The sequence below is a fragment of the Trichosurus vulpecula genome, chromosome 7 (genome assembly GCF_011100635.1).
Source record: "Trichosurus vulpecula isolate mTriVul1 chromosome 7, mTriVul1.pri, whole genome shotgun sequence".
NCBI lineage: Eukaryota > Metazoa > Chordata > Mammalia > Diprotodontia > Phalangeridae > Trichosurus > Trichosurus vulpecula.
This window is the reverse complement of record NC_050579.1, coordinates 260164787-260216342: the sequence shown is the minus strand read 5'-3', so window position 1 is coordinate 260216342 and position 51556 is coordinate 260164787. Positions and strand designations below refer to the sequence as shown.

Below are 51556 nucleotides of genomic sequence, written 5' to 3'. Positions count from 1 at the left end.
CCATAAATAATGAGGGGATGTCCCATCCATTTTCATCCCAAACAGAATCTATGAAGTCAGTCTCTGCATTCAAGGTTCCAAAGGGTAAGAAGCCTCCTGATCTTCATTTGCGTATTATCCCCGGAATGACGCACTTTGTCACTTGCATAAATCGGCCCCGCCCCTTCCTGTAGCACCGGTAACTTTAAGGTCCTGAAGTGGATGGGGAAACAGCAGGCTCCCCTTCCAGCGCACCCCGCCCCTAGCTCTTCTCTTCCCCTGTGAATGGCCAACACCGAACGTCCCCTGTACCCGGTTTCACCAGCTGTAGTTATGGTACAAAAGTTGGGTTTTATTACAAAGTACTATATACAATGTCATCGTGCCAAAACTCGGGGGGATAAGAACACTGCCAATAGTCCCCCAAACCGTGTTGCTGGCAGAGTCTTCCCCATTTTTTTCCAAGGACTGTGAGCTAAATGCAAAGCCTTCTCGGTCTTCCGCCCCACGTCTGCGGAAAGAGGTTCAGAAAGATTTTTTCTTTAACACGAAGACAGCGATGAACATGATGATTTCCGTGAAAGCTGGAAGGACACTGCGAGAGGAGGGAGTCGTGATCAAAGCTTGCCCAGTCCCAGCACCCACACCCTTGTCGGGATCAGCCCTAAAACCGGGAAAGCGCTGCCTCCTGGGGGCAGGGGGTAGGTGGCCCCACGAGCCGCACCTGCAGAAGGCGAAGATGTACCAATAGGTGGAGCACTCCCAACTCTCGAAGACGAAGAAGGCCAAAGACACCGCCGCGCAACAGTGCAGCCCGATCGCTTCTGCGGAGTCAGGGAAAAGAAACGCTGGAACTACATTTCCCAGCAGGCTTGGGCCAGGCGCGTGGTACCCAGGCAGGACCCGGCCCTCTGGCCGAGGCGGGAAGGGAACCCGCGCTTATTCTGCCCGCAAAGTGAGCCAGCTTAGGGAGCAGAGGAGTTCACTTCTCTTCCCTTCCTCGTCTCCCGACCCCTCCTTACGTCACTGCCATGGTAGAAGGGGCCCCATGTTGTGCCCCGCCCCCGCCCCCCAGGCCCAGCATCCTTCGATCCAGGGAGTCACGCCACTGACCACCGGGGAAAGAGCATGCTGAAAGGATACAGAAGAGACTCTGGGTGCTGTTGAACATGGACACGCCTGAGAAGAAACCTGCTAGTTCTACCAGGAAGAGGCCCAGTGTAATGCAGAGAGCGGTGACCAGCCTACGTAGGGATAGAGGGGTCCTGGAGCCCACCCCTCCCAACCCAGGGCCCCCCCCCCCACCTCCTCCAGGCTCTTTCTCCTCTCCAGGATGGCTGGCCTCTCCCCACCCCGCCTCCCACACTCGCCCGCCCATCCCCCGGTCGGCTCACTTAGAGTCCTCCTTCTCATACTCCTCGGAGGTGAAGTGGGGAGGCAGACTGGCCTGGACGTTGTCGTCCTAGGAAAGGGGAGTAGAGAAGGGCAGGAATAACACAGGGTGTTTGAGCCAGGGCACAACAGAAATGACAGCTGCAGGGCAGCCAGGGTTTGTCCCGTTCCCTCCTTCCCATTCAGCCGCGGAGTGTGGAAGCTACAGGGGGCCTTGAGAGACCGCCAATTCATTCAACAAGTCCACACGTTCCTTTTGCTGGGGAGGAAACTGAGGTCCTTAAAGTCACACAACGGAAACACTAAACCCTAAATCCAGAATTCCTGACTCCTGGGTAGGAGCGGCTCCGGACGCTCTGCACTGTTCCGGGGGAGGGCAAGAAAGGGAACTCATTAAGGGGGTAGGGGCGTTGGGGGGGGGGGAGATTTTTCTGCAGACAAGTGGCTGCGCGTTGCAGGCGCAGGCGCAGGAGAAGCTATGGCTAGGGACGTAAAGGAAGGGCAGTCACAAGCGCAGGCGCTGGCCTGGGGATAGCGGCAGCTCAGGCCTTCCATTGGCGCGCGCGACTTCCGTCACCCGCTCAAACCCTGAGCCAGAGAAAGGGGGCGGGGCGGCCCCGAGAAAGTGAAGGGAAAAGGCGGTGATGGGGGTTAGTTTACCCGCGTCCAGAAGATGGTGACGACGATCACCAGATGAGCTAGCAGCGTCAGAAAACGAGAGGGCACGAGCCCAGAGATCCGCCCCATCCCTTCCGAGAGCCTGGATCGGACTCTATAGACCGACGACGCTTTCCGCTCCTCGCTGCCGCCTCCCGGTTGCCCAGGGCAACTACGGGATTTTTTTTTTTTCTTTTTTCCCCATTACGGTTGGCTAAACTACCCAAGAAATCTCGCGAGCAGTAGCAATACACTGCGAGATGTTGAATTTAAAGGGGCTCTCCCGTAGTCTCCGGCCAACGCCAGCCTTAATGCAGGACCCTTGCCTACCTGGCAGGGTTGGGGAACCTACGGCCTGAAGATCACATGGGGCCTTCTAGGTCCTTGGGTGCGGCCCTTTGACTGAATCCAAACTCCACAGAACAAATCCCCTTAATGAAAGGATTTGTTCTGCAAATCTTGGACTCAGTCAAAGGGCCGCACTTGAGGACCTAGAGGGCCACGTGCGGCCTGGTTCCCCACTCAGGTAGATTCCCCCGTAGAAACAAGTATGCATGACTTCCCCCTCCTCCCCACCCTGCGCTTTTAGAATTTAGCCTGGTCTCTATAAATTAGTCCAGCTCTATGGCTCCCCCCTCCACTAAATTTTCCCTTGACGCTGCTGAGCCTTTTTCGAGTCCATCTACCCACGTCCCTTCTCCGGATTCTGCCCTCTTTACACTCTTGTCACTCTAGTTCATTTACGCGCCATTGTTACTGTCACCTTCCCACTAAACTAAGTTCCCTACAGGCTAGGAACTGCCTAGGAACTACACACATCCGCAAATCCTAGCACGGGCCCTCGTTCGTGGGTTTGTTTAATAAGTGCCGAATGAATGAACCGAGTGCCTGGCACAGTTAAGCGCTGGAAATACGGAGGCAGAAGACTAGACTCTCCGCCTTCAAGGAATTTGCATTCTAATAGGGGACGCGGTTATGAATGAATGAATGAGCGCTAAATACTTAGTTTGCTAAAAGTGCTTAAAGGATAGCTGTGCAAATACTAAAAAATGAAAATAGTCCCAGATCTCCAGGAGCTTACATTCTTTTTGAGATTGCTTTTTCATTTTTTTCAAAAAACTACCTTGTTGTTTTATCAATCTGTCCTTCCCACCACTCTTCACCCCTCAACTTAAAAAAAAACAACAACAAACAAACAGACATACAATCGAACCAAAAAACAAATTGTTCAGTATATATCTACATACTCTGGCAAAACAAATTTCCCACGGTAGTCATGTCTTTAAATGTATGTCTCTTCAATGCCATTTTAAGTTCATCATCCCTCCATCAACAGTTGAGTGGCTTGTTTTATCTTCATTCTTTTGGATGGTTTATCACTGTGGTGATCAGAGTTCTAAAGTTTTTCAATGTTGTTTTCCCTTAATGGTGTTTGCAATATATAAATTGTTCTCTGGCTCTGATGGGGATGGGATCTGATCCCTGTGGAGAATATTATACTATTTTATATCATTTTTAATTTCAACTAGACCCAGAGCCTGAATTAATGAGTAATTGGATGAAGATCCAGGACCTGGGCTTCTTTGCTCTCTAAAAGTTTGCTCGGGAAATACCCTTACCACTGTCAACAAGGGCAGATTAGACTGACCTAGGAACATTCTTAACCCTGTTAGCCATTAAAGGATGAGACCCTAACTCCAAGAGAGACCACCTCACCTAATATTAACTGACCTTTGTCAACATTCTTTACAACCCTATTCCGTTAAGGAAAATCCTCTTCTTGTATCACGGTTAAACATACATGGGGGTCATAAACATGAGGTAACACAGGCTTGCTGGGTCTGCTAAAATAACGTATATAAGTTTTCTCATTCCTTTGTTCAGACAGCCAGAGCTTGTGCTCTGACTCCTTGTACGCACCAGTAAGCTAGCTTAGCTATGCTTTAAGGGAAAATAATAAACAACATGGATTTTTCTATCACCTAACTCTGTTGTTTCCTTCAACCAAATTTTCAGGTTTAACATCCCCTAAAAGGAAAAGCCCCTGGACTTTCTCACCTGGCCCAGGTCCTTGGCATTCCCCTGGGGAGCACCACCCTTCCCAGTCCTTCTCTGATAGCTCTCTGTCACCCCAGACTACTTGGCCACTCCTAGATCCTTTCCACAGTCTTTCTGTATGTAAGGTCCATTTTGCCCCGCTTTAAATCGCTCAGATTTCTTTGGAATCTGCCCCCCACTTGCATTAGTGATACAAATTCTCTCATATTCCTTAAGAGTCTGGCCAATGCTCAGATTCAGTCTGGCCCCCTTGTTAATACAAGTGCCACAGTAGGGCTGATTCTTAAAATCTCACCCACTCAGACCTGTGTTCTAGTAAACCTTATCTCTGGCTGAAAGAAGACTTAAGTACAATTCATTGGAGGCAGGACCCGTTCATCTTTTGCCCTTGAATTTCTCAGTCCCAGAACCCCTAGACCTCAACAGGTCTACTCATTTCATTCTTCATCAGTTTAGAGAGGTGTTCCTAGTTTACTCTGAAATTGTCCATTTCACTATTTCTTATGGCACAATAATATTCCATACATTCATATACCCCACTTTGTGTAGCCATTCCTCAGTAGGAGTGACGGGGGTGCCTGGGTGCTTGTGCTTGGACCCTAATTCTAACATCACATTTCTCCTTAGCCTCTGCTTGGGCGCCTGTGCCTGGACCCCAATTCCAAAACCACATCCAGTTCTAAAATCACATTTCTCCCTAGCCTCAAAACTCTATCCCTAGCAGTTGCTCTCCAATAAAACAAGACAGCATGCCCTAGCAAAACGCTTATCTCTCCTCCTGATACAGTGGACAGCTGCACCTATAGAATTTATTGGTGTGACTCCCTGTGTACGTGCTGAACTGGCCATGTACTGGGTCATAAAAATATTCACTACTCACTGGCCTATTATGTGCATGCTAGATCCAGACACATGTATATTCCCTTATATTCATCTTGTCTAACAAGACATTGATGAGAGCAACCTGGATATTTCCAGTCAGCCCTGACCTAGTTGACTTAGTGACATTTCAAGGCAAAAACCACACCTCCAGGTCGCTCCCCTCCTTCTCAGGGAAGTCTGGGTTAGATACAAAAAGTTCATGTTCCTTTAAGGACTGACCACCTCTTAACCACTCCCTAATGCCACCCCAAAACACCTAATTAACACACTTGGCACAGGTTTCACCCTAAAATATCATATATAAACATTAACTGCACCCCTCTAAGGTTGCAGGTTCCCTAAGAACTCTTGCCCTCTGAAAAGCGTAATAAATCTTTGCCACCTTGACTTGAAGAATGCTTGGGTCTGTGAATTCATTCCAGATGGCCCAACCCTCTCCAGTACTGGTGTCCTGGAGGGGTACTCCCCCTTAACAACCCTGGCTAGGAACTCCAGTCCTGGGGTTCCTGGACCTCATCTCCCCAACCCTCAACAGGAGGACCTCCTCCTTCCAATTTTTGTCTTACATAATAGAACTGCTATAAATATGTTTGAGCATATAATTCTTTTTCTTTTCTTCGATTTCCTTGATAGCTTTCTGGGCAGAATTCCCAATTATTTTCCAGAATACTGGATAAATTCATACCTCCATCAGTCCTACATTAGTGTGCCTGTTTTTGCCAAGGTCTTTTCAAAGTTAATCATTTCCCCTTTTTTGCAATTTTTGTCAGTCTGATTAGATGTGCAGTTAAATCTCAAAATTGCTTTAATTTTCATTTTCCTAAAAAAAAAATTAGTCATTTAAAGCATTTTACATGATTGTTGATAGCTTGGATTTCTTCCTTTGAAATCTGCCTGTTCATATCCTTTGACAATTTATCTTTAGAAAACGGTTCTTAGTTATAAATTTGAATCAATTCCATGTAATTCTGGGAAATGAAGCCTTTATTAGAGAAACTTATTGCAAAGATCTTTTTCCTGTTACCTGTTTTCCCTCTAATATTTACTGTTAAATTTGTTTGAGAAAAAATGTTTTAATTTTATATAAAAGATTATCCATTTTATCTCACTTGATCTTCTCTATCACTTGTTTAGTCATGAACTCTTCCCCATTCACAGATCTGAAAGGTGATTTCTTCTTAGTGCCTCTTATTTGTTTATGATATGACTTTTAGTATATATGTCATATATCCATTTGTAGCTTATCTTGGCTTATGTTAAGAAGTATTATCTAAACCTAATTTCTGTCAAACTGTTGTCCTGTTTTCCCCCCAGTTTTTGTTAAATAGTGAGCTCTTCACCAGTAACTGGGATCTTTGAGTTTATCAAACACTGTGCTTCTATATTTGTTTGCTTCAGTATGTTGTGTATCTAATCTATTCCACTGATCTCTCTCTCTCTCTCTCTCTCTCTCTCTCTCTCTGACCCCTTTCCTTCCCACTTTTTTTCAACATTATCCTTAAATTTTTTTACCTTTTTTCCTTCATAAGAATTCTGTTATTAGCTCTAGCTCTGAAGCAACAAGGTACCCAGGGAGGAAGAAGCAAGCCAAAACACCACCATAACCTTGACTATAATGTCTCCTCATACTTATATGGAGATAGCCTAGGACTTCTGGCCCAAGAGCCTTCAGAATAGCAATATCCCTAAACTTGCCAAAAAGACTTATGGAGAACTCACACAGGGCAAGCACTCACATGGTGATCAGAAAAATTGATACAAGGTCACTCCCAAGGTCTTCCTTAAGAACTTTAGAGTTGATTGTGTGACATGGGAGACACTGGCACAGGACAGCTCAGCATGGCATGCCCTGATCAGAGAAGGTGCTGAACATTTTCCCTGTTGTAGCAGGCTAAATTCATATTTTTCCTTGAAGGAAAAACTTTAGGGTGAATTCAGTAGCATACCTAGTCTTTCCTGATCCCCTTCAATTCTTAGAACTTTCCTGAAATCACCTTGTATTTACTTACACGTATGCATGTTATATTCCCCTATACCCAGTACATAAGCTTTAATTATTTTATTTCTTTTGCACCTTGTTCATGTTTGCTTTCCTTCCCCTTGAGCTACATATGAGTGACATGTGAATGACATGTGAACGACATGTGAGTGGCATGTGAACTGTATGGGTGACATGTGAATGCTCTGTGAGCTACACATGAGTACCATGGGAGTGATATGTGGATGGCATGTGAATAACATGTGATGCCATGTGAGCCACATACGAATGACATGCGAATACCACCCAAACAATATGCAAATGTCATGTGAACTGCGTGTGAATGACATGTGAACTACATACGAATGCCATGTGAATGGCATGAGTGATGTGAGCTACAATGAATGACATGTGGATTGCCCGCGAACTTCACATAAATGCCATGTGAATGGCATGAGACTGACATGTGAATAACATGTGAACTATACACAAGCCACGTGCTAACCACATACAACTGTCATGTGAATAGCATGTGAACCACATATGAGTGTCATGCATGTGGCAGAGTGATGACATCGAGCTGCACACGAATGTCATGTGAGTGACATGTGAACCACATACTAGTTGCATGCGAACTACACACAAATGCCAGGTGACTGACACATGAACGCCATGTGAGCTGCACACGAGCAACACGCAAACTGCATGCGAGTGCCATATGAATTACATGCGAGCCACATGTGAATGCCAAGAGACCACCATATGAATGATATGCAACATATGAATGCCATGCGAACGCCATGAGTGACATGTGAACGACATGTCAACTGCATGGGATGTCTTGAGGACTGCACTGAATGGCATATGAACTACATGTAAATGACATGAGAATGACATGAATGGCATGAGTATGCCATGAGTGACATGTGAACACGAATGCCATATGAACGGCATATTAGTGACATGTGAACTGCATGAGTGTCATGCTAATTACCTGAGAAGCACATATAAATGCCATGAGACCACCATCTGAGTGACATGTGAACACATGAATGACATGCGAACTACGCATGACTGACATGTGAACGCCATGAGAAGTGCATGTTAATGACACGAACTACATATGAAAACCATGTGAACCAACACAAATGCCACGTGAACGGCAATGAAGTACATGTGAATTGCCACAAACTACATGTACATGCCATGTGAATGACATATGAATGACATGTGAATCACACATGACCTCCATACGAGTTGCATGTGAACTACACACGAATGTCACGTGAATGACATGTGAACTGGACATGAATGCCATACATGTGATAGATGGCTGTCATGAAATTTCCTACATAATGACCTTTGTCAAGCTCTCTCTGAACGCCATTCTCAGAAAAAATTGTAAGACGCTCATAGCTAGAGCTGCCCTAAAAAGGGGCACTGGGGATCAACTGGACTTTTTGGATGGCCCCTTTCTTATGGCCCCCAGGGCTTAAGCCCCCTGCTCTGTTTCCACCACCCCCTAGCTCCTCCTGCCTCCTCCCCACCCCAATCTTTCCCAGCCCCTCCTGCTGCTTCCCAACCTCCCCCAGCTCCCTTGTTTCCCATGCCCCCCATCCTTGGCCACCCCCTCTTTCCCCTGGTTTCCCTTCCCTTTTCCTCTAGCCCAACCCCCCTTGTTTCCTGCCTCCTTCACCTTCCACATCTCCTACCCTGCATCTCCTCCTATGGCCCTTCCCCCAGAGGTGACCCCTACTCAGGTTCTGGCCTCAGGGCCCTCCCCTACTATAGTCCCTGAAGTATCTCCCACCATGGCCCCTCCCCCCAGGCAGCCCCTACTCAGGTTCTGGCCTCGAGGGCACCCCAACAGCAGTCTCTTCAGCATCTCCCCTCTGACCCCTTCCCCTCCTCAGGTGTCAGCTGATCCTGATTGCCAGCCAGATCCCCTGGCCTTGCAGTCTAATCCAGTTCAACAAGCACTCCCCAGCCCTCCCTCACAAGAAGTGGGACTTCCTATCATCCTCCCCAAGTCCCCATCCCCACAGCACCTTCAGGGCTCCCTCCCCCCATAAGAGAAGTGATTGCCTCACTGAGTAGGAGTTTAGAGTGAATTGTTCCATTCTCCATCTCTGATCTCACTCAGGTTAAAGAGAAACTGGGTTGATACTCAGAAGACCCCACTAAGTTTAATGAGGGTTTTAGGGACATGCCCCTACAATTCAAGCTTTCTTGGGGTGATTTGCATATCCTCTTCTTCACCTGTTGTACCGCTGAAGAGAATCTGGGAACAAGCCCAGAAAGATGGGGATCATTTGGCTAGCGACGACCCCACAAAATACCCCCCAGGAACAGCTGCTATTCCCACTAGTGACCCAGGATGAGATTACCAAAAGAGTGAGGATAGGGGAAAGAGAGACCATATGGTAATTTCCCTGTTAGAAGGCCTAAGAACCCCATTTCAAAAGTAAATACATTTTCAAAAGATTAGGGAAATTACTCAGGGAGAAAAGGAGAATCCTACCCTTTCCCAAGATGGGCTGGTAGAAGCCACTAAGAAGTATAGGAATTTAGATCCTGACTCCATAGAAGGGGCAGAAATCCTTAGCATGTGTTTCATTGATCAGTCTGCCCCAGATATTAGGAGGAAACTGCAGAAATTGACAATGGGACCCCAAACACCTCAGGCCCAATTACTGGAGATGGCCTTTGGCGTCTTTTAACAACAGAGACCTCGTTGCAGCAGCAGCAGAGGTGAGGGAACACAGGGAAAGGGGTAGAAACAGAGAACATGCTCAATTCTTGGCTGCTGCCAGGGCCAGGGTGCTTATGGCAACTCGGGCAGTGGGGAAACCTGCTTTTGATGCCACAAGGAAGACTACTGGTCCAAAGAGTACCCCTGTAGGGCACCCCGTCCCTACCCCGAGGAAGCCCCCAAGACCGTGCCCAACATGTGACCAGGAGGGACACTGGAGGAAAGATTGTGCCTGAGGTTGGAAAAATGGTAGAGTCACCTCCCAGTACCCTGTCCTCCAGTCTTCTCAAGTCTTGGAATGACGGGAGAGCCTGGGGCTTGGCAGTGCTCCCACTTTCTCCATCTCTCACTGAGCCCTGAACAAATATTGAAGTCATAGGTAAGGTGACCTGATTTATAATTGATATGGGGGTTATGTTCTCTGTTTTAACCAATTACTCTGGCCCTACTCACCCCTAGACCCATGGGGTCATGGGCATCAAAGAGAAAACTAAGGATATCAAGAGACATATCCCCTCCCCCGCCTATCTGAGGATCTGTCATTTGAACACTTCTTCCTTATCATCTCTTGTCCAGCCTCCTTGTTGGAAAGGGACCTGTTGGTGAAATTGGGGAACCAAAAAACCTCCCATCTCCCTTTTCCCTCTGTTCACCAGACCTCCCCATGTTCCCCTGGAAGTCTGGGAGACAGTTGAGCCAATTGCTTGGGATCAGGGAATTCGTGGGCCAGCTACTTCTGCCACCCCAGCCATAGTTCACCTCCAAGATCCTAAAGTGTTCCCCCATCACTGTCTATATCCAATTATGCCCGATGCCTGGGACAGACTTCGACCATTAATTGCTACTCAAGGCCCTGACTCACTCCCTGTAGAGTGGAGCCCTGACCAGGCTAAAGCTTTCGAGACTTTGAAAGCTAAATTGATCACCACTCCAGCATTAGCTCTATCCAATCTAGGAAAACCTTTCACTCTCTATGTTGAGGAAAGGAGAGGATAGGCTTTAGGAGTTCTAACCCAATTCTTAGGACCTGACCCCAGGCCTGGTTGCCTATTTTTCAAAACAATTAGACTCTGTGGCTGCTTGAATGGCCTTCATGTCTCTGGCAGTAGCTGCTACCTCCATTCTAATTAAGGAGGCCTCTAAACTTACACTTGGCCTGCCCCTGGAAGTTCTGACTCCTCACTGAGTTCAGAGCATCCTGGAAGCAAAGGGCCACCAGTGGCTGGCTAGTGGCAGGCTCACCAAATATCAAGCCTTGCTCTTAGATACCGCTGACTTAATCCTCTGGGTGTGAAGCACACTTAACCCAGCAACCCTCCTCCCAGACAGTGCCCACTCAGATGTACTGGCTCATGATTATGAGGAGATCTTGGACTGCATTTATGCCAGTCGATCTGATCTAAAAGATTCTCTCCTGAACTGCGAAGCAGTGTGGTACACAGATGGTTCAAGCTTTATTGAACAAGGGGTTAGGAAAGCTGGGTATGCAGTGGTCAGCCTCCACCAAGCAGAGGCCAAACCCCTGCCCCCTGGGAATTCTGCCCAGAAGGCAGAATTAATAGCACTCACCAGAGCCCTAGAACTACGGAAAAATAAAACAGTAAATGTTTTTACTGACTTGAAATATTCTTTTTGATGGGCTGCTTGGGTGCTTGTGCTTGGACCCTAATTCTAACATTTCTCCTTAGCCTCTGCTTGGGTGCCTGGAGCCCAATTCCAAAACCGCATCCAGTTCTAAAATCACATCTCTCTCTAGCCTCAAAATACTGTCTCAGGCAGTTCCTCTCCAATTCAAGGGCAGCATGCTTTAGCAAAACACTTATCTCTCCTTCTGATACTGCGGCCAGCCGCACCTATAGAATTTATTGGTCCGACTCCCTGTGTATGTGCTAATTGGCTATGCACTGGACCATAATGATATTTTACTACTTACTGACCTTACTGATATGTATCCTAGGCATAGTCAAATATATACTCCCTTACATTCATCTTGTCTAACAAGCCATTTGATGGAAGCAACCTGGATATTGCCAGCCAGCCCTGACTGTTAGTTGACTTACTGATGTTTCACAGTCAAAACCATACCCCCAGGTAGCCCCTCCACCATGGGCTATTTCCCAGTGAACTCTGGGTAAGATACCTGCGCAGTAGATAGAAAAAGTGTATTTTCCTTTAAGAACTGAAAACCCCTTAACCACCCCCTTATCCTACTCCAAAACACCTAATCGACATGTTTCACCCCCAAATCTCCTATAAAAACTTTCTTGCACCCCTGTAAGGTTGCAGGTTCCCTAAGAACTCTTGCCCACTATAAAGCATAATAAATCTTTGCCACCTTGACCTAAAGAATGCTTGAGATAGTTAATTCATTCCAGATGGCCCCAACCCTCTCTAGTACTCGGGTCCTTGGGGGGTACTTCCCCTCAATGACCCCATCTGGGAACTCCAGTCTTGGAGTTCCTGGACCTTGTCTCCCTCAACCCTCAACACTTTCCATGTTCTACATGCCCATGGAGCAACTCGGAAGGAAAAGGGATATCTGGAAGCAAAAAACTCCCCTATCAAACTGCCCTTTCATGTTTTGGCCTTGCCATATTGATCTTTAATTCCCTCCAGGGAAATTTGTCTTTTATGCCAGGGAAATTGTCCTTTATCTATATTCCTGTACCACCTGTTTGGTCCTTGTTTCCTTAACCTCCTTGCCAGGTTTGTCTCCTCCAGGGTCCAAGCCATCAATTTCCAGATGACTGCTCAGGCTATGTACTCCTTGAACTGGACCCGTTGAGGCAGGGACAGCTCTATACCCCTTGCCAGCAGGAAGCAGTTTCAGAAGTTAAGACCTTCTCCCCTTACCCCAAAAGCATTTGGGTCCCATTTGTTTGAGGGGGGAATGATGGGGTATAGGCTCTGGGAACCCCCTTGAACTCTCCTTCAATCTTCCCACTTGATAATGGCTTTTGCCTAAGGTCATAAACCTTCCATTACTGCTAGGCCCAAATCTCTATTACCCTTAACCTAGTCTAGCTCTCCATTGTTTGTTATCTCCAGGTAGCATTCAGCTACTTCCCACCCTTAATCCCATTCTCTTGGTTCCTGAAGTCTGACCTCTAGTCACTCCAGTCCCATCAAGATCCTCCTCAGACTCCTCCTCAAGATTCTTCCTGGACCCCTCCTCCCATCACCCCAGATTACTCGGTCACCCCTAGATCTCTCCCACAGTCTTTCTGTATATAAGATCCATCTTGCTTCCACGAAGGTGCTCAGAGTCAATCTAACTCAGACTCAATCTGGGTCAGATTGGTCTGCTCTGCTTTTCAATATAAGCATCACAAATGCTCAGATTCCTTAAGAGTCTAGCCAATGCTGAGATTTCTTAAGAGTCTGGCCAACATGGCGGATTTTTAATAAACTTTATTTTTTTTTTGGCTGAAAGAAGGCTTGGGTCAAATTCATTCAGGCAGGACCTGGAATGTGGGTATTTCAGGGTCCCAAACACCCCTAAACCTCAACAGACAGACCTTATCCAATTCAAATCACAATACATAGTTACCAGTACCAACATCTGGGTTGCAAAGCTGGGGGGGGGCAGTTTGCAGCTTGTTCAGAGTCTCAACACTCCTTCCATGAGTGTGCCCCCAAAATCAAATGCCAGGCTTTCCTCAATTATATCCAGTTTGGAGCCCTGAGGGCTCTGACCTCACCCAGGCTGGGTCTGGGAAAGTTCTCCATCCCCAGGATCACATCACATAAAAACAATGACTCCCAATTGTCTCAGTGCAGAGAAATACTCCAAGACAAAAAGATCCCACTTTATCTGCCCCTTTCAAACAAAGGCCAGAATCATTAAAGGCACTTAAGAGAAGAAAAGCAAAAAGTCCCACCTTAATTACTATTACATGTGGGAAAAATCAACCATGAAGGAGTAGCAAGAAGGCAAAAACTGAAACATTTCTGAGGAGGAAGAAAAACCTAAGTTGTTGCAGATATAGATGTTGATGAAATGAAGACTCACCAACTGTATTAGCAAGGCAATAATCACAATACAGATGATAATTTCAATATGTCTATGTGGGTCTGTATTGGAAAATATGGGAGACTCTCCATATAGAAGGTAGAAGAAGTAAAAACATTTATTCAGACACCAGAGGACCAAATCCCAAAACCAATAAACCCAATCCATCACAGCAGCAAAGAATTCAACACACAATATCACAGCATGGAGCCGCGGTATCCCAAAACCATCTGTCCCCCTGTTGGGGCCTTCCCACAAATACACTCACAGCACACCACACATCTGCTCTTTCCCTCAGTTCTAGCTGCTCTCTCTCTTTTCTGTGACACACTTTTCTTTTCCTCTCAGAAAGCTCCTCCCACCACATGTGACTTTGGCTTCCTGTGATATAAGCAGGTCACATGGCCTATTAATGGGTGGGAAAGATCTTCAAATCTAAATCGTTGTTATACCAACTCACTCAGATTTTAAAATATACATATCCACAGGATGGAAGCAAAGGCAGATTAGATAAATACAAACTTGTGTTACTAAACACAAAATTCTGTGACACTAAAAGTGTCAGACTGAGTTAATGTCCTGAATAATCTTGGGCTGATGAGCAAAGCTAAGGACCATAAAAAAGAGTCTTTAAAAAAAAAAAGCTATTGAAGGCTCTTTTTGTAGTAGTCAAGAACTGAAGACAAAGTACATGCCCATTGATTGGAGAATAACCAAATAATTTGTATTGCATGAATGCAATGAAATGTTACTCTGCTTTAAAAAACAATATGATGAGAGAGACATGGCAAGACATATGAACTGACATGAAATTAAGTACATCAAACCAAAAAACAATATCTATAACAATGTAAATGAAAAAAACTGTAAAACTATCACGATCGAAAGTTATGAAATTATGATAACCAAGTTCGGTCCCAAAGAAGAAATATAAGAAGTCACTTCCCCCTGTTCTTTGCAGAGGTAGAGTACTACTGGTTTAGAACACTTCATATAATGTTGGACTTTTCTGATATGTTGATTGTTTTTCTTCAACCGTTTCCCCACTCCACCCCACTCCCCTCCTTTTTATTCTTCCTTATCACTGATGACTCTCTGGGGAAAAAAGGGAAAAGGGACATATTGGAAAATATAGGTGATTTAAAAACAAAAGAAATCTGTAGAATATGTTTTTTAAAAGCAAAAAACAACAAAATAACAAAAACAACACAGTAAAAACAACGTAGAAAGCTTTAAGTGATCATATGATCAATACAATGACCATTCATGATTCCAGAAAAACAATAGTAAATCTCACTTGCCCATTCACCATTTAGCTACCAACACTGTATTTGCTTTTGAGCTATTAGAAGGATGGAAAGCATAGGTATAAAAGTATTTTTCCTTAAAATGATGAGTAGCATCTACCTAAAACCATTAGCAAGCATTATTTGTCATAAGGATAAGCTAGATATCTTCCCAATAATATCAGGAGTAAAACAAGGGTGCCCATTATTGCCATTAATTGTATTAGATTAGAAGTGTTAGCAAATAGCAATAAGAGAAGAAAAAGAAATTGACAGAACCAGAATGGACAGTGAGATAATAAGACTATCTCTTTTTTGCAGACAATATTGTGATATACTTGGAAAATCCTAGAGATTCAGCTAAAAAGCTAGTTGAAACATTTAATAATTTTAGCAAAGTAGCAGGATATAAAATAAACCCACATAAATTATCATAATTTCTATATATCACCAACAAAACCCTGTGAGAAGAGATAGTCAGAGATACCCTATTTAAAATAACCATAGACAACAAAAATACTTGGGAATATATCTCCCAAGACTAACCCAGGACCTACATGAACATAATTATAAAATACTTTTTATGCAAATAAAGTCAGGTTTAAAGAATTGGAGAAATATTCATTGTTCATGGGTAGGCAGAGACAATATAAAAATGACAATTTTTACCTACATGAATCTATTTATTGAATAGTAGCCCAATTAAATCACCAAAAATTATTTTATTGTGCTAGAAAAAATTATAAAATTCATTTGAAGGAACAAAAACTGAAGAATATCAAAGGAATTAATGAGAAAAAAATGTAAATACATAATACCAGATCTTAAAGTGTATTATAAGGCAGTAATTATCTAAACTATCTGCTATTGACTAAGAAATAGAATGGTGGATCAGTGGAACAGAGCAGACTTACAATACACAATTGTAAATGGTTATAAGTAACCTTATGTTTGACAAATGTAATAATTTAACCTTTTGGGATAAGAATTCATTATTTGGTAAAAATTGTTGGGAAAACTGGAAAGCAGTCTGGCAGATAAGGTCAAAATGGATACATGACCTAGATACAAAGGGAGACATCATAAGTAAATGCGAAGAACATGAAACATCTGACCTGTCAGACTTATGGATAGGAGAAGAGTTTATGACAAAACAAGAGATAGAGAGCATTATGATATGTAAAATGGATAATTTTGATTACATTAAATTAAAAAAGGTTTTGTACAAATAAAACCAATGTAGCCAAGATTAGAAAGAAAGCAGAAAATTGGAGGAGGGGAGAGGGATTTATAGACAGTTTCTCAGATAAAGGTCTCCTATCTCAAATGTTTTATGGAGAATTTTGTCAAATTTGTAAGACTATGAGTCATTCCCCAATTGATAAATGATTTGAATGATATGAACAGGCAATTTTGGGATGAAGACATCAAAGCTATATATGAAAAAATGCTCTAATCATTATTGATTAAAGGAATGTAAATTAAAAGAACTTTGAGATATCATTTCACACCTATCAGATTGGCTAAAATGATAGAAGGGAAAATGACAAATGTTGGCAGGGATATGGAAAAATTGGGACGATAACACAATGTTGGTGGAACCATGAATTGATCCAACCGTTCTGGAGAACAATCTGAATTATGCCCAAAGAATTATAAAACCGTACATACCCTTTGATCCAGGAATACCACTAGTAGGTCTGTTTCCCAAGGTGATGAGGGTAAAAGGAAAAGAATCTACATGTTCTAAAATATTTACAGCAGCTCTCTTGGTGGTGGTAAAAAACTAGAAACTGAGGGGAGGTCCATCAATTGGGGAATGGCTGAACAAGTTGTGGTCTATGATTGTGATGGAATACTATTGTGCAGTAAGAAATGATGAGCAGGCTGACTTTAGAAAAACATGGAAAAATTTGCATGAAGTAATGAAGAGTAAAATGAGCAAAACCAAGAGAACATTGCATACAGTAACAGTAATATTGTATGAAGAATAACTAGGAATTATATTATAAATATTCAAATCAACTACAAAGGATAGTGAAGTAAGATGCTCGTGACCTCCAGAGAAAGAGCTGATAAATAGAAGTATGAATAATACGGTTTTACATGTACATGTATATGTGTATATCATATGTATGTATGTATGTACACATACATAAATATGTGAATATTTTGTGAGTGTCAAATGGTGGTCTTCTCTAGTGCTGGGTGGAGAGAAAGGGAAGAAGACAGCTTGGAAATGAAAATGTAACAAATAAATAACAGAAGAGACTAGCAAGAGTTGTTATGTGACCAGCTACATTTAGACTCAATCCCATCATTTTACTGTTTGTTTAAATCTTCATAGTTTGTAATAGTTGTATCTCATTCTGGAGCCTTTGAAGCTGTTATGATCTAATATTGAAAATATACCTTTGACTTCTTTTCTCTTTTTGTTTGATTAACATCTGCTCTTGATTTGCAGCTTTAATGCACATCTTGTTATTATGAGATGTGTGTATACATACACACACAATACATACATACATACATACATACATAATACAGTTCTTATATAAGCTTTTAGATAACCAAACCTTAGCACCTATCACAAAGCCTTACATAAGAGATGATTAATAAGTACTCGTTTCTTTATCATTGATGAGAGAGGACCACCGAGGTGAACTTTGGGCAATGTACTCTCTAGGTCTCATTTTCTTCCACTGTAAAAAGAGGAATTTGAATTAGATGCCCTTGGAGGGCCGTTCCAGCTCTAATTAGAAGCCAACCTTCTGTGTCAGGGGATAGGGCTCATTCAACTAATACATGCAGTAGAGATAATATTTTGTAACTCTCTAGGGAGAGTCATCTGTCACATATCCTGGATAGCAAGAAAGCAAGAAAGGTTGAAGAAGCTTTCTCAATTTTAATTGATGCGGTATCTCCACCCCAGTGCCTTCTCACACCCAGAAAAGAGAAGAGACAAGGGACCATCCAGGTTTGCTGTATCATCTCCAGTGTCAATCCATTCACCTTTTAACCTGTGTCCCTAAAAGTTGTCAGAAAAGCTCAGCGCACTCTGGGATGTTCTCTATAGGTCTATTTCCGAACATGCTCCAAGGCAGAGCAACCCTGATTACACACACGCTAAAGAAAAGTTAAAGTTGGAGAGAAATACAAGGTTGGGTGTGTGTGTGTGTGTGTGTGTGTGTGTGTGTGTGTGTGTGTGTGTGTGTGTGTGTCTACTAGATTATAATACCAGGGATCTCCTAAAGGATTACATAGTAAAACAATAAGGGATGTGCATTCAGAGGAAAGAGAGATCAAGGTGGGCCTGAGTGGTCAGGGAAACCTTCCGTAACTCTATCTCCTTCCCTTCCTATCTACATGAAGATTAACTTAGGTCGCGAAGCCACGTATTGTTCACGCTTCTGGGGTTTTGACTTTGGTAAGATGTGTGGACTGGGGTTCCTATTCTACACTTCCTGTATATTCTTATTTCTTTCTCTGTCCCTATTTCTGTACTTAAAATTACCTCGACGTCACCCTTCCCCACCCCTTCTCCCTTCCTAGGCTTAGATCCGGAAGGGAGAAGTGGTCCTTCTCGCAAGTACCGATTGCGCAGCTCCTGCCCTGGATCCTTTGCCTTAACCTGTTTCCCTCCCGATCTTTCTGTCTACTTTTCAATCTCTCTTTATCCACTGATTCCTTCCCTACCTTAAGGTGATTTAAGTATAGAACTGGAGAGGGCGGGGGCCGCAGGCTGGCCTCAAACCCTGGAATAATTACCCTGCGGGCCAGGAAAGCACATTGTCCTCCCTCGAGGAGATGCTATTTCTCCAAGATCTTTCAAGGCCCTCAGAGCCCCTCTTTTAAATACACGGTCCCAGCGTCCTCCGTCATTACCAGAGAGCTCTAAACTCTTTGGCGGGAAGAGAAAGACATTGCCTGCTGGGAACCGTTACTGTGGATGAGTGGAGCGGAGGTGAGGCTGCAGGTAAAACCACCGTGTGGTTGTGAATTAGGCGAACAGGCGGAGGAAGAGGTCCTGCTCTTTTTTGGGGAGGAGTCCTGCGTCTCCTCCACAGAGAGATTCTGAGAGAGAAGAGAGTAAGATCGATCCCCGTGTTTTCTGATCCGAAGGCGGAATGAAGGAGATGTGAAAGAACAAAGAACAGTCCTTTGGTGTGGCGGAATGGTCAAGGACCGGAGGACCCAGGTAGGAGGGGGCCAGGACCTCTGGGATTTCCAAGAATTTGGAAACTTCCAGCCTCTCCATTTACGCCGGCACGGAAAGGGAGCGGGAAATCTCCGTCCTGGATTATCTGTTTGTGTGTCTATGTATGTATCTATGTATCTATGTCTGTCTGTCTGTCTATCTATCTATCTATCTATCTATCTATCTATCTATCTATCTATCTATCTATCTATCTATCTATCTATCTATCTATACATCTATCTATCTATCTATATCTATCACCGTGGCCGAATCCACCTGACCCACCAATCTCGGACTCCCTCGTCTTCATTTATTTGCATCCCAGGCACCCAGCCAGTCTGGCCGCCTAGTAGTCATAAGCCACACGTCCAGACGCGTTCCCGGACGACCTCGTGGCGCAACGGTAGCGCGTCTGACTCCAGATCAGAAGGTTGCGTGTTCAAATCACGTCGGGGTCAAGATACGTGGTGTCACGTTTTTTCCTTTTCCTTCTCCCGCTTTTTTCATTCTGCCTCCGGGGCTGGACTCGGAGAGAATCCGGTTGCTGAGAGGCTAGAAAGGGAAGGAGAAGGATGCCCGAATTCTTGGGATGGTCCCATTGAAATGCATTCTCGATGAGTCAGAAGCATTAGGAAGTCCCCAGACTGGCTCTGGAGTCAGAATTTAGGGTCAAATACAACTTTGTGGTCTTGGACAAATCATTTCGCTTCTATGGGCCTCAGTTTCCTCAACTATAAAATGGGTTGGCCTCTGAGGCCCCTTCCAGTTCTAGTTTCTGGTCCTGCCACAAGCCTAAGAGAGGAAATGGAGAAATGCCCTTATTTTTCTGCGCTTTACCTTCCAAAGAAGGCAGACTAGGAAATTAGTGGATTAATGAATTGCTTCCTTTGTGGATCATTTCCACCCCCAACCCCGCCCCTCCCACCTTAACGGGATGCTATTCCCACTTAACTCCTTCCCTGTCGAAACAGAGGCGGGGATTTCTGCTCTCAGAGAAACACGGGAATAATAGGAAGAAAACATCGCTCCCATTCCTTTCCAGAAAGGATTTCTCAGACTGCAGAGAGTAGAGAGAGCACTGTTGAGCCGGAGACGAGGTGGCCGAGTGGTTAAGGCGATGGACTGCTAATCCATTGTGCTATGCACGCGTGGGTTCGAATCCCATCCTCGTCGGTGGTGGTGGGAGGTAAAGTGTATTTTTAAAAAGGGTCAGTAATTGGAAGCAGTAGTTTTCACACCCATCCCAGTCAACCCAACTGTTTCATCTCTCATTCCTCTTTGCCTTCGTGGCTGCTGACGAAACTTTGTTTCTTGATCACACAGACACTTTGTCGACCTACTACTCCACACCGACGATGTTCTAGATCCAAAAGGGGTCACAAAACTTTCATTAAAACGAGTGGCGCCGTGGCTTAGTTGGTTAAAGCGCCTGTCTAGTAAACAGGAGATCCTGGGTTCGACTCCCAGCGGTGCCTGAAGGGGTTCTTTTCGTTCCGCCCACATTTCTTTTTTCTATTGGAGGAATGAACCGAGGTGTCTAGTCTGTTTATTACCTCCGCTACCGCCCCCTCTGCCCGGAATTAACTCCAGCCGTGCCATTCTCCAGGGGTTTAGAAGACAGAAGGGGCAAGAGACTTGAGCGAGGCCAGAAAGGGGAGGGGTTCGGGAGCCTGAAAGAGATGGCAGGAACAAGAGAAAGGGGTACCTTCTTCACGTAGACTCGCAGGGGTCAGGGTTCCCCGCCCCATCCTATCCTTACAGTCATTCTCTAAATTCCAGTAATCTCGTCCTCCAAACTTGGGTATTCCTCCCCCGCTTTCACTTTCTTCTGGAACCCAGGAGTTTGGATAAGCAGATCTTACTCTTTGTCCTTAGTCCCACCCACTTTAGGGGGCCCATTAAAGCCCAATTTTCCCACTTTGCAAAATCCAGGAGGATTTCGGCACTCCTGAACTTTCTGTAAACGGATTAGTGTAGTTGGTTAGTGCGTAGTTTAAAAGTCTGTGAGTTATTAGGTCTGGTTCCCAAAATTGGGAAGTTTTGGGATTTTAATTTTGTCACCTTATTTAAAGGTGGCATCCATCCTTTATCTTCATTCAAGGATATGTAATCAAATCAGGATCCAAGCCCCTGGGTCAGTTTAGCTCTTGAGGACAGCAGTGTTTCCCAGCTTCCTCCTAGGAGTAGGTGGAGACTCCAGAATTCCTCATGTGAGCTGTGTATGATAGGCATAGGATTTGCAGGATTGAGGGGAATTAAGATATGTTAATGATGATAATGCTGCTTTTGGCTAGAAAATCATGGAAAACTGAGCCTAGATTGCCTCGTTTAGCCCCCTTCCCTGCATGAGGCTGTGTTCAGTTCTTCCCAACACTTGCCTCTCTTGGGTCCATCCAGGCATTTAATCCCCCCATTACAGAACTAGAGTGACTCCTTCCCTTTCGCCTGGGGCAGATGTGTTCATCTCTAATTTTCTCTTGTTCTCTTTATCCTATTTTCCCCATTACAGAAACCCACATTTTACTCCTCCCACGACACCCTACAGAGATACAGTTTCATTGTTAATAGAAGCAGCATTTTAATTCCACACAACTCAGAAAATCAAAAAATGTTGGTTCATAGACCAAGATCAGAAAACTCCACGACAGGTTCAAAACTATCAACAATTCTTATATGAATCCTAGAAGGAATGAACCTAGCTCTTACTCCCTGCAGGAACCCAAATATTCAGGACTTGGTATAGTAAGCTCCTCTCTTCACCCTTGTTGGAAGCACACCTTATATGGTTAAAAACAAAGTTTTGGGAGACAGTGGAAAGACTGGGGCATTTTTTGCCATTAATACAAGTTCATCTGAAGACACTAGGTTCACCAGCTGTCAGACAGCCCCTGCAGTAGCTGTCACAATACAGTGGTCACAGCTGGAGTTGAAGTTCCTTTTTTGTCCCCCCTCTCATGGCCACATCTTTTCACCTTCACACCTGGTCCCAGAGCACTCTTGGGTGGATGATGCCTCAGCTAGGGATTCAGTAGGAGCAGCACTTAAGGACAGGACAGGGCAGGGCAGGGCAAGGCAGGACTGACCTACCACTCTTAAAAGGACCTAGGTCTCGTACATAAGACACTGCCTCCGTAACATACAAGAAAGCTTCCCAGCACATATTATAAGAGGCTCTTAGAAATCTCATAGAATGGGAAGAGGCTCACTGGACACATGTGAAAAAGACCATTTCTCTTCTTTTCCTCGGCAACTGTCATCTTCTGCCTAAAAGGGTTTGAGGTTGGGGGAGGGAGGGCGGTATAAGAGACTGTAGATAAGACCCTGGTGGTCTCATCCCACTATCACACACACCAAACCACCCCTTCCTTGAGCGTGGAGGTGCTCCCAACCCTCTCCAGTCTCTCATTTGCAGAGAGCCTCCAGCACTTCCAGGGTGCGGCGGATGTCCCGGACTTGTCGGGCCAGTCCCTGGACTGGCTGCAGGGCTCGCTCCAGCTCCTCGCATCGGGCCAGCAGCGTGTACATGCCCTTGATGCTCATGTCCACAGCCTCTCCCAGAGAGTCCACAGCATCTCGATAGGTCTGGATGCAACCCACGCTCAGCGCCGTCAGCTCTTGCACTGCGCCGCCGAGCCCGCGAAGCAGCCGTTCCACGCGGGCACCTAGCTCCCGGCTCAGCCGCTCCAGGTCCCGCAGCACCTCCGGATCTATCGGCGGGATGGACGGCGCGGGAACCGGGGCTGGCCGGGCCGAGGGCGGCGGCTGCGGCTGCGGATTCCCGCTCAGGCGGATCTTGAGCTGCAGGTTGTTAGCCACGAAGTGGGTGAGGTCTCCGTGCCGGCTGACCGTGCCCTCCAGCTCGAGAGCGCTGGAGATGGTGGCCCGGCGGCCCCCGCCAGCCCCCTGCTCCGGGCCGCCGAGCGGAGCCGCGCCGCCCCCGCACGCTCCGCTCAGCCCGTCCAGGCTGCGGCTGTCCTGAAGGCGTCCGGCGAACGGGCGGCCCCCTTTCTCCGGCTCGCGCTCCTCCTCCTCCTCCTCCTCTTCCTCCGGGTTCATCCCGCGGTTTCTCGGGGCGCCCCGGGGGACGCTGCCTCCCGGCTTCTGCTTCGTCCCTTGGGGAACAGAGACGGGTCGGCCCAAGGGCCGAGGGCTCGTAGGGGTTGGTCCACCGGGGCCCCGGCCGACCCCGGCTCCGGGTGGAGTTCCACAGGCCCCGGGTGTTTCATAGGCTGACAGGCTCGGTGTCTTCCGGGTCCCTCCCAGCCGGGTGCACCCGCCCACTCCGGGCTCCTCCTCGGGGATCTCACCGGATCCGAGGCTCGGGGGCGGAAGAGACGGCTGCTTTCCGGGTCTAGGTGTAAGAGAAGAGTTCCGGGAGCACCCGGAAAGTGGGGCTCTGGACTCTAACCCAGGCCGCCCAGGGGCAGGCTCCATGATGAGCCCGAGGGGAGGGGTCAGGCTCGGCCGGAGCCTATGAAATTGTTCTTCCGGTGGACTAGGAACTACGGTAGGCTACGCCTTTTAGAGGCAGGAATACGGGCGTGCCTATTGGGTAAGGGATGACAATGGTAAGGGCACACCGGTTGGATACAGGGGAAAAGACTCCAGGAAGAGGCGGAGTTGATTGGGCAGTGCCTTGCATGTTAGAGGCGGAGGGGAGGAGCGAGGAATCGGGCGGGACGGGGCGAGGCGAGGCGGGGGGGAAAGGGGCGGAGGGATCTCCTGTCACTTGGCTGTGATTTAGAGAAAGCCTTTTTTTTCAAAGATCGCTAAGCCTACGGACCGCTGAACTGCAGGCTTTCCCTGCTTCTGTCCCGTATCCTCTTAGGAACCCTGGCCTCCAGACCCTCTACTTCTCTTCCTTGGTTCACCTAGGTGGTTAGTGGGCAACCCACGACATTGCACAATGTGATGGAAAGAGTCCCGGCTGGGCGATGCAGAAATCGTGCACTTTTTGAAGAAAGGCCAGCAGAGTTTGGAAACAAACTGAAAAAAGCCAGAAATTTACTACTAAAAGATGATTTGCCATGCACGACCTTTTTAATAACTTGGTTAGCTTCGGTTCCTTAGGAACGCCTTCCCAGCATCAGCGTTGATGGGAAAGGCGCTTTGGTGTGCTTCTAGGATGACTCAGCTGTCAGCGTGCAGCCGGAGCATCCTACCTTTATATCCTACCTACTCCTTTATCAGTCCCCTCCATCCTATTTCACTTTGTCTGTGACAATGCAATACTTTCTTCTCTATCTCCATGTTTGTCTGGCACCACTCCATCTGTCTATGGTTATCTCACAAATGAGTTTATCTCACAATAATGTAACCTTTGTTTCCAATAGAATTCCTACAGAGGCTGTAGAAACTGTAGCTCTAGGACCTAAGGATGTGAAGAAAAGCAGTTTTGAATTCACAGTTTTTAAAATCAGTTGAGAAAATTGCTCGATATGACGTACTTCTCCATATGGAGTCGGGGAGAAGGTGTGAGTTTCATCCCTCTGATCCATGAGTATCTATGAAAAGCAGTTTTGAATTCACAGTTTTTAAAAGTTAGTTGAGAAAATAGTTTGATGTAACGTATGGAGTCAGGGAGGTGTATGTGTTTTACCTGTGATCCGTAAGAATCTATGAAGGGGGTGAGGAGAAATCTTCCTTGGAAGAATAATTTTAATTGCGGTGATACAATCACTTGCAAACAAAAACTTTATAAAGCAAATTCTATAAAAAGCACAGTGAATTTTGGAAGGACTGTACGGAAGAGAAGACAAAGATAAAGAACTAATCTTTCGAAGAAACAGGAAGAAGATGCTTTAAAAAAACTTTAATCATTATCTGAAATTTGGTGAATGACTTGAGACTGCTTTTCTTGAGCAAGTGAAGGAAAGTTAGTGATATTTTGAGGCCTGTGACATTGATCATAACCAAAATAGTGTAAATATTTGAAGCATATTACTTTTATTATTGATTCTATGTGTATACAGTAATTTTTAATATTTATTGAATTATAAAAAAATGAGTATTTACTACTAAGAAAAGAAGTTCCTCTAGTTCATTATAAACAGTTAATATTTGATGAACTAGAGTCAAGGTTTGAGCTATTACCTAATGAGGAGGAGATAATAGTTACCATTTATATGGTATTTAAAAAGTGCCAGGCTCTTTACAATTATTCTCATTTGATCACAACAATTTTTCAAAATTCAGCTCTCAAGGTTAAAATTATTTTCATAATAATCCTAACACATTATTTGCCTTTTTAAAATTCTCATTCTTTCAGTAGTACACAGTGGTTTTTTGTTGTTTTTTTTTTCCAAAGGCTACGTTACCTGTGAGTTAAAGTTATGGCTGCAGACATGAAGACTGAGTTAATATCTTGTCTGCAGAATTGTTCGTTTGCCTTACAAATGGACCAATCTACGGATTGCCAGGATTTACTGTTTTGCTTGTATTTGTCTGGTATTAGCAATAACTAAACATTGAAGATCTTTTATACTTGACAACAAACACAAATAGTGCTGAAATATTCAAAATGTTGAATCACTTTTCTGACTGCCATAGTTTATCCCAGAATGACTGTGTTAACATCTGCAACTACTGGGCAAATGCAATTTACAATTTATATTTGCAAAAGTGTAAAACAAAGCCACTCTTTTTTTTGTTTTAGAAAATGTAGTTATTTTCATAAAAATGTTATGTATTATTGTTACTTTAAATGAATCAGTAAATTTTTAAAAAATTATTAGTTTTAATTTCTAATACGGTAAATATCAACAGATATAAACACATAAACAAAAACTCTTTAGAGTCTTCAATAATTTTTAAGAGTGTAAAGGTAAAGACCAAAAAATTGAGAATCACTACCCTAGATCAACGTAGAGCTCTAGAATACAAATGTAACTGTGCCATGCTAAGGGTTGGGTCACCTATAAGCAAGTGTGACCAGACCCTAAAACCTTGCTACACATAAGGTTGTATCTTCTCTCCAACTTCCTCCACATGGGGATGCATCCCTTCCTTTTAAACTTATAATAATAATCATTACTGATATTTATAGCCCTTTGAAGTTTGCAAAGTGCTTTATATATTTATATATACCTGTTTCTTTTTTTATTTAATTTAATTTTGGGGGGTTAATTTTAAGTTCCAAGCTCTTTTTGATACAGAAATAGATATTTTACATATATATATACACATATATTATATATATAAAATATGTATATATGTATATGTAAAACCACATTATGCATACTAGTATATATCAGTTCTTTCTTTGGAGATGAGGGGATAGCATCTTTCTTCATAGGTCTTTTGTAGTTGATTTAAGTATTTATACTACTCAGAATTAGTCATTCAGTTTCTTCCAACTGTATACAATATCCTCTTGGTTTTTCTCATCTTACTTTTTACTTTTCATCATTTCATGCAAATTTTTCCATGTTTTTCTCAAATCAGCCTGCTCATCATTTCTTACAGTACAGTAGTACTCCATCACAATCATCTACCACAGTTTGTTAGCCAGTCCCCAATTGATGGACATCCCCTCAATCTCCAGTTCTTTGCCACCAAAAAGAGAGCTGCTATAAACGTTTTTAGAACGTATAGGTTCTTTTCTTTTTTCCCTGATCCCCTTAGAAAACACACCTAATAGTGGTATAGCTGGGTCAAAGGGTACACACAGTTTTATAACTCTTTGGGCATAATTCCAGATTGCTCTTCAAAATGGTTCCACCAAAAGTGTATTACTGTCCCAATTTTTCCACATCCCCTCCAACATTTGTCATTTTCCCTTTATATCATTTTAGCCAATCTCATAAGTGTGAAATGATATCTCAAACTTGTTTTAATTTATATTCCTCTAATCAATAATGATTTAGAGCATTTTTTTCATACAACTATATAGATTTCTTCATCCAAAAACTGTCTGTTCATATCATTTGACCATTTATCAATTGGGGAATGACTCATATTCTTATAAATTTGACAAAAATCTCTATATAATATTTGAGATATGAAACTTTTATCTGAGAACTGTCTATAAAATTTCCCCCAAATTTTCTGCTCTCCTTCTAATCTTGGCTACGTTGGTTTTATTTGTACCAAACCTTTTTAATTTAATGTAATAAAAATTTTCCGTTTTATATCTCACAATGCTCTCTATATCTTGTTTCTTCATACATTCTTTTCCTATCCATAAGTCTGATAGGTCATATATTCTATGTTCTTTGCATTTACTTGTGATGTCTCCCTTTATATCTAGGTCATGTATCCATTTTGACCTTATCTTGGTAAATGGTGTAAGATAGTATTCTATACCCAATTTCTGCTAGACTACTTTCCAATTTTCCCAACAATTTTTACTAAATAATGAATTTTTATCCCAAAAGCTTATGTCTTTACATTTGTCAAACATAAGGTTACTACAATAATTTACTACTGTGTAATTATATGTCAGTAATACTTGTTTCAAAAGCCTTTTCTATGGGGGCTATAAGAATTATTACTTTCTCTTTAAGGAAACAGACACCAAGAATTAACAGTACTAACTGTCATTAGATGAGGTTCTTCCCCCTAGAAGTTCAGAGTGTTGCTATCTTTGATCTATGAGGATCTATGAGATTAAACTATGGAGAAGACAGAAAATAGAAAGTAAAATTTCTTTCCCATAAGAACTTTCTTAATTGCGTGTCAACGTTTAGAGAGTTGACCACAGTCATTTGCAGGTTACCCCTTGGCCTACTGTTGGATTTGTTTCCATTTTTAGTCTTTATCAACTGGTTTTCTAGGTCAATCTAGGAGTATTTCTGTATATTTTCTTATTTAATAACAAAATTGCTGCTTCAGCCAGAGCCCCAACACCAGTTTAATAAACTGGAGAAGCTCCCTTTACTGAAAGCAATTATTCATGTCTATATGTTAGATCCCTTAATTTCAATACTAGCTGACACAGTACATAGAGAACTGGACCTGAAATCAGGAGGACCTGATTCAAATCTATCTACAGACACTTACTAGCTATATGACCCTGGGCAAGTCACTTAACCTCTATCTTCTTCAGTTTCCTCCTACTCTTATTATTAGCCCCACTAAAATGAGGGTAAAAATAGCAGCTATCCCCCAGGGTTGTGAGGATGAGTTAGTATTTATAAAGCATGTTTCATATATAAAGTAAATTAATATATAAATACTAGTCATTATTGTTAGCTATTAAATAAATGCTAATATTAAAATACTACACATGTAATTTATTAATAAATGAAATCTACAGTATATATACATAGTTATTTCCAATATTTTAGCTATGAGAAAAATCACAGCCAGCATCACCTCAAACTTCTGCTGTAATGCCTGATAACTTCCTTTTCCTTGTGCTCTGGAAACACATTTGCCATTCATATCATTCCACATGCTGAATAAAAGTGTCTCAAAAATTCTCTTCATATTTCTTCTTAAGATAAGAATGCCAGTTTCTCAGAGATTTCATATATTTCTTTTTTTACAAAGTTTTTTTTTGGGTGGGGGAAGCAGTTGATAGTTCTCAGAAGAAAGAAACCTCATCTCCACAATTTATGTTACAGGTCCGCATAGATCCAAATTAATCAATACTCTTCCTGATTCTATAAAGTGATATTTTCAACTGTAAATCCAACATGTCTTTCTCATGACATTCTATTTGGCTCTTAAAGATATAACTATTGTAACAAAAATTGTTCAATGATTCATTGATAAGTACTGTTGTCAATTATACAATTGATGATGCAGAGATGAGAGGGGACCCAACTAGGTTTATTAAATTCATAGTGCAGGAATCCACGAACAAAAAATCAGTGAGCCCAGGACATCAGTTTCAGCAGTTTCGTATAGGTTTGGTTTCCTAAGCAGGATGGGTACAATGGAATTTTAGGGAAAGCAGAAGGGGAAGGAAATGATTTATACATCAAAGGACAGATGGGAGAAAGGAAAGATCTATATCAGGCAAGATAGGAAAGCAGCAGGTTAACATCAGAATTATAACTAATATCTCAAGCTTGAATTTGCAGATAGGTAGAATAGGAACTAATCAGTTAACACCAGGGCCATAGTTGTCTCAGCTTGATTTTGTAGATTCTGCCTAGTTAGATGATATGCTTATCTTAAGTAAATTGTGGTAAGGAAGTTGAACCAGAAATTATCTTAAAATACTATCTAAAGTCTTTGTAGGAGTCAACTAATATCAAATCCACATTAATAGTAAATCAGTACACATAATGACATATTATTAAGCACGTTTGACAGTGCTTTACATAATGAGAGAATACGATAGTAGTAATAAAAATTAAATAGAACAAAAATAGACAGTAATAATAACAGATAAACAGAATATGAAAACATGTATAACATTGCATTTGAAATTCAAAAAGTACATAGTAACAATAGAAATAATTCATTAACAGGAACAACCTCTGGCTACATGAGTAACTATTTCTCCAGTTTTCCCTGGGATATCGTGTCAGTATTGTTGCTGGTCAAATGGACCCAGTTCTCCTATGGCCTATTGACTTGTATGCCTCTGTTCCTGAACCTCTTGATGGTACATATGGTACACCATAATTCTCATTAGACCCATACCCCTGAACTTGTAGATAGCCCAGGCTAGCTAGTAACGTTATTCCTGTTACTCTGTGGAATATGACTCTACCTTAAGAATGCAGCTGTGAAATATGAGGTAAGTACGATTTAATTCTTCCACTACTACCACCTTCTTGCTTGAACTAAGGTCATCATCATCATCCCTAGGCAAAATCACTGGGTTTCTATGCCTAGTGGCTGCTTTACTCCCAGAAGCACCTTTCTGGGCAATTCCCTTTGCTGCCTGGGAAATCTGCTAGATTTTGGCAATGGCTTCCTCTGAACCAAATAATTCTTCTCCTGACTGCAGCTGATATATTTATAGCTGACTACTCCATGGTTGTGATAGAAAATTCCTATTTCTCTGATCACATCATGATGGTATTATTCTTATGTCATCTAACTGATGACGAGTTCATTCTTACCTTTTTCAGGGTCTAGGGAAATCTCCTTCATTGGCTCCATCTTTGTTTCCAAATGTTGATTCTTTAGACCTCAGGGTCCATAGTTTCATTTTCTTTGTGAGAGCATTCAGTCTGCATGTGACCATCTACTTTGCAATTGTGGTAGAAGATAGTTTTGGTTTTCTGATGATCTTCTAATATTGTTTTTGGCTTTTTTTTTTTGTATCCTGTATTCATGGCCTCCATTCCCATTCCCATTCCAGGCAGAATACTTTTTCTACCGTTCCATATTTCAACAAATTATAAACTTTTGTCTTTGAATATGTGCTACAGTGTGATTTTGACCTATTTGCATATAGGGCTTCCCAATAGGAATCCTTCTTAACAGTTTGTGATTACTTTTTATTATGTGAAGTGTATCTGGTGTATTCTATAGAAGTCTTTGATTGCCTAACTGTGACAGTATAGAATTGGCAAGAACCTAACCCCAAAAAGAAAGACATATTATGTCTTTGGATCAGCCTTTGGGCTTGTGGGGTGCCTAATGTCTGCCAAACCTGGCATCACATCTTATCACCCTGTGTTCTAGTGTAATCCTGGGGTACATTTTGGATTTTTAAAAATTCAATAATAAAACTCATTAACTAATAAGCTTCAGCGCCTACCTGTGTTCTTAGATGTGAAAAGAAGTAATCTGCTGTTACAGTGAAGGGATTCAAAATGACTCTGGTTTTGATCATCATAGCTAAAATATTGCAAATAATTATCTATGTCTCTGTTTCATTATTGATTTCATTACTTATGTTGTAAGGGCTGCCTCCCAAACATAATATGAGGGTGTCATTGTTTGACTTATAGTCAAGCAGAATAGACATTTCTAGCTTCCTCTTCTTCTACCCTTCTCCAAGAGATCTTTTATTTCCTGCCAGGATGGGAAATGGGAAGTTTGGAACCAGAGTCTTCTCTCTGCAGAGAGAGTTAGTACCAGGCTAGAATTATATCTATATGCTCCCTTAAATATTATTAGTAGAGAATATTATTTATAGGTTCAAATTAACTTCTTATCACTATTTCATTATTTGGGAGGAAGGAGGAAGCCAAGCTTTATTTCCAAGGCTTGACCCCTTTCCCACTAAATACCAGTTCCACAAAGAACACACAGAGCAATTATCAAAGAAACCCATTTATCCAATTTGATAACAAAGCAGAACTCAGGGAAAGTATGCATAGAAGAATACATAACAGACAATACAGAGTGAAGGAGCTTTCTCAATGGGAGTGGGGTAATTCAACGAGAGAGAGAGAGAGAGAGAGAGAGAGCGAGCTAGATCTTACCCAAGAGGAAGTTCCCTGAAGTCTCTAGCAAGCTTGGGATAGGGACATGATTGAGACTGCCAACTCCACTGTTGTTGGCTTCTTCTCGGTGTCTTTTCCTTTAGTGGAAGTTGGCATCTTCCATCTTCTCTTTTGAAGCTGGAAGACCGAAGCACCCGAAGTGACTGCAGAACCTGAAGAGACTCTCAAACTCCAAGAGTCCCAAGAAAACTAAGAGCTGTGCTCTCTCCTGTTCTCATGAAGTCCACCCTGACCCTGATGTAGGCCTTGATTTCCACCAATAAGAAGAGAGTCCCATACCAATGGGTTTGGGGGCTGGAGTTATATTAATATTATATATTCAGTAAATTCAACATTTAATCCTAGGAGTTAAAGGGATATAATATATAGTAGATATGAATGCTGCTACCGCTGGGGAAGGTTTCTTGGTTTATTAAATGAATAATATTTGATGGAAGCTCAGTTTAGTTTATCGAGAAACATATTGAAACTATATTAATATTAATTTTGAATCCTATTCCTTTATTAATAAGATACATAAGAGCAAATACCTGGATTATATTAGATCTTGAGATGATAAGATTAAGTGTAGGAGTGAGTCAAGGAGCAATCTGAAGGTTGACCTATAAGTGAGGTATGAGTCCTTCTAATCCTGTTACATATTGGAGGTTGTCCTTCCTATTCTCACTATGGGGATGTCCCCAGGTTATAGGGCCCGGGATCAATCGATCTCAAATCCTCATTGTAATGGTAGATGCCTTTGCTCCTGAAAACACAGCCCCATATCATTTAGTTCATTTAGAACAACAAATAAATTCTCTTCACAAAAATCTTCTTCACTGTCTTCTCACTATAAGAGTTACAATAATTTTACAAGGAAAGATAATATCTCCATCTTTCTCTTCTCCAATTTATCTGAAGACATGACAGGAAAATATTCAGTTCTCTCAAGGCTTCACTTTTGAAAAATTAAATATGTTTTTCAATGGTCAAACATTTATTTTTTCTCTCTCCTATATCCCCCATAACTGGGGGAGAGGGGAGGAAGAAAAGAAAAGTCCAGCAAAATAATGTCCAAAACTGTGTCTCATTCTGCATCACCTCTGTTAGGAAGTGGGGAACTTTCACTGTCAGTCATTTGTGATCGTGATTACAAAGAGATAAACATGGACAGAATGAGAGACAGAGACGAAGAGCGAAAGATGAAAAGAGACACAGAGAGAATATATTTAAGCACTTACCATGTGTCAGGCACCATGCTAAGCTCTCAGGATATAAAACAACAAAAAAACCCAAACCATATGGTCCGTACTCTCAAACAGCTTACATTCTAAAGGGACAACACTATACATAAAGGGGGCAGGGGAAGAGATGGAAGGGAGTGTCCAAACTAGGCCAGACTGTTGGTGTGTCACTGGGGCAGACCAACATGGGAGAGAAGTGGGCAGTACGGCTGAAACTGCTGGTGATACAGCTATTCTGAGCAAGGACTCACTAATCATCACCAGGGTAGAGTGTAGAGTCATCCTCAACAGGCAAGGCTTCTAGTATGTAGGTGGCCACAGACTAGAGGATGAGCTGGAAAGAAAGAGTTAACAAGATGAACCAGTAACAGAGAAGGGTAGGAGCAGATGTGGCTGTTCCTAGGGCAAAACACAGCACAACTTTGTGTAGGGGTCCTCTAGAATTTTTTTCTCTTTATGGATATTATCCCTTTCATGATGAACTAACTGTACTTCATAGGGCTATACATTCAAAGTGCCTGTCGTATTTGATAAGATGCTGTTTATATGCATGAGTGGATTATGTGGATTTAGTGGATATTGTTTGCCTATTAATATACTAATTGTTAGTATACGTAACACAGGATCTATGGTAAGATCTTCAAATGATTATGTGCATGTCATTTGTATATGCCATTCATTTGTATACTTGTTTTACTCTTTTGTTTCCTGCATGTTAATTGCATACAACTCTTGCTTCGTTTTTATTATTGTATAATGCTGTCTGTCTAATGCTTAGTTTAGCAATACTGGTTTATGGAATACAATATTAATTTTATGATTACTTGAAAATAATAGAGACTGGTTAGAGGCCTAGAACTGAGTGGAGCCTGAGTGAAAAATAATGGCATTTTAAGAAAATCATTGAAAATAGCTGGGAAAGGATTGCGGGGAGATGAATAGTGATTTATAGGAGAATCAGACCAGGAGAAAACACTTAGTTTATATTTTGTGAATGACCAGACTCTGTTAATCATTCAAAAATTCCTGACATAGTAACAGTCAGAGGTAGTACCTAAAATATATATCTCCAGACCCTCCTCCCCCAAGGATGAGAAGTTAATTAGAAAACAGGAAGCCTTAATGGACAGGGAAAGCTTGCCAACAGAAAAAAAAACAAGAAGCATACCTAAATCAGGAAGAGATGTCTCACCTCCCGGTTAATGCAGAGTATAGATTTCCTATATCCAAAAATATCCTGGTTCTCAGTTAGGAATTCTCTCAGGACAGGACTCTTCCTTTTAGGGAAGAACCAGAAAAGGTTTCAGCTGAGTGTGACAGAATTGCTAAAGGAATGGCAAGCATCTGAGCTAGATCAAATGTGTAATTTGGTGGAAGGTATTGAAGACCTACTTTTAAATTTATGCTGTTTCTAAGAATAGAAAAAATTGAAGCTACATGCTTAAAAAAGGGAGATTGGGGAAACAGACCTGGCCTAAAGGCTGATGTAACACCAGTTACATCTCTCCATGTAATTATTTTTTTTCCAAAAAAACTTTGTTGATATCTTTTGTTTTTACATTACCTACATTTTTAGTGTATCCCTCACCCCCTTCCCTTATATTAAAAATAAAAAGAATGTTTAAATTTAACAAAATTGCTCAACACGTTGAAAAAGCGTAACATTATGTGCAGTGTTGCACATCCAGTGTCCCTTAAATCTGCAAAGAAATGGGAGGCAGTGACTTCTTATATCTCTTCTTTGAAGCCAATCTTGACCATTATAATTATGCAGCACTTAATTTTAATTGTTTTGTAACTATAGATACTGCTACTTTATCTTTAAAAAGGAATGAAATCTTAGGGAATTACTATTTAACTTTCTGTGAGAAGATTGCTGTTTAACTATGATTCTGGAAAGAATATTAACTGTCTAGAATGAAAAGAGACTGAGCAGAGAGAAAAATAATAAATTCTGAAAGATTGAGAGATTTTCTTGTGAAGAAATAGAATTCTTGAGAACTCTTTAACTGCTATTTTGAGAAGGCTAAGTTGTTAGACTATTGTTGGTGTAGAAGTCACCATGATGTTTCTGTTGAGGAAGAAATGAACCCAGGGATGTAGGAATCCCAAACCAAGTTCCCAAGGCAAGGCTGCCTGGAATGAATTTGCAGACCCAAGCATTCTTTAAGTCAAGGAGGCAAAGATTTATTATGCTTTTTCAGTGGGCAAGAGTTCTTAGGGAACCTGCAACCATACAGGGCTACAGGGAAAGTTTAAGTACAAGATTTAGGGATGAAAACTGTCAATTAGTGGGATTAAGGAGTGGTTTAGGCATGATTAAGGGGTGGTCAGTTCTTAAAGGAACATGCACTTTTTGTATCTACTGCACAGGTATCTTACCCAGAGTTCACTGGGAAATAGCCCAAGGCGGGGGCAACGGGGGGGGGGGGGGGTGGGGTGTGGTTTTGCCTGTGAAACGTCACTAAGTCACCAAAAGTTCACAGCTGACTGGGAATATCCAGGTGGATTCCATCACATGTCTTGTTAGACAAGATTAATGTAAGGGAGTATACATTTGACCATGTCTAGGGTACATGTTAGACTCAGTGTATAGTCAGTTATCAGCATCCAGAAATCAATCTATAATTGGGCATAGCTGCTTACTGAGGAAGAAGCAGAGATAATTTTGGGGCACACTGCCCTTTAGCTAGAGAGAGGCTGCCTGGGAAAGAATATGTTTTGAGAACTAGTAGTTTTGGTAAGGCATGCTGCACTTGAACTGGAGAGAGGTTGCCTGGGCCAATACTTTGAAGCTAGGGAGAGATGTGTTTTTAGAACTGGAGTTCAGGCACAGGCACCCAAGCAGAGGCTAAGGAGAAATGTGATGTTAGAATTAGGATCCAAGCAAAGCACCCCATCATTTCCATTGATAGTTAAGAGGTAACCCTGGCTATTCTTATTATTACTTGTAGCACTGTTAATGAATCATATAGCTCATAGCATTGGTATTTATTTAAGCCTGTGAGATGAGGGGAAGGGTGGAAATTGAGAGAGAGTTATTGTTAATGTATTTTTGGCTTGATGGGAAGATCTTTCCCATCCATTAATAGGCCCATGTGACCTGCTTAAGTCACATGGAAGCCTAAGTCACATGAGCCTGAATTATGAGGGTTGTGATCCCCTCTAACCCTAAAGAAGTGAGTATTTACTCTGAGGTTAGCATTTTGCTTTGGGGCTCACTCATGGGAAGAGCGTTCATGTGATGTAACCAGATGAAACTCTGGGTAGCTATTAAGGAGCCCCCTGGCTCTGAAAACCCGGATGTTAGTGCTTCTCTCTCTGTTAACTATGTATGCATTGCTATGGACAGACAGTTAGAAGCCCTGTCTGCTGATTTGTGTTATTTGCTCTGTTTATATGATTTCTGCTTGAAATTTCTGTTTGTATTTGCTCTGAAGTTCAGGGTGTTGACTTTTCCCCTGAACTAAGTTGAATGATAGATATGTTTGATTAAGGTAAGATTGTTGACCCCTTTAAAGTTGCTTTCCTTTAGAAAAGCAGATCAAAGAACCTATGCCAGCAGCCCTTCTGTGTGGCGGTGTTATTGGTCTTACACCCCCAAAGCAGCTGCAAGCAACATTATTGTATGTGTGTGTGTGTGTATGGGGGAGAGAGAGAGAGAGAGAGAGAGAGAGAGAGAGAGGAAGAGGGAGGGAGGAGAGTGAAAGCTCATGGGAAAAGATATACCTCTAGTTTATTTAATATTTTATTTAATGAACTAGAGCCAGGCATGGTGACACATACCTATAATCCCTAATACTGAGGAAAGAGGTTGGTGGATCACTTGAACTCAGAAGTTCTGGCCTGAAGTAGGCTAAGCTCATCAGTTGTCCATAATAAAGTCCATTATCAATGTGGTGAGTTCCCAAGAGCAGGTGTGATGCAACAGGCTGCCTAAAAAGGGTTAGAAACATTGGTCAAAGCTTCCATGCCAATCAGTAATAGGATCAGACCACAAGTGGCCACTGTACTTCCAGCCCAGGCAGATTAGGGAGACCTAGTCTCAAAAAAAAAAAACATTAAGCTAGGTTGGGGGCTCAGAGCTAATTCATTAGTTAATTGGAAATATTTTGCTTTTCTATTATTTATGAAGTAATATTAAAACCCACCCCTTGGCTGCCTTAGAACCTGGGATGGATATCGAAAAGAAAAATAAGCAGTATAAAAATAAGAGGTGACCATCCCACCTAGGTTATATGTGGGATCTTCAGTGTTAAAACCATGTCATACCAAGATGTAATTTCTAAATTTAACAATACCATTCACTGTGAAGGAGAATCAACTGCCAAATTTGTGATGCAATTATATAGCCTGCTATTGAGCCTGATAGAAAAAGGAATGATGGATATAGTTAGAATGACCTGAATGGTCAAAGCACTATACAGATGGTATGAATTAAAGGCACATTTACGCAATATCAAGATATAAATATTTGTTTTGTGGGTAGATGCTAGAAAAAGAGAACATAAGTACACCCAGGTACTCAACTTCAACTCTCTGGAATGCCTCCATGTAGAGGAACTCATGTATGTGTCTCAAGCAAAGCAAGACACCTCCATTGTTCATGGATATGCAGGCCTACAGAAATCCTGTTGAGAAATGGAACTACGATCAAAACCGTTATGCTTGGAAAGACAAAGGAGCAAGGGGACAGAGGCCACAGTAGAATGAAAAGTGGTTAGCTTAGGATGACCACAGCATGAATGACAAAAGGTCAAAGCTGCTTTTACTAAAACTGCAACATAAATAGTTATTGCAATATAAGTTGGCCTTTCCTGCCACAGATGTGTAAGAGTTCTTTGTTCTTGTTTCTCGTTCTTCTGATCTCGGAAGTGTTTGTTTCTTTCTTTCACTCCCTAGTTTTATAAAACTTTGAATTATGTTATCTTTGTCCCCCGCAAAGATTTTATTCATTATCTTCTGGAGAATAGTAATTAATTCAACCATATATTGTAGTGTAGTCTCTACTTTGTTTCTCTCCTACAGAAGCCAGTCCTTGCACAAAGAGTCATTATAAAGCAGTTAGGTATCTTAAAGGACTAAGGCTTACTGTGGAGGGGAGAAAGGGATATTCTGTGAATTACATCCTTTCTGATTCTCTGAATAGATTTTGCACATTGGTACATGGTACATTGTACATTGGTACAATTTGCACATTGGTTTGCACATTGTCTTACCTCTTTTTTAAAAATAGTTTCCTAGATTTTATTTTATTTTTATATTTTTTTATTGATGTGAGGGACAGAATTCTGTCCCTCTCCTTATTTCTATTGACAAAATATTTTTTCTTCCCCCTATGTGAATGAGAGACTGTGTGGTTAGACTGGATAAGGACCCATCTTAAAGTCAGGAAGACCTGTATTCATGTCATATCACTGACTTATACCAGTTACGTGACTCTGGGCAAGTCACTTAACCTCTTAGTGCCCCGAGACAGCATTCTGAAATTATAAATTCCAGAGCAAGTACAAATATTCACTGCTAGAAGGAGTTTTCTCGTGGGCAGTTCCATATACCAATGAGATCACAGGTTAGGTAAAAAATTGGCTTATTGATATATTTTGTTTTCACATTACCTTCACTTCTGAATGTCTCTCCTCCCTCCCCTCCCCAGCAAAGCCATTGCCTTGTAACAAAAGTTAAAAAGAGAGAGAAAATGCAGGTCAGCAAAGTGAATTAAGCCCCAGTTGTAGTTGATAGTATGTGCAATATTCCTAAAGATTCGCTTCTGCCAAGAGGGGAGGGAGGTGCATTTTCTCAAGGTTTCTTCAGGAAAGTGTTAAAATTTAGCTGTTCCTTAGTTATTTCTATGCTATGATAGATCCAAAATCTCAATGCTATAGGTACTCCTGCATAGCATCATATATTTACAGCCAAAAAGGAACAGAGAAATCATCTAACGACCCTCTCATTTTATGGATGCAGGAACTGAGAGCTTGGTTAAGTCACCACAGACACCAGTAGGGACTGCCACCCATCCATGTTGCCTCATTCCGCATGCTGCTTATCTATGTCTTCCTCTAATGAAAAGCCCAGTCCGCTGGAGGAATGATATTTCTTGTGTAGCACAGGTACGCTCCTCCTTTTACTCCTAAAATCTGTCAGAGAAAATTATATCCGTGAGACACTAAAAACTGGAGACGTGGAGGAAAATCTAAATTAATTAAATGGCATAAAGATACCCAAATCCTCAAATTTTCTTTTCTTTGCCCTTAGTAAGATTTCCTGTTGACTCTTCTATCAGTTCTAATGCTGGAGAAGGAAAGGAGAAAGTAAAGGGGAGATACTACAGCCAGGTGCTCTGGCCCCCATGCTGTTCACTGCTGCTATGCTCAGATTGACGTTTCGGGGTGTGGCCATTATTACTTTGAGCCTCTATCTTAGCAACTAGGCTGGAGAAAGTTCCACATCGTGAATTTTCCCATCATAGATTCCATATATAGCAGATCAGCATAAGAAATTAAAGGGGAATCTGGGAGGGAGTTTTGTGGAAACAGCAGACAACACAGAAAAAGTTTAGAAACTCAGAAATGCATACAATACACGTATTGCGTGATAACCCAAATTTTACAATAAGGTACTGTAAACACCCCATAAAAAAAGAAAAAATTCAGACTTCTTCTCTGGTATGAAGGGAGGGTCAAAAAATTTAAATGGATTTTCCATTGTACTGCTAACCCCTGCAATATGGAAGGGATCAACTGTGGTTTGTGGAAGAGAACAGATTAAAGAGTAAAACTCTCTTTGGAATTTGAACACTTTCTCAATACCCTGCATTTTGGGCCGCACAAGTATAAATCTTCCTTCCACAAATTTAGGGGGATGTGGGGGTAGTGTTTCATCACACTAAAAGGTAAGGGTGGTTGTGAGGGTCAGTGGAAGGCAATTGGCCAGAGCACTCTGCTGAGTATCTCTTAATAAGTTTATTTTTTCTAATGTGGTAAATATTCAATTTTTTGTAAAAATAAAATGTGTATGGTCCCAGTATGGATTACTTGTGTCATATAAAGGGATTCATTGTATTTAAAGGAAATTTCCTTGATATAGGATAAGAAACGTTTTATAATTTTGTGGGTTTTTTTTTTAATTTAGAATAACATTCCATTTTTTTTACCCTAGAATGAATTTGGAATTAGGCTATCAAGGACAGCTAAATTTGTCCAGGTAGAATAGGGTAGGGAGAAAGGATCTTTTGCATAAGGATTAGGAAGATTTTGTCCTGAACTAACCCTTGGGTTTGTAATTGAAATCATACTTCATTTGGTGGGCAGATTACATATAAATTCTCTTGCTGGTTAATTAATTAAATGAAAATCTGGTGGGGAGGGGGGTTTGGTGGCTTTGCAGTTAGTAGAATATGATTAGGGTGTTACTGTGGAGATACTTCAAGTGCCATTAAATATATATTCAACGTGCATCACAGTCACACTTGGCTATCAAGTCCTTGTTATGTCTTGCCACATAATCAGTTCACATCCTTTGCCATTAAGTACATGTATTCAACGGCACTTTTTATATGCACAAGTCATATGTGTATTATATACACAAGTAATATGCTATAGCCTATCTATACACACAATGTATCACTTCACTGATCTAAAATTTCTGTTCTTCTGAGAGATTTCCAGGATTCATAGCCATCTACCATGGGTAGGAAAACATTCATATTAACAATAGGGATTTGGGTTGATAGGAAAAAACTTGTGATAATTGAAAGCACTTCTCAATTTCCCGAATTTGATCCATTACTCTCTTACTTGTCTTTAATTCTAAGCCTGTCCAAGATATATATACTATTGGGAATAACTCGATGGGCTACTGATGCAATAGGGTTCTTCAGCTACTTCATTTTTTATGATTACTAGGGAGTCAGTCACATCTGTCTGATCCTATATAGTGCATATGACTTAAACTACCAGTAAAGGAAAAATCCAGAGTATTTCTTCTTTGAGTTCATCTAGTCAGCCAGACATGAGTAAGAGTGAAAGCACAGGCAGAATTTTCCTGTAACAGAGGCTGCAGCAATAGAAAGTATGTGACAACCTTATTGCACACATGCAGTTTTATCTACCCAATTCAGTCTTCATTTCTATAGTTGTAGTAACTATGAACTTGGTTTTCCTTTGGAAACCCCCAGTCCACGTTCACAGCTTGAGTTACCCTGCAGAACTACCACCAATTTCAGGTAGGTACTCTGTAGGTCCATAGTATTAAAAACTATAACTCACAAATCCCCACTGATGCAATTTACCTTCGGTAGTGAGTATGCTTTGGCCTCACTGTCCCATAGCAAGGCCTTCTTCATAACATCCTCAGGATTCTAGAGGTATCCTGAGAGGTTTGGCAAAAGGTGGTCTTCTCTAATGCTCAGCCTCTGCTTGTTGTGTTTCTTCCCCCTCCCCCTTAGCTGCCAATGGATACAGTCTCAGTTCTGTTTAACCCCTTAAAAATGATTTTTTTTCTTGAGTCTTGTGGAGTTTGGTCATATCCTTTATTCAATAGTCATAGAATAGAGAGAATTCTATTAACTTCCTAAGGCAGCAAAGAAAGGAAGAGCCTGGCATATCTCAATGCATACACAACTTAGAAAGTGTGCATAGACACTGTTTGACACTCCTGTAATCTGCAACCTGCACTTCTTTTTTTAAATACAATTTTGTGACTTTTTTTTACATCTAGTAAAATTTTTGCATTTTTGTACCAGTGTGCCTCCCCTACCTGCTCTCAAAAGAGCCACCCCATATGATAAATAGTATTTTTAAAGACAAAATGAAAAAGAGGAAAAAACCCAGCATAACTGATCAATTCATAAAAAAGTCTGAAATATGTATAATATACAACACTTGTGGGCCTTCCACCTCTGCAAAGGGGTGACAAGGGGGTGTCTTCTTCCATTTCCTCTTTTGAGCCATGCTTGTTCTTTTTGGTTTTGCAACATTTACTTTTTATTTTGTGTGTTTGTGGTTGTTCTTTCCATTTACATTGTCGTAGACATTGTATGTATTGTTTTCTTGGCTCTGATTTCGGTTTTCTCTCACTCTGCATCCCTTCATATAGAAATTTCCAGGTTTCTCTGTATTCATCACATTCATCCTTTCTTACAGCACAGTAATATTCCATTACATTCATGTACCAGTTTGTTTAACTATTCCTCAACTTATGGGCATCTACTTTGTTCTCAATTCTTTGCTATCACAAAAAGTGCTGCCATAAATGTTTTGGTGTATAGAGTGACTTTTTATTTTTGGAGGGGGGAAGGCAGGGCAATTGGGGTTAAGTGACTGGCTAGTCACACAGCTAGTAAGTGTGTCAAGTGACTGAGGCTGAATTTGAACTCAGGTCCTCCTAACTCCTGGGCTGGTGCTGTACTCGCTGTGCCACCTAGCTGCCACCAACTTTCTTCTTAATAATGGCCTATTTGGATATAAGCCTAGAAATGAAATCTCTGGGTCAAGGGGTATGGACATCTTAGTCACTTTTTTGCATAATTCCAAAGTTTTCCAAAGTAGTTGTACTGATGAGTCAATATACTAGCATGCCTATCTTCTCACAACCCCTCCAACTTTAACTATTCCTATCTTTAGTCATCTTTGTCAGTTTACAGAGTGTGAAATAAAATGTCAGGGGTTGTTTTGTTTTGCATTTCTCTTATTATTAATGGTTTGGAGCACTCTTTCATATGGCTATTAATAGTTTGCCATTTTCCTTTTGAGAACTATATGTTCATATTTTTTAACCGCTTATCTATTAGGCAAGGGCTTGTGGTTTTGTATCTATCATATTATCTAATATTTTATATTGTTTATATATCTTGGCTATTGAAACCTTTTTGAAAAAATTGATAAAAACATTTTTTCCCATTTGATTGCTTCCTTTCTTATGCTAGGTGCATTAATTTTGTTTGTGGAGAAGCTTTTCATTTTCACGTAATAAAACTTATCTAGTATATCTTCTGTAATTTCTTCTACCCTTTGTTCTGTTAAGAATCTATCTCCGTTCTTTCTAGCAAGTCCAGAGCCAGACGGCATGAGATGGGCCGAGTGATCCATGGTCAGAGGAAGGGTGCAGGCTCCATCTTCCGTGCTTACGTGAAGCACAGGAAAGGGGCTGCCAAGCTCTGGGCAATCAACTTTGCCGAGAGGCATGGCTATATTAAGGGTATCATAAAGGACATAATCCATGATCCAGGCCTTGGGGCTCCTCTTGCAAAAGTAGTTTTCGGGGATCCTTACCAATTTAAAAAGAGGACATACCGGCCAGTTTGTGTACTGTGGTAAGAAAGCTCAGCTCAACATTGGCAATGTCCTCCCAGTTGGCACTATGCCTGAAGGGACTATAGTGTGCTATCTTGAAGAAAAGCCTGGCGACTGGGGTAAGCTTGCCCGTGCATCCGTAAACTATGCCACAGTGATTTCTCACAATCCAGAAACCAAGAAGACATGGGTGAAGCTACCTTCAGGCTCTAAGAAAGTAAACAGAGCTGTGGTTGGTGTTGTTGCTGGAAGAGGTCGTATTGATAAACCCATCCTTAAGGCAGGTCATGCCTACCACAAATACAAGGCCAAAAGAAACTGCTGGCCTCTCGTCTGGGGTGTGGCCATGAATCCTGTGGAACATCCCTTCGGAGGAGGTAATTACCGGCATATTAGAAAACCATCCACCATTCAAAAAGATGCCCCAGCTGGACTAAATGTCAGTCTCATTGCTGCCCGGGGTACTGGTCGACTCCGGGGTACCAAGACTGTACAGGAGGAGAACTAAGTACAGAATCTTGACAATAAAATTATTTTGGGGAAAAAGAATCTACCTCCTACCCATAGTGGTAAAAGGTATATAATCTGCAGTTAGTTGGTACAGTAAATAGAGTGTTAGGCCTAGAGTCAGGAACACCTGAGTTTGAATCTTGCCTTAGACAGCTACTAGCTGTGAGACCCTAAGCAAGTCACTTAGCCTCTGTTTGTCTCAGTTTTCTCACTTGTAAAATGGGAATGATAATGGTACCTATGCAGATAATGATGGCACCTATCTCTCAGGGTTGTTGTGAGGATCAAATTAATCAGTATTTGTAAAGCGCTTTGGAAATCTTAAAGCACTATGTAAGTGCTAGCAACTATTATTCTAATTTTTCATGGTATGAACTTAAATATCAAAGCCATATATCCATTTAGAATGTATTGCATCAGGGAGTTTTTACAAAGGGATGTTTATTTTAAAAAACAAAACGAGAAAAAAGTATAGACAGTTTCCCCAATACATGGGCCAAACACTTTTGTTTCTCTTGCCTCAATCTCTGCAAAGATTGGGTTCAGTTCCACATAGTTTACATAGTTTAAGTCCAAAAGTAACATGATTGACATCAGTCTATATTCTCAGCTATCACTTGGCTGGATTCTGAAAGTTACTCTTTGCTCCTTTGAACGTTGATGCTGAGCGGGCTATGAATCATGGCATTTTACAATTTTCCAAAAAGTCATTCAAGTTATGAGCCACTCAAAGTCTAGAGTGAGCTTTACAGGCTTATATTCTCCCCTAGGTGAAAATTTTTCAGTCCCTGCAAATCACCTGGAGTACACTAACCTGTGTATGTACTCAAATGATCACATCACATAGTTTGCATAGTTAGTGTGGCTAGCGCAATTAATCTCAGTGCAAGTACCTAAATCATGGCATCCCCAACATAAACAACCAAAATATAAGTCTGTCATATATGGCAGATAGAATACATCATAGAATCACATCTAGTAACCTAGTGTATAGGACACATACAAAAACATAGGCTACTCATGTACCACAACAGTCTGTCTCTAAGATTACATGCTAAAGTATGCATCACAGAAGCATGTATCAGTCATATTAACAAACATCACCCTTGCATTCTCAATAATGAAATAAAGTCTCTGTGGCATTGGCTATGGAGTAACTATCTTTCCCATTTTTCTTGGATCATGAGTGAGTTGGGTCATTGGCTGAATAATTCTAGAATTGCTACCAGGACCTTCTGAGCTTATGGATGTCAGTCACTATCTACAGATATACTGGCCTTTTACTTCAATTCTGAGGTTGTTGGTGACTCAGACTGCCCATTATATCACAGCTTCCTGTGAGTATCTAATTTTTCATAGAGGATTCCACAATTGGAATATTAGGTTAAACGGGAGCTACCTGCGTGTTGGCCTCGAGTTCCAGTCATGGGTTGAGTTGGTAGGTACCAATACCTAATTATGCCATCAACAGAATAATCTTCTTCTGAGCCATGACAATCTCTACATAGCAGTCAAGGGTGCTTTTCTCCTCAGAATCTGTTTAGCTGATGGCTCATCACTTTCACCTCAGAAAGTCTGAACAATTCCTCAATAGGAAATTGGTGTTTTCGATGAATTGTCTTTGTAGATTCTGGACATTCTCTAGGGTATCTTGAAAACAGGCAAGTTGCCTAATCTCTCCATAATTTGCTATGGACTAGACTTCCAATAGTCTTCTATCTTGTGCATTCTCTGGACAATAAGACTTCTTGGCAGAATTTTATCACCTAGGTGGAGATCTTGTAACCTCCTTACTGCAACTTGTTTCTATCAGAGCTTTTCTGAGCTGAGGTCACGGCTAACTGATAAGCCTTTCTTAGTCTATCTCTCAGTCAAGCTACATACTTGATTTAAGTCTCTACATTTCTATTTTCTGAAATTACAGAGCACAAATCAAAAGGCAAACCTAGTGACAGAAGAAGGTGCAGAAAGAGACACACATTTTGGGGCATGCCCATTGTATGAATTTGTTTTCCTTGAATATATGTGTGTATGAATATATATTTAAGTTTTTTCCACATTTCCACATTTTTCCACAAATGCACAGAAGAAAACAAAAGGAATGTCAGAAGGAAGCACAGACACATGGGAGTTTTGAAAGTAATATGTGAAATTATAATATAGCAATGAAATAGAGATTAATGGCCTTTTCGTGTTCTGCTGTATATATGAAATTGCTTTTTTGTGTGTGTTTAAGCTCAAGATTTTATGCAATAAAAATAACAATATATTGTTTCTTTCAGAGACTTTGTCACAAGAAATGCATTGTCAAGGAGTTCCTTTGCTCCAATTCTCCTGGCCTGGTAGGTAGGAAGCCTCAGGCTTAATGCTAGTTTTTTGAACTTCATTCCCTGATTATTGGGGCTTGGGTCTTTATCAGAGACTTCTCTTTAGCTTACAGCTAGCAAATATATGGAGTTTCTGTGTGGTGCCCCATTTTGAATTTCTGGTAGCTAAAGTGTTCCTAGTAATCAATCAGTCTGAGGTTTTCCGGTTTCTCAGTAAAAGGTCTTTTTTTTCCTCCCACGCAAATAAGGGGCAAGGGAAAAGGTAGTGAAATAAAAATAAGGGGCAAGATATTTTCTTTAATCTTCCCGTTGATTAGCCTCATTCCTGCCTTTATTGTATGTAAGTAGACCGTGAAAGTATTTAAGGCTTTTTGAGCCCAACACTCAGCCTTATCCTTGTCAGAGTCAATCAGTCCATTAATCAATCATAGACTTAGAGCTGATAAGGATCTTTGAAGGCCCATAGGGGTTAAGTGACTTGTCCAAACAGGTGGTATGTGAAAGCACAGGATGTTAGGGCCTGGAGATTCAAAAATTAAACAGTTCCTTCTCTGAAGGCTTAAATTGTGGGTGTTGACCCATATGGGGTCATGAGTGGAAAAAGTTTAAGAAGTTCTACATAGATAACATATATGCGTGGCAGCTAGGAGGTGTGATGGATAGAATGCCAGGCCTAGAGTCAGGAAGATTGACCTTCCTAAGTTCAAATCTGGCCTTAGACATTAGGCCTTAGACCCTGGACAAGTCACTTCACCCTGTTTACCTCAGTTTCCTTGTCTATAAAATGAGCTAGAGAAGGGAGTGGCAAACCACTCCAGTATTTTTGTCAAGAAAACCCCAAATGGGGTCACAAAGAGTCAGACACAACTAAAAACAACTAAACAAAAACATGTAATGCATATATACATACATACATATATGTGTGTGTGTGTGTGTGTGTGTGTGTGTGTGTGTGTGTGTGTGTAGGATGGAAATGATGTATCATCCCCCCTCTCTTTCTCTTTGGATTGACTCACCACATTCTTAAATTATACTGGGAGGTCCGGGTTTCCTAGAGGGGGGTATGCCACATGGATATGATTCACTACTCTCAGGATCATAGGGGTAACCCTGGTGTAGGGAGATGCACTCCTCCTCACCAGTATAGCTCCTGAGCTCCTACCAGTGTGCTTTCCATTACATAAAATCAATCATCACGACACAATTAACTACTAAACAGAAAGCATTTCTTACGCAATATGGCAGAAGCAATAATCAGCATAACTTTTACTCAGTAGAAGGCAAAAGCAGGAATAATCAAAACATCACAATCCACTCATAAACCTAGGTTATACTCTCTCACTACTAATAAACAAACTGAGAGAGTGGGCATACTTATAGAAACACAGCTTAAGTGAGGAAGCCCACTTGCCTGGGGCAACTTGAAACTGCATTCTCTGGACTAAAAGTTTTGAAGTCTTTGGTTCTTTCTGAAACAACACGCCCCACACAAAGCTTTATCTCAGCTAGCTGCTCCCTTTCTAGTTGACAAAGCAGTAACAAGCTTTTCTGATCACAGCCACCTTAAAACAGGGCACAGAGATAGTGTGGAGCTATCTTGGTGACAAGCAGTTCCCTTAATCTAGAAAACTGCCAAGTTCCTCATATTTTCAAATTTTCAAGGAGCCTCTAAGCCTTTTCTGATGCCAACACAGTAAGACAAATGAAAAGCTCGTCTTTGTCTTTGCATCTGCCTCTGTTTCTGTTTCTGTCTTTGTTTCTCTCTCTCATCGCAGAAGGTCATATGGAGCAACAGACACCCTTGAGAAAGTTTCCCTTTTCTCAGACTGTAGATGGCCCTCCAGAGCAATAAATCTGCACAGCTCTAAGCAGGGGCAGGATTCAGCTCTTTTCCCCTTAGCTTTCAGCAACAACTCCAGCCTTTCTCCAGCCAATCAGAAAAAAACAAAAACAAAAACCTCTCCCTATTCCAGTCAGCAAATTCACATCAGAGCAGCAGAAAGAATTCCAGCTGTCTAAGCTGGGTGCTCTCAGTCTTCTAATAAACTCACTAATGCCTCCCACTTTCAGATTTTCTTCCATTTATTCTCTCCGTCTTGTATGTGTAGGAGTTATAAGGTGGCCAGTTTGTAACAGAAATTTGTAGGTGGATAGGATCTGGAATGCTTTATTCTACATCTCCAAAGGAGACTTTCATTTCTGTTCTTGTGGAAAGTATGAGAATGGCTGGTGACTGGACAATCACTCCTTCTTTTTCCTATCTTCAAGAGAGGGTATTGGGCTAAGATGATGTCTGTTACATACCAGATATTTGCAGCCTTGGGATATAGTGCTTTTTGGAGGTTCATGGGAAAAAAACAAACAAACCAAAAAATCTTCTGAGTCTGGCCTCAGAATGGGAGGATAACAATTAGCTTAACAAACAGCTTAGCTACCTTCCACCAAACATTTATTTTAAAAAAAGACAATCAGGAATAATAGGCAAACATTTATCAAAGTGAGCAGCTAAATATGAAGTGGGGAAATTACACAGATTTGTTTCAGTGAGCATACTAGAAAGAATCATCAGGTTCTGCAAGTTGGGGGCAAAATGAAATCTCAGCTCAACCAAGGGAAGAAATGACCTCACCCAAGAAATCCCCTGTTAACATGACTAATGTGGAAATTTGTTTAACATGATTGTACGTTTATAACGTATATCAGATTGCTTGCTCTCTTCAGAATGGAGGAGGAGAGGAAGGGTGGGAGAAAAATTTGGAACTCAAAAATCTTGTAAAAACGAATGTTGAAAACTATCTTTACATGTAATTGGAAAAATAAATTACTATTAAGTAGCGGGGGAGGGAGGAAGAGAAATCCCCTGTTAGGAGGCTCTGCCAGTGTAGGTGCTGGTAATCAAGGAGTATATTAGGGTCCCAGATTTTCCTAGCTCTAAAGAAGTCTCCTATTTGCCATTTAAAGTGTGTGCCTTCTGTTGGTGGAGTTGTAAACTGATCCAACCATTCTGGAGAGAAATTTGTAACTATGCCCAAAGGGCTATAAAACTGTGTATACCCTTTGATCCAGCAATACCACTACTAGGTCTGTGTCCCAAAGAGATTTTTTTTAAAGGGAAAAGGACCTATTTGTATAAAAATATTTATACTTGCTATTTTGTGGTAACAAAGAATTGGAAATTGAGGGGATACCCATCAATTAGAAAATGGCTAAACAACTTGTGGTATACAAATGTAATGGAGAATTATGCTATAAGAAATTATGCTATAAGAAATGACAAGCAGGATGGTTTTAGAAAAACCTGGAAAGACTTACATGAACTGATGCAAAGTGAAATGAGCAGAACCAGGAGAACATTATACACAGTAATAGCAATACTCTACAGTGATCAACTGTGAATGACTTAGCTATTCTCAGCAATACAAGGATCCAAAACAATCCCAAAGGGCTCATGATGAAAAATGTTGTCCACATCCAGAGAAAGACCTGATGGAATATGAATGCAGATGGAAGCATGCTCTTCCTTCCTTCCTTCCTTCCTTCCTCCCTCCCTCTCTCTCTCTTTCTTTCTTTCCTTCTTGGTTCAAATTTTCTTCCACAAAATGACTAATATGGAAATATGTTTTACGGGGTTGCACATATATAACCTATATCTGGTTGCTTACCACCTTGGGTGGAAGTGTAGAATTTGGAACTCAAAAATTTTTAAAACGAATGTTAAAAATTGTTTTTACATGTAATTGGACGAGGGGAATAGAATTTTTTTTTTTTTAAATAAAGTATCTACCTTTGCTTTCCTCCTCTCTCTCTCTCAAGAATTCTGCTATTCTTTCTAGAGACTCTTAATGAATCAGGAATTATGTTTCACTATATATACATAGCTGGTAGCCTCACAGGGCTTTGGGAGATCACCAAAACTCACCTCAGCGTTCCATTTACGTGTTTATCTACATATTGTTTCTTCCACTAGAATGGATGGAAGCTTTTTTTTTTTGAGGGTTGTGTGTGTGTGTGTGTGTGTGTTTCACAGTACCTGGCATGTGGTAAATAATAAATGTTTATTGACTATCTCTTCTTCTCTTGTTTTTTCCCCCTTATATCTTATTCTCAAAGCTACTTTCCTGGCTTCTTAAATTCTAATGTTTCAAATCATAGGTTCCTTCTAGTTAATGACTCATCCTTACCTTATGAGGTAAACCTCAAGAAATCTTTCTGTCAAGTATGACAGAAAGTCCTTATATAATTTTCTAATTGTTCCCAAACACTATCTGATGTGTAATCCTGTGAGTTACAAACTTTAAAATTCTAAAACCATCCACATTCCAATGAGCTGATGTACCACAATGCCCTGCAGCTACTGTTAACCTCAGACATTTCTCTGCCTTTGAAAAGGTGCTCTAAGAACATTTATTTGAAGGGCCGTTTTCTACCTGGTTCTCAGAACATTCTGTGTTATCAAATTTTGTGGTAGAGACTGTTTCTTTTTAAGTTGGTTTTATCAGTTTTCCTTACCCCAGTGTTCTTTTTCTGCCTTTTCGGCAACCGGAACTGTTCACAGGTGAAAGAGACAGTATCTTACATAAGTATATGCTAAATAAATACAAGGTAATTTATGGGAAGAGGTGAGGCAGTAGCTTAAGAATTTATTAAGAGCCTAATAGGTACAGCTGGAGGCCTCAAGAAAGGCCTCATTTAGGAGGCGGCCATTGAGCTGAGCTTTGGTGTAATTTAGGGATTCAAAGAGTTAAAGGTAATAACAAATAAAAAAATAATAGTATTCAGATAATGCTTTAAGGTTCAGAATGTACTTTACATTTGTTATCTCGTTTCATTCTTCACTACTTTGCGAGGTAGGGGTTATTATTGTGTCTACTTTACATACGAGGAAACTTGAGACCAAGTTCAGTAGCTTGCCTAGACCTGACAGCTCGATCCGAGTTAGACTTTGAACTCAAATCTTACGTTCTCCAAATCTAGCACTCCATCTATGAAATACATTCTAAGCATAGACAGACTATGCAAAGACACGGTGACAAGAGATGAAAATGTCTTGTACAAGGAACAGCAATGCCAGTTTAGCAGAATCATTGAGTGCATCCTGGAAGATCACTTCAAACCTAGAACTCTCCTCTGGGAAGTACGCTCTGCCCCTGGGTCTCCTCCCTCTTTTTCGAGGGTGGAGGGCTCTTCTCCAAACTTCTTCCACTTAAAGAGATCCCTAGGCCAGCCATTTTCCCACCAGGCCACACTCCTTAGGACATGCTTGTCATGACTGGATACCATCTCTTCCTCTCCTCCCTTTCTAGCTTCCTTTTATATGTTTTTTTCCCCATTAGAATGAACACTTCTTGAAGCCAAGGAGTGTCTTTCTTTTTGCCTATGCTGGGCTTCCCACAGCTTAGCACTATGTCAGTCACAGATTAAGCCATTGTGGACCGCTTGCCCAAAGGGGAGTAATGTATATGTAAGGTAATGGCTTTTTAATGTACTGCCATTTCATGTGGAGAAATTTGTTGCTCAGTGGTCAGCTTCAGCAATCATTTGGCTGGTAGGGCCTAAGAGAATTCTAAGAGAAATTGTTGCTAGTTTTGACACAGTTGTTGCTAATTTTAAATGTAACAAGTTGTAGTATACTGCAATGGTGTGGATACTGG

The 51556-nt window shown here is 41.5% G+C and overlaps 2 protein-coding genes, 3 non-coding genes and 1 pseudogene across 8 annotated transcripts; 4 read left to right on the top strand and 2 right to left on the bottom strand.

Moving 5' to 3' along the window:
- Nucleotides 1-310: 310 nt before the first annotated feature.
- On the bottom strand, nucleotides 311-2179 carry TMEM107 (transmembrane protein 107). Of its 4 annotated transcripts, XM_036768017.1 has the most exons (5): nucleotides 2032-2179; nucleotides 1374-1441; nucleotides 1123-1223; nucleotides 704-800; nucleotides 311-574 (listed from the first exon to the last, which is right to left on the bottom strand). In XM_036768017.1, the coding sequence occupies exons 1-5, from the start codon at nucleotides 2116-2118 to the stop codon at nucleotides 505-507; spliced, it is 423 nt and encodes a 140-aa protein (XP_036623912.1). In that variant the 5' UTR covers nucleotides 2119-2179; the 3' UTR covers nucleotides 311-504. The 4 variants fall into 4 exon arrangements, with proteins under 4 accessions (XP_036623912.1, XP_036623914.1, XP_036623911.1 ...); XM_036768019.1 differs by lacking the exon at nucleotides 1123-1223 and having other exon boundaries at nucleotides 704-803; nucleotides 2032-2166; XM_036768016.1 differs by lacking the exon at nucleotides 2032-2179 and having other exon boundaries at nucleotides 1123-1179; nucleotides 1374-1725.
- A 17401-nt stretch (nucleotides 2180-19580) lies between these two features.
- Nucleotides 19581-19652, top strand: TRNAW-CCA. The gene has a single exon. It is a non-coding gene; the product is annotated as a tRNA-Trp (tRNA).
- Nucleotides 19653-20285: 633 nt separating this feature from the next.
- On the top strand, nucleotides 20286-20367 carry TRNAS-GCU. The gene has a single exon. It is a non-coding gene; the product is annotated as a tRNA-Ser (tRNA).
- A 228-nt stretch (nucleotides 20368-20595) lies between these two features.
- On the top strand, nucleotides 20596-20669 carry TRNAT-AGU. The gene has a single exon. It is a non-coding gene; the product is annotated as a tRNA-Thr (tRNA).
- Nucleotides 20670-21747: 1078 nt separating this feature from the next.
- On the bottom strand, nucleotides 21748-23628 carry BORCS6 (BLOC-1 related complex subunit 6). Its single transcript, XM_036766121.1, has one exon. The coding sequence runs from the start codon at nucleotides 23626-23628 to the stop codon at nucleotides 22597-22599; it is 1032 nt and encodes a 343-aa protein (XP_036622016.1). The 3' UTR covers nucleotides 21748-22596.
- Nucleotides 23629-42846: 19218 nt separating this feature from the next.
- LOC118858424 lies at nucleotides 42847-43576 on the top strand (annotated as a pseudogene).
- Nucleotides 43577-51556: the final 7980 nt, after the last annotated feature.

Coding starts and splice junctions, on each gene's coding strand:
- TMEM107 (XM_036768016.1), bottom strand. CDS start 1,605: ATGAATTGGCGGTCTCTCAAGGCCCCCTGTAGCTTCCACACTCCGCGG. Junction 801..1,122: donor CAGCACCCAGAGTCTCTTCT/GTATCCTTTCAG, acceptor ACTCCGCAGAAG/CGATCGGGCTGCACTGTTGC. Junction 575..703: donor TACATCTTCGCCTTCTGCAG/GTGCGGCTCGTG, acceptor CTCCTCTCGCAG/TGTCCTTCCAGCTTTCACGG.
- BORCS6 (XM_036766121.1), bottom strand. CDS start 23,628: ATGGAGCCTGCCCCTGGGCGGCCTGGGTTAGAGTCCAGAGCCCCACTT.